Source organism: Salvia miltiorrhiza, chromosome 1, assembly GCF_028751815.1.
Source record: "Salvia miltiorrhiza cultivar Shanhuang (shh) chromosome 1, IMPLAD_Smil_shh, whole genome shotgun sequence".
NCBI classification, from domain to species: Eukaryota; Viridiplantae; Streptophyta; class Magnoliopsida; order Lamiales; family Lamiaceae; genus Salvia; species Salvia miltiorrhiza.
This window is the reverse complement of record NC_080387.1, coordinates 47,301,610-47,371,977: the sequence shown is the minus strand read 5'-3', so window position 1 is coordinate 47,371,977 and position 70,368 is coordinate 47,301,610. Positions and strand designations below refer to the sequence as shown.

Below are 70,368 nucleotides of genomic sequence, written 5' to 3'. Positions count from 1 at the left end.
GCCCGCCCGCCCGTTCGGCGGCGGCGGCGGCGTCGTCCGTCCGTCCGATCGATCGTCGGCGGCGGCGCGCGAGGCTAGTACTTAGATCAAGCCCACTAGCAAGCCCACAAGTCAATTTATCAACTCCATGTGCTTTGCTATTCTTATACATGAAAAATATCTCTATGTTTTCCAATGTGGGATAGCATTTATTTTCCCTCTTCAACATCCAAACTTTGACATACAATATCTCACTCATCGGAAATCGGTTTTGAGACTTCAAGTATATCACGTTGATCTACTCGAGATGTAGATTAACATCCAATAATTATTTTAATTAAATAATAAATATTTAATTAAATAATAATTTTCAGATATGGCATAAAACCATATTTTCAAAACCATATTTCCAACAGTTATTGATTTAATTTTCATACGTGTGGATTGTATTTGTTTTAATATTTGATTTAATTTGTAATAGATGATTGTTATTTGATTGATTTAAATGTAATATAGTATTGAGCGCAATCGGTTGTATCGTACAGCCAGGTTGCACCCTGACCCGTATCTTGATCTGCACCCTGATCCAAATCTGTATGATGATCAAAATCGTCTAAATGACATTATTCGATTATACAAATAACATTGTATGTAATTGATACTATTCGATTATACAAATGACATTGCGCCTTGAATCTAATAATGGCACTACGTATAAATGGCATCATGACATTGTAAATGACACTGTGTATAATTGACATTATTCGGTTATAGAAATGACACTAATCGTGTAAATGACACTATTTAATTATACAAATGATACTGCATATAATTGGCACTATTCGATTATACAGATGACATTATAATATTTTAAAATGTCATAGTGTCATTTACAATGTTATGATGTCATTTATACGCAGTGTCATTTGTATAATAGAATAGTATTAATTATAAATAATGTCATTTGTACAACTGAATATTATCAATTATAGGCAATATTATTTATATAACCGAATAATGTCATTTATATAATTTGGGTCAGAATGTGAGTCACTGAGTCCGAGTCATAATACGTGCAATTCGATTGTACATTACAATCAGTTGTATTCAAATTTTTGTGTGTATATATACATATAAAAAAAGTATAAACCAGCCAAGTTGACCAAATCTTAAATAAACCAGTAACCAAAGTTGGTTGAGAAATCAAAATGAAATAAATAAATGCAATTGAAAATGAAACTAAAAATGTTGGAACATGGGGCTGTGCGACCTAATCCAAACATCCAATTTTTTAAGTTAATGTTTTTACATGCTATTTAATTTCATATTATAAAAGTAAAAGTACAAGATGACATTAATAAAATTCAAATCGAACAGTCTCTTTGGGGTCATTAATTTAAACGTTAAAGATCATTTATATATATATATATATATATATATATATATATATATATATATATATATATAGGGTGTGGTTCTAAAGAGAACTACATTATTTGTGAGAACGGGAGAACCATCAAATCTAATGCACCCACTGTAAAAATTAATGCATTCGCTGTTAAAATTAATGCACTAAAAAAAAAAAAAAATGCTCCCTTCAGGATTCGAACCCAGGATCTGCATTCATCCAACAAGATGATGCATCCACCGTAGATCTTGATGATCGAATGGCTGAAAATGGTTCTCCGGTCTTCTTTTATTTATGGTTCTTTCTTGAACCTCTCCCTATATATATATATATATATATATATATATATATATATATATCATTAAAAGATCTAAAGTTCAACCTCACCAATCACCATATCCCTTCCCGCATTTTTTTTTCTCAATCTTTGAATAACATTACAAAATATCCCGAATCTAATTTTTTCTCAATTGAAAAACATGGTTAAATATGCATTTAGGTTTAAGAATACTAATAACAAACTTAAATTTTTATTCGGGGTGTGCTTGATTTGAGATATAAGGAAGTGATAAGCTTCATTTACCAACTTATACCTCGCTTGTTTTGACATAATATAAAAATCGTACAAATGGTATATATAAATTTTCGAACATTATATTTTTTATTGGAAAACAGATAATTTTATATAAAAGTGACGGTGATATAATTTTATACCACTTTATAAAAAATAAATAAATATATTATTATTCAAACAAATAAAATATAAAAATTATGATCTCACTGTAAGCGATAAATTTATACTTTATTATATCATTCCTTTATTTAAAAGGATAAAAAAACAAATACAGTACCCTCAACGTAATTATCAAAATTCAAGTATCATTTGAGTACCTTCTCTTTTCTTTCTCGTTAATCATTTAATAATTCTTTGTGAGGAGTGAGATATGGTGGATTTTTAAAATGTTTTTTTAACAATCAAGTGGTTTTGATCATTAGATTTGTCTGATTAGTTAATACTATATCAAATTGCCACATGTCTGGATGTAAGTTTTGATTTTGGATTTGTGAGAAATCCAAACAAAAGTTAAATTTTTGTGTATTTTAAATAATATTTAAAATCGAATTCAAAATCAAAATCGAATTAATGTTTGTGTATTTTAAACAAATTAAACTTTCTTTTAATATAAAGTTGTAAATGAAGGCGACCGACACCCAACTAGCTAAAAGACTAGATTTAACAAAGCATTGCACGTGAAGCTCAATCAAAAGGAGCCGGGTAGGGTTGTTTAGGTGATGCCCCTAATTTAATAGGAATACTAATATTTTACAAAAGCATTGAAGTATTTATTATAAGCAAAAGTTTGGATGTGAACAACGTGACAATAACAAATCCATGTTTAATTAATTCTGTAGTCTGTAGTCGTCGGGGGTGCCAGTGCGGATACCTAATTTTTCTATTTATTTTAGGAGTACTAATTTTCATTAACTTTTAATATTACATATAAATTTTAAGAGATATTGTGATAATTACTGAACTTTTATGAAATTTTCATTTTTGATACAAACATTAGGAGTAATTACTAAACTTTTATCACATTCTGATTTTGCAAACAAACTTGAAAATATAGCTTGATAATTATCGAACTATTGATTAATTTGATTTGCTACCAATCGAAATTTTGGCCAAAATTTAGTGCTGACTTGACTAACTGAATAATTAACGTGACATAATTGATAAGGGAATAAAACAACATATGTGATGACACATTCAGAATAATGCGAAATTCATCAAATTATTCGACTAGCCATCTCAATATAGTAAATTTGGTCAGAATCTCGATTGATAGCAACATCTGATTAAATTAATAATTCAATAATTACTGCGTTGTGTTTTAAAGTTTGCGTACAAAATCAGAATTTGATGAAAGTCCAGTAATTATCACGCTACCTTTTAAAGTTTTTACATTATTTTTTAAAGTTTATATTTAAAATCAGAATTTGATAAAAGTTCAGTAATTATCAATTTATCATGTTACCTTTTAAAATTTATGTACAAAATCAGAATTTGATTAAAGTTCAATATTATATTGCCAAATTTTAGTCACATAACTCTTTGTGTATGTATTATATAGTGACAAAAAAAAAAAGATTAATTTTATTCGATAGTTTTACGCTGAATAATCAAAGATTTTCATGCATTTGTTATCTTCATATTGAGTCCCATCACATGCAATTTCAGCAACATGTGCCTGCAAATAGTTTTCCAAAACTTTTTCGTTTAGTTTCCGACTTTCCGAGTCTCCTGCACAGTTACCAGACGATTTCATAAATATTTTTCTATTTTAATTATATTTTAATTACTCAAAATGGCTGATATAAGACTATCTAACAACTCAATTTTTAATAAAATATTTATTTATCTCTCTTCCACATACACAATTTATTTTTTTTTTTGATCAGTAAAATTAAATTTTTATTGAGATAAAAAGCAAGGCACAAGAGATGCCAATCAAAACAAGAATGAAAGATTGAAACCCTTTGAGCACCACATGGTGAAAGGGATTCTCAACTCCAAAACTTTATAAACCTCATTCCAACTCCAAAGTCTACCCTTGATCTGTAAAACAAGTCTCTCAATATCCCAAATTTTTCCTTGAAAACGACTCTCGTTTCTTTTTTCCCAAAGCGTCCAAACCGTTCCCACCCATAACGCATTTAGCAATCTTCTTCCTTTCTTCTTTTTGGCAGCAGAGATGAAGGAAGTGTAGTGATGAAGAGTACCTCTAGGATTTGCCGTTTTGATGTGTAACCATTGGAAGATTAGGTCTCACACCGCCGCAGTTTTCGGGCAATGAAGAAACAGATGTTCCGTCGACTCCTCTCCAGCGACGCAGGCGTTGCATCCTCTCTCTTCCAAGCTAATTTGAATTTGTCGTTTTTTCAAATTGTCACTGGTAGCCAAACGATTTCTAAGACATCTCCACGCCGTCACCTTGGCTTTGTGTGATGTTGGAGCCTCCCAAACCATAGCCATCTCAGCCGGTTGAGTTTGTTGCGCCTCTCTGGAAGCCGCCACCAAATCATAAGCCGACTTTGTTGAGAATTTACCGTCCGTAGTTGCCCTCCAAATCCATCCATCAGTTAAACCTGCAGAAGGGACAAAAGCAGCAACAAGTCTCAAAAGTTCCCCCACCTGACCAGTCTCCCTTTCCCTCAAATCCCTCCTCCAATTCACCGACCACACCCACTCTTCTCCTTCCCAAAACCCACTCTCTCCGACGAGGCCTTTCTTATTCGAACACAAGTTATACAATCTCGGGAAAGAGAACTTAAGAGGTTTGCTAATAGCCCACACGTCCTCCCAGAACATTGTATTCATCCCATCCCCGAGACGGTGTTGAAGGTGATCAATGAACCATCTATCATCTCTTCCTCCCCCTTTCTCCACAATTTTCGCCCACCACCCCAACTGCCCACTTCTTCCCACCACCGAGCAATCCCCCTCTTCGCCCCAGAGAAGTTCCCCATAAATAGATTTGATCACTCTCGCCCACAAAGCTCCCCCATCCACCAAAAATCTCCAAAGCCATTTAATTAACAGAGCATGATTAAACCATTCCACATCCCGAAATCCAAGACCTCCTGTTTTCTTATTGGAACACAAAGAGCTCCATTTAAACCAGGTGATTTTTCCCGACTGAGAGCCTCCACCCCACAGAAATCTGGAGAACAAGGAATTGAGATTCTTGAGCACAGTCTTGGGAATGAAAGCGTAGGCCAGTTGATATACCGGAATCGATTGAAGCACCGCTTTAACAAGAGTGATCCTCCCCGCCAAAGAGAGAGGTCTTTTTCTCCAGCTTGCAATTTTGTTTGAGACTTTATCCACCAAGAACTTCCACTCGCTAACACCATTGCTTCGGCCGCCAATTTTGGTTCCCAAGTAAAGACACGGGAAGGAAGCAATCTTGCAATGGAGAAACGAAGCCCAAATCCTCTCGACAGACACATTCACTCCCACCGTCATCAGGCTGCTCTTGGCGAAGTTGACAGCAAGACCAGAGATAAAATGAAAGAGAAGCAACAGACTTTTCAGAGATTCCACATTTCGGTCATCAGCCTCTAAAATAAAGATGGTGTCATCCGCGTACTGGAGGTGTGTAATCGGCACTTCATCCTTACCAATCTTAACCGGAAACAATAACTGTCGTTCCACTGCCCTCTCAACGAGCGCATTCAACCCTTCCGCGACAATGAGGAACAAGAAGGGAGACATCGGGTCACCCTGTCTCAAGCCTCTCTCCATTTTGAAATCTTCCGTTGATGACCCGTTAACTAGGACACTTGCCATGGCTGACTGTAGACACCCTTGAATCCATTTCCTCCAAATCCCATCGAAGTTCATTCTGTCAAGCAAAGTATCCAAAAAGTCCCATTGAACTGAATCGAAAGCTTTGGCAAAGTCAATCTTAAAGAAGATCCTGCTTCGTCGCTTCTTCTTTGACTCAACAACAACTTCATTCAAAATGACCGCCCCATCAAGAATGAACCGCCCTTTAACGAAAGCGCTTTGATTATCAGAGATGATCGACCCCATCACCTTCGTCAGTCTCCCCGCCAAGATCTTTGCAATGATTTTATACAAGCTGGTAATGAGCGATATTGGGCGAAATTCATTCAACGAATCAGCCCCTTCTTTCTTCGGAATTAAAACGATAAAAGAAGCATTACCTCCTTTAGGAATTTTTCCGTTCGCGTGGAAGTCCTTCAAGACCTGGAGGATATCCTCCTTAACAACATCCCAAGCCGATCTCCAGAATGAAAAGTTAAAGCCATCAGGTCCTGGACTCTTATCGCCAGAACAGCTCCAGACCGCTTCTTTAACTTCTTCAGGTTCAAAACCTCTAATCAGCCAATTTCTCTCCTCATCCGAGATTTTCCTTCTCACAAAGTCAATGGGAATAACAGGCATCTGTCTATTTTTCCGCTTGAAAAAGGTTTCAAAATGATTTCTCACCCTAGCTTTTACCTCTTCCGGTTTGGAGATCCATGAGTTATCAAAGATCAGTCCGCCTATGTCGTTCTTCAACCGCCTCCCTTTAATCGCTTTATGGAAGAAGCCAGAATTCACATCTCCCTCCTTAAGCCATTTCAGTTTAGCCTTCTGTTGTAAAGTCATCTGCTTATGCTTCAGCTGAAGGGAAAGGAGAGCTTGGAGCTCATTTCTTCTGATAACATCCACTTCGCCTAAACAACTCTGCTCGTCAAGCTCATCTTTCTGTTGTAACTCTTTCTTTAATTCGTGAATTTTAGAATCAATCTCACCAAAGGATGTGCGATTCCAAACTTTTAAAGCCTCTCGAAGTTTCTTCAATTTCTCCTTAACTACGAAAAAGCTCCATCCCTGACAGTCAGTCCCCGTCCACACTTTCTTTACAACTTCTTCAAAGTCCGGATGATTTGTCCAAGCATTTAGGAACCTAAAAGGTTTTGGTCCCCAATCCTCCGTTCTAGTAGTGAGAACAATCGGACAGTGATCCGAGATCGAACGCTTAAGACCGCGTGCAGAACTTCCTTCCCAAGTAAGCATCCAAGTTTCGTTAACAAGGAAACGATCGATCTTGCTCTTGCATTTGCCATTGGGCTTGTACCAAGTGTACTTTCGACCTTGTGTATGAATTTCCTTCAGATCATTCCCCCCAATAAATTCCTCGAAAAACCTCGCCTCCGACGCTCGAAACGTCTCCCCGCTGCCCACCCTCTCTTCTCTTCTCCTGACTGCGTTAAAATCTCCCAAAATACACACACTTCGATCCATATTCTGTTCAACAATAGAACCAATTGCATCCCAGAGAATCCTCTTATCCTTTGATTCAGTTGGCGCATAAACATTGATAATGCAGCATAAGAGACCGCCCTCCTTATACCTACCGTTAACAACCACGGCCCCCGGTAAATCCCAAGAACTAGATGCTTCGAATACCTCCCTATTCCATAAACACGCAATTCCCCCAGCTCTCCCCTCAGAGTTCCTGATTGCCTTATCTGTGTTATTAAACCCCCACCAAGAATTACAAAAAACATCACTAAAAGTCTCCATTTTTGTCTCTTGTAAACAACAAATGTCAATCTTATGCCCTCTTACAAGTTCAAAAACATCTCGTTGTTTCGCAATGCTCCCCAAGCCCCTAATGTTGTATGACAGTAAATTCATGGACAATTCATCTGACACCCAGCATTATCGAAGGAAAGGAAGTTACCTTGCATCTCGATTTGGCGGACAATCACCTCTTCTTCAGTCTGACTTGAAAGCCCTAACTTCTTCCCAAAGTCCCAGATTTTCTGACCTGAAATTCCCCCCTCCTTTGTCGAAAGCAACCCTTTTTGAATCTCCCCAGCGTATTCCTCCCCTGCGGCCTCCTCCCCTCTCCCATTTAGTGGTTCTATTTCAGAGATGAAACGCCCCCAATTCTCCTTCTCCCTCGCTTTATTCTTCTTTTTCCCTTTACCTTTTTTTCCATTTGTGCATCGGGGATCAACCCTTTTGTTGTTGGAAGGCATCCTCTCTTCCCCTGCTTGGGAGCCCAAAGAATCATCGTTTTCTGTCCTAGCCACTTCCTCAGCATGTTTGTTTTCTTCTACAATAACATTCACGTCGAGACTCTCACTGTTATCTTCCAGATCGTCAAATCCCCCTTGTACAAGAATGGATTCCTTTTCTTTCACGGCAGGAACCGTGAGCAAGGAAAAAGGTACCTCACAAAAGTTTTCGACCGGACGACAAGGGGACTCCAATAAGTTTCCACTTGGGCTTTTGTCTTGGTCCTTTGAGTTTTCGGCCCAAAGGAGGCTATCCTCCTGCTCGGGCCTGCAAGAAGATTGGCCTAAACCTTCGGCAACAACCACATTCAAAAGCATTTTCGAGCCTCCCAACGTTGTCTCCTCATGATTGGTAACCTCGACTGAGGTGTCTGCAACGATTTGTTGCGAAAGAATCGAAGAGTTCAATTCTTGGAAAACCGAAACTTCTTGCGAAGGAATCGAAGAGTTCAATTCTTGGAGAATCGAAACGTCTCCATCTCCCACACCGATGTCGTCCATCATTCCGATCGTAGCAATAGCCGGTTCCATGGACTCCGCTGCGTCCGACCATCCTGAATCCGATTCCAATTCAGATTCTGACTCATCTAAATCCGGTTCTTCGATCAAGGACGAGAGAGGGTTATCCTGAATTTCTTCAATGCGAAGTGTGAAACTAGCTCCATCAATGCAGCACTCAAATACTTGCTCAATGGATTTGAGACCTGTAGAGATTTGGATCAAAGCTTCGTCCAATTTCTCTCTTTCCTTCGTCAGTTCGTGAATTTTCAATATCCGGCCAAAGTTTGCCGTCACCGAATCAAAGAAACGAGAGTTCCATGCATGAAGCGGGATTCCAATCCATCTCGTCCAAATAGCTCGCTGCTGGTGCACATCAACGAAGTTCCATTTCCTCTTCCAAAGAAACCAGAAGTCGCTCCATTCATCCAACTCCTTGAGAACTTCTTGTGTTGACAGATCGCAAATACTTCTGATGAGCACCAAACTTCCCCCCATCGTCGAAACTTTCAATTTCCGGGCACATTCGCTGTTGATTTCTTCTTTTATTTCATCCCAGGAGAAATCATCTTTGATGAAACCTGTGAATGTTCCTTCAAGCCACTTAGAATCCTCCTCCGAAGTTTTGAATTGTAGCTTTTCTCTTGTGCAGGGTTCTCCTTCAGAGACTCCAGTGAGAACTTCTTTAAAAGAAACTCCCGGCTTCTTCTTTGCAGAATCCAAAAAATTGAAGCAGTCTGTTATCTTTCCAATATCTCTTTTTGTGTCGAACCTCCTTTTTTCTTCATCCTTCACCACCCTCTCAAACCTTGGTTTAAAAACCCTAATTTTGTAGCTTCCAATCCAAAGTTGATTCAATTGTTCAAGCAGACCTTCCGTGTCCTCGACACCTTCGAATCGGACAAAGCCGAAAAGCTTCCCTTTTTTATCTCTCTTTTTGGGACAGAAAATGTCAGTCGGAACGCGAATGGCACCAAACTTCCTTTTCAAGAAATGAAAGCTGCAATCTTCGGGGATGTTGTTAAAGAAGAAGGTGACTATCTGGGATCTCGAAAGAGGTTTAACCCCAGTTCCACTCCTCCAAGTCTTCGGCTCCCTATGAAAGTTATTGCTCCGTTGATACACCACATTGCCTTCTGCTCCGGTCCTCTCGTGCCCCCTTCTCCTCACCACCCTCCAAACCTCCTCACGACTCATGCTCTCCGGTCAAAGGACAAGGAAAAAGAACTCTTAACCAAACAACTTCAAGTTACTCCACAATTATTTCAACTCCAACAACCACTGGTCAGATCGAAAACATTCAAGGAATTCAACTATCTCAAATATCCATTCCAGTAAGCATTCATATCCAATCATGATCAGCTTCATAACAGAAAACCATTGCAACCACCAATTACAGTATGTATGAGAACTCTATTCGTGTTTTGCTAAGACAAATCAGTGCAAATCCAAACTCCAAACTCCAAACCATTCGCCATTTTCATAGTAGAGAAGAGACTACAACTTAGCTTTAAAGAGAAGTGACGACTGCCTGCTCTGAATCGGACCTGCTCTGAATCTGAAAACGGCACGGCGATAGACTTGGAGGAATTGACAGAGGGAGGTTTGGGAAGAAGCCAATCAGATCTTGGCCGAGAGAGACTACCAGCGTTGAGATCGGTGGCTGGCTGGGAGACGTTGAGATCGGTGGCTGGCTGGCCGAGGGTGCGACGGGGCGGCAGGTTTGAGTGAGACCGAGTCTTCGGTCAGATCTGGGCTTTGAAGCTGGCTACTGGCTGCTGGCGCTGAAGCGGTGCCGGCCTGCTGGCTGCTGGCTGCTACCTGCTGGTGCTGGGTGTGAGTCGTGTGCGCGGCGGTCCGATTGGCGGCCTGCTGGTGATGGGCGAGTGCGCGGCGGGCCGGCGGGTCAGATCTGTAGCTATTGATACGTTTATATACGCATATATAGATACCACTTCGAAAAGCTTTGTGGCGGATTGAACTGCGCGGTGATTTTTGATTTGCGAGTTATGCAGGCTGATCAGACGGTTTTGAGCTTGAGACCAGGTGGCGGCATTCGCGGCGGAAGCAGAGTATTCGGCCCACGCTTTGATTCATATGCGGCGGCGAATTCCGATCTCCCCCTGCTGCGTCCCCAATACTATGCTCTTAACAGAATCCCATAAAGAAATCTGGTCCACATACATAATTTATAATTTAACAACTTTTATGTTTTATCAATAACCTACTACAACCTAAATATTTTTTCTTTTTTTTATTATTTGTTATCATATTTTTTAATTATAAAATGCCAAATGACATTATCCCATTTGATTGAAAAGGTGGATGACTTGGGTTGTTCTGCAAATTTTTTGACAATCAGTTATTCACTTTGTTAATATTTTAATATTTTTTTGATTTAATTCTTTTGTCTTTTAGTGATGACCGATTGTCATTGGTCATGGATAAATGTAGTCTAAAATGCATCATACGATTAGTTCACCATAGGATAGGATGAATTGATAAAACTAATCTAACTCATTTACTGTGATGAATTGATTAATTTTACACGACTTATTTAATTATAATTTTATCCTTCAAATACTCAATTATATATTTTATTAATCTATCTTATCATTCAATTAAGTAAACATTCTCACTTCTCAGTGAGGCAAATAACAATATTCTATAAATGAGGTAGAATAAATATTGTACTATCTAGGCCGAATAATCAACATAAGAGCACCCACAGTGGGTGACTCGATGGGGCTACTCGAGTCACCCACAATATCGAGTCCCCCACTGCAGACAGCATCGACTTGAGTGTGCCCTGATTTATCGGGTGAGCCACGATTGCTTCAATAAATGGCGCATGTCACACACGCGCCTAAAAAAACAAAAAAAAAATCGAATTTTGAAAAATTCGGCCGTTGCCGACTTAAAAACATTTTTTTTGAAAAATCGGTCATTCGAACGATGCCTTCTTTTTCCTTTTTCCTTTTTTTTTTCTCTCTCTCTCTCTCTTCTTTATATACTCTCATCTTTCTTCTTCAAACACAACAATCATCTTCTTCCTCATTCTCTCTCAAATTCTATATATATAAAAAAATAGATCCATACAATCCAAACTGGTACGACCCAAATTGGGTTCCCAACCTCTCCAGCGGCGAGAGCGGCAAAAGCGAAGGGGAAAGGGAATGCGCCACAAAGCTCGGAGCCTCCACTGAAATTCAAGGAGAGGTTGGATAGATCAGACGACAAACTGGAAAAAATCATCGGCGAGTACGCTAAGAAGAACGAGTTCAAGAGGAAGATCCACGATGAAGACGGATGGCATAGATCCAGAAACCCTCCAATTAAATCCACAAGGCTCGAGTGGCGAAGATCATAGCTAGAATGAAAGAAACAGGAGATCTTTAGGTTTTAATTATGTAGTTTTAAATTATGTTTTTAGGTTTTAATTAAGTAATTTGAAATTATGTCTTTAGTTTTATTTAATGTAATTTTTAGGATTTTAAATTTAATGCAATTTAATTTTGAAGTAAATTGTGTTATTTAAATTTGTGTAATTAAATTTAAATGAAAAATACAAAAATCAAAACTAAAAAAATCAAGTCATCTATCAAGTCATCCCACTGTGGCCTCCTTACTCATTGTGATCCCCCCTTCTATCAAGTCATTCCACTATGAATGCTCTAATACATCACATTAACCGAAAATTATTAATCAAATCAGGGCACATACGCGGGGACTCTAATTTATGTCTCAAGTATAATTTTATAATATCTAACTTCTAATATATTTTTAAAATTTTGTAGTTTTTTTTGGAATTTTCAATTTTTTTTTCAAAATTTTCGGTTTTTTGGATTAATTCGATTTTTCGATTCGGTTTTAATTATAAAAATTTCAATTAATTTGATTAGATTTATTCGGTTAATTTGACTCAATTTGATATATTTTTTTAAAAATCGAACAAAAATATGATTTGATTTTAGCAAAAATAAATCATATAATGGAATGCACACACTTGAAACATAATAAAGAATGGTTCATCTAATGAGGCCAAAGGCGGGGTCCGGGGATGGTTAAGCGCGTGGGGCATACAAAACTCAATATTGTAACATAGAAAAAATATAAATTTGTACAAATATTATCTCTTTCCCATCTGATACCAAACAAGTTGTTGCTTGTAGTTGTAGATATGAAATAAAATAGGGAAATGAATTGATGGGACAATAGAAATTGCAAACATGTGAGATTGCGAAATTATGAAAATATAAAGTCAAGACTAACTAATTTGTAATTCACATTAGTTATTTGTTTTCGAAACTCAAAAGAAAGGCATCTTCCGCGTGCACCAAAATTCAAAACCGCGTAGTTTCTTATCACCTACTTAACTTAACTTAGATAATACAACGTGTCGTTTTCATCAAAAGCAGAAGATAAATGGAACTTCATATTGCACAGTAGTGGGAAAACAATTTAACAACAAATCTCTAATTTGGTGGACTTTATGCTTAGCTTTCAGCTTTACTAAAATTCCAATGCACGTTGAAATCACCATGGACCACTATCACAAATTAACAATTTCACACGCACTTGTATTTATCTCATATACAAAATTTAATTGATTTATTTTTGGATGGAACATAAATAGGATCTTTTTTATTTTTCTAAATATCTAAAAGATAAAACAAGTTGTATAAGAATATCGCATGTTACCAAAAAGGAAAGTGTCTGCATACTCGAACATAGCCCATTTGGAGCTAGCTACTGCAGATTGTATTTTCGTGTAAAAGTATCTTGATAGAATAAATTTAATTTTCTATAGACTTTTAGAATATTTTCCTTTTTTTCTTTTTTTTTCTTTTGCATTTTCAAGAAAATATATTGGATATATTTACATTTATCCACTTAATTCTTTTTTTTCAATAACTTTGCTCTGAGGCGTGAAATTAAAAGCTTAATAAGCTATGATCGGATGCCCTATCTGGGAAGAAGTAACAAAACGTGTCTGCCGCTTTCTTCACGCTTTATTCGCCTAGAAAATTAAATCCTACTAAATGAAATAAATCAGATAAGGGATCAAAAGTCCAAAAAATTATCGGATTATAGAAAGATTATTGTCATGATTACTTCATAAGAAAATAATATTATAAAATGAAATGAGCAATCTTAAAAAATGCTTTGGGTAATATCGTCAAAGAAAAAAAAAACTCATTATACTATCGACCAAATAAACAAATAGAAAATTTGACTGCACAGAGTTTACCAGTTCTAATTAACTCCAAAGGGCAGCAAATAAAATATTGGCACAATTGCATAAAATTAAATAATATATTAAAAAACATCCAGATGCATGTGAATGAAACGCACACACACGTAGAATGTTTCACAAATAATACCTTGAAAATTTTGATCGAAAAACTAACGTGCCTCAGAAAATAATATAGGACTATAGGAGTAATATTTAATGTGTTGAATCTGAACCAAAATGGCTTACAAAGTTAAGAGTCAAGCTACTATGCTACAAATTAACGAACGGATAAACAGTAAAATTATACTCTACTAACAATCTTTTCAATTTAATCACTAGTTGCGCTGAATCTGGAAGGGAAGCTACGGACCCAATCCGAGCCACGCCTCCGCCTTCGGAGGCGGCGGCGTTGCCTTTCTTACGGCTGGGTACGGCGCATTTGCGGTGATCCTGTCTCGCCTCTTCTCCAAGAACCGGGCCAACGAGTTTTTCCTGGCAATGGGTAAATCTGCAAGTGGAGGAAAAAGAAATTGTTATTTGACATGAACAAAAAAAAAATCCCCAAAATTGGGGGTTTTGATATTTTAGGGCAATAATCTATGGCTTACCAGAATCAAGAGCCGGCTGGGCTGACACAAAGTTAGGAACGCTGGAGGCGGACTCGGCGGGGCTCTGGACGGCATGGGGCGGAGCAAAGGCGGCGTTGGGGTGGGTCTGGGCGGCGCTCAACTTGCTAGCTAACGCTAAGATCTCCTGCGCTTTATCCGCCGGAAAGTCGTTGAAAACTATGACCTGCCCGGCGTAGAATATCGTCAACGGCGCAGTCTCCACCTTCGATATATCCTGTGTCTCGTTTTTACCGCCAGGAAAAGCCGCCGCCGCCGGCGAGTGGGGGTTTCTGGAGCCGGAACTCTCGATCACCGACAGCAAATTCATCGTCTCCGTAGGAACCCCTAAATCAGAAAAAATTCCAAAAAAATTAATATCTACTGCTCCAAATATAAAACGATAAATCCAGCAACTAAGCGGAAAAGGAAAGAAAGTAAAGGGAATTACTCCTATATACCTTTGATTTCGGAGCTAGGAGTCAAGCCAAGCGTGAGCTCGCCAAAGCTGCCCTTCTCCTTCAAATACTGGCTCAAAAGGTTGCAGGTCTGCGAGAAATTAGACCTGCCGCCGGCAAATCTGCCGGAATCGACAATCTCAAAGGAAGCCATTAGTCTCCGGCGATGAAAGGGGGAGGGTTAGAGTGTGTGTAGAAGTTGAAGGTAATTTTGCATCAATAGTTGCGGATGAGATGAGATGAGAGGGGGCAAAGGGTGGTGGTTTATATATAAATATGTGGGCACAATAAATTAAGAGAGAGAAAAGGAGGAGAGAGAGAGAGAGGAACAATAAAAGAGCACGAGGAATATGTGGTGTTTGTAAAAAAATAGGGGAAGACCCTACATACAGGTTAGCTGCAGAGGCCTAAACGACCGTCTGACTTTGAGAGGGGTTGAATTGATGGATTGAAACACGTGTTGTTTGCATTCTGAGAAGCGGTGTACGTGCCGTGTTGCTTTGCAACTTGTGCTCTACCTCCGTTATTACGCCGTTTGCCTTTTTTACCTTCCCCGTTTTCCCTCTTTTGCTTTTTGTCTACCTTGTATTGCTTGCGGCTAAAGTAGCCTTGGTTTAAATTAATTTTTGTGGGTTGCCTCAGGGGCAAATTAGGAATCTCCATCAGTTTTAGGGATGGAGTGAACGTGCCAATATTTGAGATTCTAACCTATTTGCCTTTTTTTTTTTTTTTTTCATATTATAGGTTAGATTTTATTTAAATTCAAAATTTAATGCTCATGAACTTGACACCTGTACTCGTGAACCAGTTCTTTTAATTACTATTAAGAGCACCCGCATCGCGGGTACTCGAGTGAGTACTCGAGGATGCAAGCGGCTTCGAGGAGGGCGTTGCGGGGGAGGTCCTCGAGGAGTACCCGAGTTATCGGGTATCCTTGAAAAGGCGTGTGCTCTGCACGCGCCAGAAATTAAAAAAATAATAATAATAATAATAATAATTTTAAACGCGAATTTCGACCGTTTTTCATTTTTTTTTCTTCTTCCCAACGGCTCTTTCAACGGCTTTTTTCCATTTTCCTTTTTTTTTATCTTCTTTTCTCTCTATAAATAATACTTCTCCCTACAACTCATTCACCTACAATTCATTCATCACAACTCACTTTCATTCATCGCAACTCATTCCTTCTTCCTCCTACAATTTTTCTTGCAAAATATCATATTCGTTCTTCCAAACATGTCGTCACCTGAACATGATTCTTCGCCCGATTCCGACGAAGTCGCTGAAAAGTTCATGGAGTTGGTTGAGTTGCAGAAACAAGTGCTTCAATCATACTGCCCCCAACCGGCGCCGGAGCCGGCGCGTGCGAAACGTCCCCGATCATACGTCCACCGTGATCGTGAAGAGGCCCATGTACGTCTTATGCAAGACTACTTCGTCGACAATCCAACGTATGGCCCTACTTTTTTCCGGCGTCGATTTCGCATGCAGAAGGAGCTCTTCTTGCGCATCGTCGAGGCTGTTCAAGGTGAAGATATTTACTTTCATATGAGCACTGATGCACTCGGTCGAGATTCTCTTTCTCCTTTGCAGAAATGCACGTCGGCTATCCGCCAATTAGCCACCGGGGTTAGTGCGGATGTGTTCGATGAGTATCTCAAAGTGGCGGACTCAACCGGTCGTCTATGCTTAAAGAAGCTCTGCAAGGCGGTCATACGGGCTTTTGGAGCCCATTACCTGCGCCGTCCAACGGCAACAGACGTGCAACGCCTACTCCGAATGCACGAGGCGAGACATGGTTTTCCCGGGATGCTCGGGAGCTTAGACTGCATGCATTGGGCGTGGAAGAAGTGCCCAAAGGCGTGGCACGGCGCATACACACGCGGGGATCAGGGAGAGCCCACCTTGATATTGGAGGCCGTTGCCTCTTTCGATTTGTGGATTTGGCACGCCTTCTTCGGCGTCGCTGGTTCAAACAACGACATCAATATGCTGAATCAGTCTCCTCTCTTCTCCGACGTCTTAGGAGGAACTGCGATGCCGGTGGTCTTTCATGCCAACCAGCGCGAATACCGGATGGGCTACTATTTGTGTAACGGCATATATCCGGAGTGGCGTTGCTTCGTGAAGAGTCCATCAATGGCAACCAATCCGAAGGAGGCAAGGTTCAAGAAGATGAAAGAATCGGCACGGAAGGATGTGGAACGCGCCTTCGGAGTCCTTCAAGCTCGGTGGGGAATCATTCGAAGTTCGGCGCGCAATTGGTACGTAGAGCACCTGAAGGACATCATGTTGTGTTGCATCATTCTCCACAACATGATTGTGGAGCACGAAGGTGAAGCGGCTGCCAACTGGAGAGATGATGACGGGGCGTCTAGCAGTGGTTCGACGGAGAGTGCTGGACAAACACCGGTGTCCTTCGAGGAATATGTGCGAAGGGATAGCCTTCTCCGAGATAGACAACTACATGCTCAGCTCCGATATGATTTGACTGAGCACCTTTGGGCACGTTTCGGACCTCTAGGGCCAGAGTAGTTAATTTTTAGGAATTGTTTTTATTTTATTAAAGTTTTATGTAATATTTAGTATTTTATAATTAATGCAATTTAAATTTGTAATAAATTGTGTTATTTAAATTTGAGCAATTAAATTTAAATGAAAAACATAAAATCAAAACTAATATTATCAAGTAGGCTATCAAGGAACCCCAATGCAGCACTACCTACTCAATAACACAAACACTATCAAGTAGGCTATCAAGGAACCCCCAATGCGGATGCTCTAAACCAACACGTTTATTTAGATTTCAATCTACTGTTAGTTTTATTTTATTATGCGGAAATAGATAAGGGGACCGTACACTATTTATGAGCTTAAAAATTGAATATTTGTTATTTTGGTTCTATTAAAATATTACAATTATCCTAGATTTAAGGTGATGTGTAATTCCAGAAACAATAATGCTATGTGGATAAAATTTATCCGGACAAAATATGATGAAATACTTTAGAAAATAAATTTATTTAAAAATTTTGATTCAAAATAAAATAGAATTTAGCTAGTTTTATTGTTTTCTTTATATTGTAATTTTTTAATAACCTTTTCAATTATTATTATTTTTAAAGTACACAAACTACAAATAAATTAACAAAAGGTAAAAGAAATTGTTAAAAAATTACCAAAAAACTACAATACGAAGAAAACAATAAAACTAACTATACCCTTTTAAATTTGAACCAAAATTTATAAATAAATTGATTTTTAAAAAAATTTAACCTTATTTTTGTCCGGACAAATTTTGTCCAAATAGCACTACTCTACCAGAAAATGGGGAAAAATAATGTATTTAGAAGAAATTACCCCTTAATTTTTATTAATACTCGTGTCGCCCTCCCTTATAAAGATATTTGAAGGACCGATGGTGTATAAAATAATATAAAATTTAACATAGAAAAAAATTGAAAAAGTATGTAAACATTTTTTTTTGGCATGTAAATAATCAAACATTCACTCTGTAAATTTTACGTACATTGAATGCGTTAAGAAACAAAACTAGAAAGATGAAGAAGATCTTTTAAATTTTTACATATGCACAAAAATACTACTCCCTCCGTCCCCAAAATAAGTTCCTCTTTGGGGACGGCACGGGTTTTAAGGAAAAATGGTAAAGTGTATTGATAGTGGAGAAAAATATGTTATAATTAGTATTGGGAGTGGTGAAAAGGTGAAAAAGTGTTATAATTAGTATTGGGAGTGGTGAAAAAGTGAAAAGTAAGAATAAATAAAGTATTATAGTGGTGGGGTAGTTGTCCAAAAATGGAAAGAAAGAAAGAGGAACTTATTTGGGGGACGTCCCAAAAAGGAAAAAGATGAACTTATTTCAGGGACGGAGGGAGTATATCAATTACGAACTCCCTTTAAAATCCGCCTCATAATACATAACTTTTCTTTTTCTTCTGGAATTGCACATGGTCAACCAACCACCAACCGAAAAAATGACGTGGATGCCGGAAACGCCACATATACACGCCGAAAAAAAAATTAATTGATGTGACAGCCATGTAGGAAATAATAATTTTTTTTTGCTATTAAATTCGAATTTCCAGAATATAAAATTAAGGTATTAATTTCCCAAATCTCCAATTTTCCCCTAAATTCCATAATTTTACAATTGCCCTAGCGTTCAAACTTGAATTTCGATCTGCTCCACAATTGCCTTAGTGTCCAGCGATCTGCTCCACATTGCCCTAGCTCCAGCGATTACACCAACACCAAGAGAGGCTCCAGCTCCGGCAATTACACTTGCTCTAGCGATTACACCAACACGAACCGGCGGCGAAGGCTCCGGCGCACGCGACGAACCGGCGACCAAGGCTCTGGCTCACGGGACGAACCAGGCAGGGAGACGAACGTGTCGCCGTTGATTTAATCTAGATTGCGATCTTTCCCCTAACATTAGCTGCTAATTTGGATAGATTCCACGAACTCAATTAAAGTGAACAAGCCGACAATTTGAATTATTCATTGTGCATTTGGCATGGGTTGCTTTCTTTATCCAAGGCCTACTGTGCTAAAAACTTAGTTGATATAATAATTTTTTGGCTGGTTTACATGCATTTATCGTTGTCGTGTTGTTGATTATGGTAGAATTGCAGGGCTGATGGGAATTTATTGTTTTCGTGAGATCCAGTAATGGAAGGTTGCGATCAGCGATGTCAGGAGGCCAACCATCGAGTTTGGCGCAAGCCGATAAAGATCTATCCATTCGACAATTTGTTGCGAATGGGGAAATTGTAAAACTAGGGGATTTAGGGGAAAATTGAGGATTTGAGAAATTAATGCCTTAATTCTACATTCTGGAAGTTCGAATTTGATAGCAAAAAAATATATATAATTTCCTACATGGCTGCCACATCAATTAATTTTTTTTCCGGCGTGTATATGTGGCGTTTTCGGCATCCACGTCATTTTTTCGGTTAGTGGTTGGCTAACCATGTGCAATTCTAGAAGAAAAATAAAGGTTATGTATGAGGAGGCGGGTTTTAAAGGTGATGTGCAATTCGAGAAAATGGGCAAAGATAATGTATTTAGGGGCAATTATTTCAAAAATTAATTGTGTATTTGATTAGTAGAAAATGAGTACAATAAAAAGTGCAGACAATAAGGGTAATAGTTAGTGACATTGTTTCCAAAAATAGAAGTGCGGTTAATTATTTTTTAAAGATAGAAGTACAATGTACAAAAAAATGATGATTCGGAGCAAATTAAAATATATAAAAATACGTGTACGAAAAGATAAAATCTAGCTAGTTTAATTTGTTTTAAAGATAAAAGGACATGTATAAAAAAGATAATTCGGTGCGGAAGACGCTTCGATGCAAATCAAAATTTGTATAAATGATTGTATAGAAGATAAAATACAATTAATTTTTTTGGATTAAATGAAAACTAAACAAATAACAAAATATTTTGGTATATTAGCACTAGAATGAACTTAGATTTTGTAAATTTAGAAAATATTTTTAGCATTCGTGAATCTCGGTAACAAATAACAAAATATTTTGGATTAATGTAGTTTTCATGCTTGATGTTTTTTCCTTTGAATTTTCATTAAGCAAGTTTTAATGAGGTCTAGCCCTTTGCTCGGTTTTCTTGGCATGGATTTTTAGGTGGTTCGCTTTCTCTGTCTTCGCTATTTTTTTTTTGCCTTTTTTTTTTGTTGCAATAAAATTCATTTTAATAATGTAATTTTCCACTTTAGTGCATCAATAATCTTTTGTTTGATATATAATGAAATGACGTTTATTATATTATATGTGCTTTAAAGGATTTAAAAAATATATTTACAATAAATTACATTGATTATAGCTAGTATTAACATCCATAATTTCTCTAAAAAACAAAAACATCCATAATTACTTTTCGACACATATGCTTCTTGCCACCATAAACTCCAACCACTAGAATTTTTACTCATTCAAACATGACGATAATAGTGGAAGCACTTTTAATTATGCACGAAAAATATGTTTACCATATATAATTGTCAAATTTCTGCTTCCGAATTTTGACATGAGTTTCTATTGTGGCAAACTGTGGGCCAAATTGATTAAATTTTGTTGAATTGACCCTTTAAAGTTCAAAATAAAATATATCCTAGCTACTGCTCGTCGAAATATACTTTACTAATTGCTCCATTGATATCACAATAAATTAAATAAATATAAAGACGTCCACGATGAGATAATTTTGATCGGTTGAGACACTTCAAGCAATTTACGTACGATAAACTACTTCACGTATTAATACTTTTCAAGTTAAATTAATCACATGGCTAAGAATCTTGTTTAGAATTGGTTGTACATATTTCCAAATTCCAATACATGATAATAGTCGATTATTAATGTAACAAATAACAAATTCACCTAAAATGATTCATTATTTAAAGGGTGCGCCGTGGATAAAAAGTACTACAGTAAATTCTTATATCTCTAGAATTGCATTAAAGTTTGCCATTGCTTTTATTTAGACCACCAAGTTAATTACTTGTTAATTATATTAATATTAATATTTGTTCGAACAAAAATTTACTATGTTTGAAATTAATCATCAACTTAACGGGTTAAACTTGTGATTAGTTTTAAGCTTCAAAAACCTATCAATTTTTTTTAGAGGTAAAAAACTACTTTCTCTGTCCCACGAAGCATGACACAGTTTCCTTTTTAGTTTGTCCCACGAAACTTGACTTGTTTCTAAATATGGCAAAAAATTACCCTTTATTCAACTTTTCACTTTTCACCTACCACACTTAACACACAAAATACTACTCCCTCTGTCCCACTAGACTTGGCACTAAGTTGGTAGGGTCCACTTATTTTATGTGAGTAGAGAAAGTAGGGACCACATGCTATTTTAGGAAAGTGTCAATTCTAGTGGGACAAACAAAAAAGGCAAGTGTGCCAAGTCTAGTGGGACGGAGGGAGTAATTTTTTTATTTTCGTACCGAAACGAACCGTGTCATGCTTTATGGGACGAAGGGAGTATCATATTGATTTTAAATCTGGTTACTAATTAGCTTGTGCTTGCAGGGTGAATATGGGCGTCTTCGAGAGTTTAACTCCATCTCATATTGTTTATTAATTTTCATTAATTTTTTATTTTAATAAACTATTACATCTAGTATACATGTTTAATAATCTCAAGTCTCAGACGACGAAACACAGTTTATTGGTAAGACTTTTCTCTTTTAATTAATATGTTGAGGATTTGAGTCATCTAAACAAATGTGAGTGTACTTTTTCTTTTTTTGGGTAATAACTATTAAAAAAAATCTCAAGCTTGAACTTGGTCGTATGTTTAAGTAGTCAAATCTTAAATTAAATTTATTTTAACTTTTAAGGAGGCGTTTATTTTGTATGATTGAGTATTTTTATTTTAAATAAAATTTATCAAATTCCATCGTTTAAATGAGATATGAATCAAACAAAACTACCTTTAACTATAGAATAATCAAAGGTCTTGAGATATTCCAAAGTTTTAATTCATCTAAATAAAATTTCACTAATTTCATTTATTAAAATTAATTCTTCAAAGTAAACACCCTAATTGAATTATTCATGAATCAAGCTCTAGTAGCTCGTGAGCTAATAGATGAGTTTTAATTCTAGATATAGTTGAGTTGAAATCAAATAAAAGTAAAAAAGAGAGTCAAACGTACTTAAGTAATTATAACCTTTGAAAAAAAAAACACTAGTTATAATTGAATTTGAACGAATTTAGTCAGATTGAATACGAATGTATATAACTCAAGTACTGTAAGTTCATTTATTTTGTTAATTAGTCGTCATTCGCCCAGCTTGAATATAACCAAAAGTTGCTACTGTAAATATAAGGGGTAATTACGCCAAAAACCATGAACTTTGACCCGTTTTTAAACTTTTTCATAAACTTCAATTTTTACCTTCAATTCATTGAATTTAAACGCTTGTTCAAATTTTCCACGATTTTGAGCTCCGGTGAGTATCGAGCTGACTTGGCGCCTACATGGTAGTACTGAACTGACTTTCCAAGCCTACTTGGACTAGAAAATTGACATTTGAAAAATAAAAAAAAATAAAAATAAAAAAACAAAAAAATATTCATCCATCTCCCCAAAATTGTTGTTCCCTTCACCCCTCCCCCAACTCCGATGGACGTCCACCAAAGGACCGCCGGCCTCCTCACCTACGCCACCGACAACAGCTCGCCATCCTCGACATTTATTCGATGCAACTCGTCTCTATTCTTTTCTCCAAACTTCGTTCCCTTCACCCCTCCTCCGCCGCCTATGCCTTCATCACCACCGTCAGGTGGTCCCCCGCTCCCCTGCCCCACCACTTCCTCGAGACTGACGCCTCCTCCCCGCACCTCCAGCTCGCCATCGGCGACCGCCACGGTCGCAATAGATATTTGTGCAAGAAAGTGTTCGGAAGCAGCCCGCCTCTGGATATTCCCAGATGCGATTTTAAGGAGTGAATCAGTGATTAAAACCTTCTTTGGAATTTTGAATGCTGCCAAATTTTTCTTGCAGAACTTGATAACTTTTTCCTCATCGAGATTTTTCAGCTCAATTTCTGCTCCAAATCCCCTGCCTTCTTCTACGATACCGCTAACCCTAATTTCTCCAAATTGGCCGTCCGAGATCTCTGCTGGATCCAGACCCGATTGGACTTGCGGCGATCGCCACCATCTTCGGGCACTCGCTGCTGTTTATATACGCCACCACCAATTGGGATTGAGGGGAGAAGCTAGTGTGTCAAACGGCGGGCGCCTGAAATTGAGGGTCTGGAAGCGACCTCGATGCGGCCGTTGCTTTCCAGTCTGAGCGAGCGAGAGAGAGGAAGAAACAGAGAGAGACGACGGTGGCTGAAGAGATGGCGACCTTCGCCGGGAAAGAAGGGGACGACGACCTTCGCCAGCCTGTGTTAGAGGAAGAGATGACGGAGGAAGTCTGGGTTGAGAGAGAGAGGTCAGAGGACTAAACGACGTCGTTTTACTCATCGTCCGGTAGTTCCATGTCATATTTCCAGTAACTTAAAAAGAGCCATGTTAGCTTCTAATTTGGGGAATTATGAAAATTGTGGAAAAATTGAGCAACCCTTTAAATTGAAGGTATTCCAGACAAAATTTAAAGTTTATGGAAAAATTTAAAATTGGGGTAAAGTTCATGAGTTTTAACGTAATTAACCCTAAATATAATAGTATAAGTATACATTATTTATATACTCATCAAATAAAACTTAAATAAATTCTACTACAATTCAAATGGGTTAACAAACGATTCAACATATAAATGGAGCATATTATACTTCATCCGTCTCGCGAAGCTTGAGCAAATATTCCTATTCATATTATCCCGCAAAGTTTGAATACTTTTCTTATATAGCAATTTTTTTTTCATTTATTCACCTTTTCATTTTTTCACATACCATACTTAACATACAAAATATTAACTCCTTAAAATATGTGCTGAAAATGAATCACTCAAGTTTCACGGGACGGAGGGGGTACATAATTTCATACTATATAAATAAAAACCTAAACTATATAACCTAAAAAAACTCAAAGTACATATATTTCATCTGTTCCACTAAACACAACTCACTTCTTTTCGTCACAGAGATTAAGAAGAATGTTTAAATTAGATAAAAATAGTAAAACTTACGACTTTTCAAAATTAAATATTACTCTCTTCGTCCACGATAACTGTGGTGTGGATATGGGGACACATATTTAAGAAAATATTGAGAGATGTGTATAAAGTGAAAAAAAAAGTCTAATTAAATTGATTGGTAGGTAATAAATAAATGATTCGTGAAATAGATTTTTTATAAATATTATGTCTAAATGGATAAAGCATAATGATATATGCATTAAAATGAAATACCATACTTATTATAAATGAATGAAAATGATAAAAAGACCACACTTATTGTGAACAGAGAAAATAACTTATACACTTATACTCCCTCCGTCTCACAAAAATATAAACAATTGAGAGTGACACGGGTCTTAAGAAATGTTAATTGAGAGTTATTATGAGTGAAAAATAAATCCCACTTTATAAAGTGTTATGAGAGTAATGAGTTAACTGGCAGTGACGGAGGGAGAGGGGGGGCAGTGGGGGCACTGGGCCCCACTGGAAATTTCAAAAAAAACTAGGGGTATTTTAGTAATTTCACATTAATATTAAATAAATAATTAAATAATATTATTTTAGTTTCAATCCTAGTTTCTCCCTCATTGATTGCGGTTCTCCCAGAAATTCGCTCTCTCTCTCCCCGCAATCAGCAACTCCAACGCCGCCCCTACTCCAACGACGACGCTGCGACGACCCTCACCACCACGGCACCACCGCTGCTCCATCAACACTGCAGGTTGCACATCATACTAATTTAGAGTAAGAATATCCCCAAATCACAAGCCCTAATTCAATTTTATGAGTTTTCCCTTTAATAAGCAGGGTATGCGTATGAATAATAACATCAATTATCAACGAAAATCATCATAAAAATAATAAACATGAATAGCAAAAAAGGATTACCTTCCGCGGCGCTGTTGCGATCTGAACTGGAGGTTCCATGATTTCCAAAGACTAAAGTGGAAGAAAAGAAAAAGAAATACATATGGCCATGGGATTTGGCTTTGAACAACACGTGTAAAGCAAAAAAAACACTCTTAAAGCCATTGAAATTTGTATATTTGTTTATTCAAAGTGGTCTTCCCTAGTTTCCTTAATTCCTTTCATTTGAAACGTGTATAATCAAAAACTGAGTTAATTGTTTAGTTATTCCTTTGTTTCATCTTTATTTATTTGTTTATTTATTATTTATTTATTGTTTAATTTTGTTTATTATATTTTAGATAAATGGAACGCTATTATTCGAAAGCATCTCCCAAGGTAGATGTTCCATCTTCATCAGTGAATGAACATCCTCAAATATTACCAAAGGAAGTGAGCATTGGAGTTGATTCTCCACCTCAAGCATCAACAAAGGGAATGAATATTGAAATCGATTTAGAAAATCTTCCAAGTGATCCGGGACTACGACTTGATATAATGAGCTATCCACCAAATTTAATTGAGCAGGTTCGTAGAGCCTATTTATTGAAAGGTCCATGTCAGCCACGGAATCATGACTTTCCTCAAAAGATGGAAGGAAATCGAAAACGCAAATTTGTTCCATTTTGGTTTGATGAATTCAAGACTTGGCTAGAATATAGCATTACAAAAGACGCAGTTTTTTGTTTAAACTGTTATCTCTTTTCATCGGGGCGTAGTGAAAAGGGACATGATGCTTTCGTATCTGGAGGATTTAATTGTTGGCGCAAAAAAGAAAGATTGAGATATCATGTTGGAGACCATACTAGTGAGCATAATAGATGTAGATTGGCATGTGAAGATTTGATGAATCAAGCCCAACACATTGAAGTGAATCTTTCTAGAGTATCAAAACAATCTAAGATTGATTATCGTTGTAGATTGAATGCTTCGGTTGTTTGTCTTCGCTATCTTATTATGCAAGGTTTAGCTTTTCGGGGAAATGATGAGTCGGAAAGATCCTTAAATCAAGGGAATTTTATTGAGCTTTTGAAAGTTGTTGCTTCTTGCAATGAAGATATATCTAATGTTGTATTGAAAAATGCTCCTGACAACCTCAAGCTTACATCTCCTGACATCCAAAGTGATATCATAAATGCAGCTGCAGTTGAGACAACAAAAGCTATCATTATGGATATTGGAAATGGCTTTTTCTCTATTTTAGTTGATGAGTGTCGGGATGTATCTGTCAAGGAGCAAATGGGTGTTGTTATACGCTATGTGGATAAGAATGGATGTGTTATTGAACGTTTTCTTGGTCTTGTGCATGTTAGTGATACAGCTTCAACCTCACTTGAGATGGGTATTGATTCTTTGTTCTCTACTCATGGTTTAAGTGTTTCCAGTTTGAGAGGTCAGGGATATGATGGTGCAAGCAACATGAGAGGTGAGTTCAATGGGTTGAAAAGTTTGATACTTAAGAGAACTCCTAGTGCTTATTATGTTCATTGTTTTGCTCATCAACTTCAACTCACAATTGTTGCTGTTGCTAAAAAACATACAAGTATTGGGTCATTTTTTAATACTGTCACACGATTATGCAATGTTGTTGGTGGTTCTTGTAAGCGCAGAGATATGCTTCGAGAGAATCAAAGAGAAAAAATCATTGAAGGTATTGCAAATGGTGAAATTAATACGGGAAGAGGATTAAATCAAGAGATGGAATTGAAGCGGCCCGGGGATACTCGTTGGAGTTCTCATTATGGTACTCTTATCAACCTAATGCATTTATTTTCTTCTATTATTGATGTTCTTGAGTATGTTGGGAAGAATGGAAATGATGATGCACAGAGGGCTGAAGCCATTGATTTGTTAGACGTTATGAATCGCTTTGAGTTTGTGTTTGTGTTACATATTATGAGGAAAATCTTGGGAATCACACATGAACTATCTCAAGTGCTACAAAGAAAGGATCAAGATATTGTTAATGCTATGAATCTTGTTAAAGTGGCAAAAACACGTTTGCAAGCGATGAGAGATGATGGTTGGGAGATTTTGTTGACTGAAGTTTCCAAGTTTTGTAGCACACATGAGATAATTATGCTTGATATGGAGGATGAATATGTAGCTCGAGGAAGAGGAAGACGTAGAGTTGAGAAAATGACCAATCTCCATCATTATCGAGTTGAGTTATTTTATTCTGTGATTGATATGCAAGTTCTAGAGTTAAATCATCGTTTTGATGAAATCAACACAGAGTTACTTTTATGCATGGCATGCTTGGATCCTAGAGATTCATTTTCTGCATTTGATGTCAAGAAGCTGGTTCGCCTTGCAAAGCTTTACCCATCTGAATTTTCTGAAGTAACTTTGTATGAACTTGAAAGTCAGCTTGAGAACTTTATTTTTGATGTGCGCTTAGATGAAAAGTTCTCAAAATTATTAGGGATCGGAGGTCTGGCTCAAAAGATGGTTTCTACAAGAAAACATGAAGTTTTTCCGTTAGTTTATCAGTTAATCAAGTTGTCATTGGTTCTACCAGTTGCTACAGCTACAGTGGAAAGAGCTTTTTCAGCTATGAAGTTCATAAAGAGTGCTCTACGCAATCGTATGGGAGATAAGCTGTTAAATGATTGTCTGGTATCTTACATCGAAAAAGATGTATTTGTAAATGTTACTAATGAAGCGATTATGCAGCGGTTTCAAAACATGAAAAATAGAAGGGAAATGTTATAATGGTAGGAAATTTATTTTTATTTTTGTAATACTGTAGTGCAACTAAAGCAATATTGTGATTTTATTGAGATTGTTATTTATTCGGAGTCTTCTATATTCTTTTTTATGAACTTATTATATTATGATTATTATTTGGCCCCCCCTGATTAAAATGTCTGGCTACGTCACTGGATACATGCGAGAATTGCATTTTTTTTCTTTTTGGAGTTTGGACAGTATTTGAGTGTGTGTTACGTGGGTGTATATACACGATATTGTTGATGAATCGGGGAACAAATTTATTGAAATTGACGAAGTCAACACGTGATTATATACACGTTTGATATATTTCAACTATTTGTGGTCCATTTATCGGCTGCTTTATTATTATTATTTTTTTTAAATTGACTCTTGACGTCCGACGAAGCCGTTTTGGAGTCTTCAGTCGTTATCAACTAACTAGACATCTAGTAATGAGAATTCTCCTAATGCCTACAAATTTACAGCATCATATAGTAACACTATCTTAAAATTTTGTTGGTTATGTATTACCCTTTTAAATATTCTATATATCATTATCTATTTTCGACTTGTGCAACTTGTGCAAGTGTCTAGATATATTTTTATAAAAAAAAATTAAAAATCTATATTGTATATGTGTATAGAGAGAGAAATGACATAATCATAATATTATCTTAATTTTGTGAGAATGTGAATTGATATAAATAAATTAATATCCAAGATTGATTTAGGTTTTAGGTTTTTTCTCCTCTTCCGCTCCTTTTCTTCTTCCTTTTCTTTTTTGGTTCGATCAATAAAATTTCATTTCATTCAATATATAAGATTGAATAAGGTGTTTGTAATACATGAGTAATCATTTAAATATGGATTCGAATCCTAGAAAGAGCTAAATTTCACCAATTAACGGAATTATGACTATTAATGCATTACAAGCAACTTATTCAATCTTACATACTCATTCAGTCATTCTCACTATAAAAGCATTTCTTAAGATATAAAGTAAGAATCACTTTCAGCCCTTAGATCATCAAAATCTACGGTTGATTCGTAATCATGTTGGATGGATTTATGGTCCTGAGTTCGAATCACAAAGGTAGCAAAAATTTATTTTTCACAATTCATACCTTTATACAGCGAATTCATACGTGTTCTACATAAAATTCATACATTAAAAATTGCTCTTATTTCTTATTTTAAGATGTGCTCTCACGGTAGCCCATCCCTATATATATATAGGATAAAGTTCAATGAAGAAGCCTTATATGTTATGAAGAAAAAAGAAGAAATCTTGGCCATCCAATACAATTAATCGTGTGGTCTAGTTTCAATATGGAAAGTCAGCCGTATATAACTAAGTAAAGGTCAAACTAGTAAATTCCATTGGAGTGTTAGACGTTTTTTCCATAATCAGGGGTAATCATTTATATCTAATATTAGTTTATAGGAATAAATATTCAGTTAGATATTTTATCTCTCCTCACAAATTGGCGTTTCCGAATTTTTTTCCAGAATATCTGTGGTTATGCGAAGAAAAATTCAACGAACAATAGCTTGCGTCGAAGAGGAAAATAGAGCGCTCAGGTTGAGGAATCACAAACTTATAAAACAGCAACGACTTTTCATTTTTTCCGTTGTATTGGCATGCTTCGCTTGGATATTACTCCCTCCGTCCCAATAATGTTGTCCCCTTTCTTTTGGGCATGTAGGTTAAGGAGTGTGAAATTAGTGTTGTAAACTAGAAGGCCCCACATTTTAAGAAAAAATTAAGTATAGCTTAATTATCCTTGTTTCTTCCTCATCTAGGCGGGGCCACACCTGCGCCGCCTCCTTCCTCGGCGTCGACACGACCACCAGCCGCATCGCCACATCTCTCCATCCGTCCACCATTCATCCTCTGTCTCCCTCACTCTCTGACTCGACCCCGGATGCATGATCCCACCGAACCAGACATCGCCTCCCGTCTCCCTTTTTTCTCCCTTCGAGAAGCCACTGCCACCTCTATCTCTCATCCCCTATCTCTCTAGCCGAATTTGAAAACCCCTCCCTCTCTTGCTTCGATTCTGAATGGCAAAAGAGTCGCCTTAAATCGGAGCACTAACACCCCAAATCTCCCATGCCCAAAATTCGGCGACCGCATAACCAGAAGGCCGCCGCCGTCACCGCCGTCGAGCCTCAAATCTCCAGTTTACTCTTCCCTTTCGTTCGAGCCCACCAAAGATAAAACACACCACAGAGCAACACCACCACAGAAACAAAGAGATCCACAAATAACAACAACAAAAATAAAAAAATAGAATCTTTTAATTGTTGAGAGAAACAAAGGAGAGGGATGAAGAAAAAAAGCCCTAATTTCTGAATTAAAAAAAAAATAGAGGAGGAGAGGGCAGAAGCGGGAGGGCGGCGGTAGCACAAAGGGCGAAGGCAGGAGGGCGGCGGCTATGGCGCAAGAGGAGTGACAGGCGTGGGAAGCAGCGTCAGGTGAGAGGCGCTGGGGTCGTCGGAAAGAGAAGCCGCGTCGGTGGCTGAATTCTTGGGGGAGAGCTAGGGCTCGAAATTTGCAGAAGAGGGTAGGTAAATTGAGAATTTGAGAAGGGTGACAGGAGAGAAAGAACCAGACAAGGAGAAAAGGGGGCATGGCTCACCAGATTCAGGCGCGGCTGACGCCGCCGAAGAGGGACGGTGATGAAATTTTGTGGAAGAAAGAGGCGACTGGACTTCTCTTCCCGTCGTGCTGGTGTGTGTGAGAAATAGAGAGGGTGAGAGAGACGAGAGAGTAGGATGAGTGGATTAATTAGGATGATGTTTAATTAACCAATCAAGCCTTAAATTTTGCCAAAAAAGAAAATGGGACAAGATTATTGGGACAAACCAAAAAGGAAAGTGAGACAAGATTATTGGGACGGAGGGAGTATTATTTAGGTAGATATAAAATTCCATGGTTTACTTCAAGAACTTTTGGATGTTTTTCTTAGTATTGTGGTCCAGTAACTCCAAAACGTATGCATATGTTCAATACGTTATCATGTGTGAGTTCAACGAACTTGTGGCATGTTCAATGGATTCATTTCAACATGAGTCATATGTTCAACTTATTGATCAATGTTGAACATCATTCGTGTAATGCTCAACGTATTTTGTTCGACCAGTTGCGATTGGTAGTATATACGACAAATTCCCAAAGAAGTTCAAAAAATTCCCAAAGAAGTTCAAGCGAACGCGTTGAAATGTTCAATAAAATAGGTCCAAATTAAGGGCTTCTTTTCATTTAACGTAATGTTGCATATGTTCGTTAAATTTACATAAAAGTTCAAGAAAATGAGTTTATATGTTCAACAGCTTATAATTATTTACAGAAGTATGAGTTCATAATGAGTTCATACATTCAACAGTATATGTTCAAGAGAATGAATTCATATGTTCGTTAAATTTATAGAAGCACACCAGCAATCAATTAAAGCAATTTCGTCGAACCTGTAGTTTGCAGTTTTGGGTTATTCATCATGATAACCATGGACAGCAATCGGAGGGTGATAAAAATTTGGTAAGCCAATAGCCGATGAACTGGTAGTGTGAATAATCTGCAGGGATCGACGTGCTTATTGATCTTCAAGGGAATCGAGTAAAATCAGGGATTCGATGAACTTTCCTAAATTACGATAGAATGAAGTTTACAATCCTATCATTTGCCATTATAAATCTTACATTTCCGCCTTCATTGCATAAATCAAATTGAATATAATGGTGAAATGATACCCGTCAGATTTGATTCAAGAAATGGCCAAGATCTCTTCTTATTTCTTTGTCTATGGGGCTTTTCTTTATTGAGTGCAACCCACCCTATATATATGTATATATATGAGGTTGAGTTCCATAGAGAATTATCTTTTTCGAGAGAATGAACAAATCTATACATTTGACGAGCAGATCAACATAACTAATAAACAGACGTATTTAGTAAAAATAGAGAAAAACTCGCTACCATCAGGATTCGAACCCGGGCCAAAATGTTGTTCATGCGGTACATTGATTTGTTCATCAAAATTATAGATCTGTTCGTTTTTGTTTCACGAATTCTTTATTCTCTAAATATTTAGCATTCTCTATTGAACCTTTCTCTCTCTCTCTCTCTCTCTATATATATATATATATATATATATATGGGCTTAGCGTATAAACACTTCTTAACATATAAAATACAAACTAGCTAAAATGCATGAATTCTATGTAGAATACGTATGAATTCGTTGTGTAACTGTATGAATTGCGAAAAATAAATTTTTTGTTGTCTCTGGAATTCGAACTTGGGACCATGAATTCATACTCAATCGTAGATTTTGATGATCTAAGGGGTGAAAATGGTTCATATTTTATATTTTAAGAGGTGTTTTTATTTTAGTTCACCCATATATATATATATATATATATGGTAGGTTATAATAAGATTGCTACTTTTCGTAAGAAGTGAGAATAATGAATAAGCAGTATATAGTATTGGATAAGACAGTGCATAGTGTAGAATAATGATACTAAAAAAAATAGTAAAATTTTAGCACTGTTCAGAATTGGAATTCAGGTAAAAAAAAAAATCTCTAAATAAATATCAATTAATTTATTAGTTATAAATCAAATTTCACTGGAACGATTCTCTCTATAGATAAGACACGTATGTTTAAGACATATGAAATAAAGTGTCAACGAAGAAGTCCACGTGTTTATGCATACCACCATGATGATATGTGCGACGCACATAAAATTATTGAATTTTAATAAAGAATGAATATGTGAAATACAAAATATATCTCTCTCTATATATATATTATTTTTATAAAATTATCGTTAAAAATTAAAATAATAAATGTATTATAGGTAGAAGATAATTTTATAAAGGTACACATGTTTTAGTTATAAATAAAAAGATGTAATATATCGTTTTATATTTTACATTATTTCTTTCAAATTAAATGCATAATAGAGATACTATAGACAAATCAAATTTTATAAAAAGTCTATTTTCATAGGCAAAATCTCATGTGCAGATAAATCTGCACTGTGCGGACACTCACACACTCTATAATCACTACAAAAAAACGCGTATTTACCGGCGAAATCTACCGGCGGCGATTTTGCCGTCGGTAGATAACGGCGGCACGACGGCGGCATTCCAGGCGACCCGTACTCTCGAATATACCGGCCAGTTACCGACGGCAAACTTGCCGCTGGTAGATAACGACGGCGATGCCGCCGTTAATGTTAAAATACGCATTAAATAATTAAATTAATACAATTAACGGCGGCAAACTTACCGCCGCTAGCTAGCGACGGCATTTGCCGTCGGTAATCTTTAAAATATAGGGCAGCGGGTTTGCAACTTTTTTCAGTTTCTGCGCCGCAACCCCCCCCCCACGCGAACAGAAAATAAACCCCCCCCCCCCTGCTGCTCTTCCGCCGCCGCCGCCGCCGCCGCCGACCGCTGACCGCCGCCGACCCAGCAGGTAACTCTCTCTCTCTCTCTCTAGATCTATATATATATATATTTAATTAATTTTAATTATATATATATATATATATAATTATATAATTTCACTTATATTATTTATTGTAGTTCGACGACCTCGTTTCACCGCCTTCTTCACGACATCCACCGGAAACCACCACCGTACGCTCTCTAATTTATTTATTTAATTATTTAATTATGAATTTATTTATGTATTTAATTATATATTAATTAAATAGATTTATTTGTTATATATAGTTAATTAATTTATAATAGATTTTGTTTATAACTAAATTATATGAAGCATGATTAATTTTAAATTATATTAATCCATTTAATATATGATGTTGTTAGTTTAATTTTAAATTATGAAGCATGATTAATTTTAAATTATATTGTAAGTTGTTAATTTGTTAGAATAATTTATATATGTTGGATAATTTTGTTAAATTAAATGTTATGTGCTATGTGTTTATGAAATGTTATATTATTATATATATATATATATATATATATATATATATATATATATTGTGGGATAGATTTAATCAATTTCTTAAGGATCTTCTCCCTTTGGGATAGAAATTGATTATTTCTTAAGGATCTTCTCCCTACAAATGATTGTTTTTAATTTAATTACCATGATTTTTATTGCTTTTATTTGTATTGTATTATTGCTTCGACATTGGGGGGTCGGGTAGACCTAGTATAGGCTTAGTAAATTAGGACCACTATGGTCACTATAGTTGCTGGTAGAGTCGAGCACTTGGTAGTTAGGATAGTGGGGTTATGCTGTCGAAATTTTGTTAGATTTCAAGTAATTTATTATGTTTTATTTGTTTTTTTCAATTAGAATTTGCAAGAATGAGTGATAATCGTACGTGGATGTACGCGAGATACAATGATCGTACCGCATTTGAAACGGGGCTTGAGTTTTTCCTTGAGTGGGCGTTCAATCAAACGGCGTACACAGATGGACAAGGTAACATTAGGTGCCCGTGTAAGAAGTGCAAGAATCAAGCATATTTAGATGTACCTACGGTCAGAGAACATGTTAGTAGGCGTGGATTTGTCCTGAATTACAAAGTTTGGGTTTGTCACGGGGAAGCACCGCTGTCTATGCCGAGAGAACATGCTATAATGAATGAGGATGATGGATTATACAATAACTACGAAAGGATGGTGCATGACCATGCTGGACCTAGTAATTATCAAGATCCTCCAAATCTGGAGCAGCCGCCCAATAATGACGCTCAACAGATTTATAATATGTTGGATGCAGCGGATACTCCATTGTACGCAGGATGTGACACGTACTCACAATTAAGTTGGATGACTCAATTCATGAGCATAAAGACTGAAAGCCACATGTCAGAGAGGACTTACAATCAGATGTCTTCGATGATGAAAGCTGCTTTACCAGAGGGTAACAACTGTCCAGAAGACTTCTATAGTACGAAAAGAAATCTACGTGGTTTGGGTTTGCCAGTAGAGAAGATCGATTGCTGTGTTAATAACTGCATGTTGTATTGGGGGGAAACTAGTGAGCTACATAGTTGTGTGTTCTGTGACCAATCACGATATAAGGACAGCTTGCGTGCATCTGGGAGTCGCAGAAAGAAACAAGTGCCCGCTAAACAGATGCACTATTTTCCCTTGACGCCCCGATTGCAGAGATTGTTTGCATCTCCTGCAACTGCTGAACATATGCGGTGGCATGCGACCTCCACAGACGATGGGATAATGCGCCACCCGGCCGACTCTCCGGCATGGAAACATTTGAATTCAGTCTTTCCTGGATTCGCCGATGAGATTAGAAATGTGAGGTTGGGCCTCTCTACAGATGGTTTTGCCCCATTTGCACAATCAGGGCGTCAATATTCTTCTTGGCCAGTTATTGTCACGCCGTATAACCTGCCTCCGTGGTTGTGCATGAAAGAACAATTCATGTTCCTCACAGTCCTCGTGCCTGGCCCATCAAACCCAAAGATGAAGTTGGACGTATTCTTACAGCCATTGATACACGAGTTAAAATCTCTGTGGGAGGTTGGTGTGAACACTTACGACATATCGTTGAAGCAAAATTTCCAGATGCGAGCAGCTCTGATATGGACTATCAGTGATTTTCCAGCGTACGCTATGTTGTCTGGGTGGGGTACAGCTGGGAAATTGGCATGTCCACATTGCATGGAGAATACAGAAGCATTCACTTTGCCGATGAGTGGAAAACAATCGTGGTTTGATAATCATCGGAAGTTCTTACCTCCTAACCATGTGTTTAGGAGAAACAAAACTTCATTCTTGAGGAATAAGACATGCAATGTTGGTCCACCAGAACAAAGATCAGGAATACAAATCTTGAATCAAATCGAGGGGTTAGGCTTCGTGAAGGTTACCGAAGACTTCGATGGCAGGAACGCTCAACTCGCCAAATATCAAGATGTAGGGTGGAAAAAGAAAAGCATATTTTGGGATCTACCGTATTGGAGATATCTTTTGATTCGACATAATCTAGATGTCATGCACATTGAGAAAAATGTGTTTGATAACGTGTTTAATACTGTCCTGAATGTGAAGGGGAAGACAAAAGATACAGAAAAATCTAGAGAAGAATTGAACACCTTCTGCAAGCGGAAAGAGTTGAAGAAAGTGGATGGAACTCGAGGGTATCCGAAAGCATGTTATACGCTTGACAGGGAAGAGAAGAAGATCTTACTCCAATGGATCAAGAGTCTTAAGTTTCCCGATGGGTACGTGTCAAATATTAGTAGATGCGTTGACATGAACGCCCTGAAGATGCACAACATGAAAAGTCACGACTGTCACGTGTTCATGCAAATCCTTCTGCCTGTTGCATTTAAAGAACTTCTTCCTAAGAATGTTTGGGAGGCAATTACAGAGTTAAGTTTCTTCTTCAGAGAATTAACATCCCGCAACGTGGCCATATATGACATGAGAATACTGAGTGAGAAGATAGCTGTTACTCTTTGCAAACTTGAGCTGCACACATGTATATTTTGAGCAATTGTGCAGAGGTTGCAGAGACATATAGCAAGTGAGTATTCTCGTTCAATTTACGTATAAGAAGTGTTCATCATAATATAGGTGTTAACATATTTATTTGATTCTTTGTATCCAAGGATCTTCAAGGAGGAAAAACGATATGCAAATCCTTACATGACTGATGCAGAGTTTGAAGTCGCGTTTCACAACGAGTTTATTCTGTGGTTTAACCATTACGTAAGAGACGATAAATTTATGTTAAATATACATTTACTTACTCTAAAATTGGCTAGCAAACTTAAATGATATTTGCGTCTGCAACAGGTTTGTCGTCCTTGTAACGACGAGTTGAACCCTTATATTAGGTCGCTTGCAGCTGGACCATTAAGGGAGATTGAAACATACTCCGGCTATTTCGTGAATGGCTACAGGTTTCACACAACTGATCATGATAGAGAGAGTGCGACTGTGAACAGTGGCGTTTGCATAAAAGGTTCGGTCTATGGTAGTGATAGAGATGTGCTAGACTTTTATGGGCGTCTGCAAGAGGTTTGCGTGCTGGAGTATCCGGGGTATCCAATTAAGCAGACAGTCTTGTTCAACTGTGAATGGTTTGACTTGTCGGCTCAGGGAACTTCTATTGATACAGACTTCAAGTTAGTTTCACTGAACCACACACGAAGATATAGGAAGTATGATCCCTTTGTTTTGGCGAGTCAAGTAGTTCAAGTGTTTTACTGTCCCTATCCCAGTACGAACCAATCAAAGAAAAATTGGTGGTCAGCATGCAAAGTCAACGCAAGATCTAAGGTTGAAGTGTCTACTGCAGCATCTACATCAACATTAGATCAACCATTTCAAGAAGAAGTGGTTACTATTATGCCTACTCACACAAGTGTAGGCATTGAACAACCACTTCTCCTTCATCCCCTCGGTGGAGTCGTTGAGATTGAAGATGACGATGAAGCAGAAGACGATGATTCCCCGTTGACATCTAACGATAGTGATGATGATAGTAGTGATGCTTATGAATAAATGTAAATGCACATTTTGGTTGAATTTGATTGCAAATTTGTTATGTTTATGTTTATGTTTGTTAGTTACTGTTAATGTTACGTTTCGTGATAGCGTTTGTTAATTTAATTGTATGCAACAGGCATCATGTCTACCTCTCGAGGTTTGTTGGGATTTGGGAGGCAATCTGGCGTTAATGCGCCAGAAGCTACAGCAGATACATCTGATGGGTCTGGGACGCATATTTCTGGGACTCCCGAGACTCCCAATGCTTCTAGTAGTTCACGGGCTAGAAGGCCTAGGGGCCCTACAGCTGCCGCTATCAGAGAGAGAGAGGTTAAGGCACCTGATGGGAGGACGGTATTTCAGAAGCATCCTGAGACTGGGTAAGTACATTAGTTAAAATTACTGTTTCTCGTACACCATGATTAAGTGACAAAATTACTTGTACACAGTGTTTTGTTGGAGCCCACTGGCCTGTCCAAAGCTTGCACGTGCACATTTAAGATGTTTGAAAACACAGGCGGGTACACATGGAAGTTGACGCCCCCGGCGATGAAGGATAAATTTTTTGATGAATTACAGGTACAATTAAATTTATAATACATATAAATATATCATATTAAATTGTTAAAATGTTTGATATTAAATTAATTCTCTTTCTTTCAACAGAAAGAGTTTACGTGGAAGCCCGAGGATGAGCATGACGTGAGGATCATGTGGGAGACAAAAGCCCGCAAAAGGTACTCCGACATGATGAGCGACTACAAGACAACTCTCAAGCAGTGTATCAGCCAAGGGAGAGAGATGTCTAGGCCCGTCTGGATGACTCCCGATTTCTGGACTGGACTCCGGGATTACTGGCATCAGCCCGAGGTTGAGGCTGTTTCAACTCGAGCTCGTGCCAACCGGATGTCCGAGCCCGATGGGGAGGGTACAGGGATCAGTAGGCACGTGGGCGGGTCCCAGTCGACTCGTATCCTGCAGCAGTATATGGTATGTAATTAATAAATAATTAAGTATATAAATTAAATTAATATATTGACTAATATAACTTATTTATCTTATATAAATGCATATACAGAGCTTGGATCCTGGTACTCCCCAGGATGCACCGAACTATGCCACCTTCCTCCGCCTCCACACGTACGCCGACGGAAGTTATACGTCGGAGAGAGATGCTAGAATTGACGTAAGTGTTTAAGTTTATTCAAATATTTAGTGAATGTATTTATTTTCTAACAATTATGCATTGTTATGTATGTATTAGGCCGAGGTTCATCGACTGGCCGCTGCCACAGGACGACAGGAGCGGCTAGACGAGGTGTATTTGGAGGTGGTGCAAATTGATAGGTCACGGATCTACGGCGTCGGGAGTGCCGGGCAGAGTCAGGCTAGTAGGGGGTCTATCCGCAGCACGGGCACTTCTGCGGTGTCTCAGCAGCTTTATGAGACACGGATCTCCACGCTGGAGGAGCGATTGGCGGCAGAGCAAGCACAACGCCAACAGATAGAGGAGCGCATGGCGGCAGAGCAAGCAGAACGCCAACAGATGCAGGACCGCGTGGCTCAATTGGAGGCGTTTATGAGGATGTATAATGCTCCGCCACCTCCACACCCTGATGCCGATGATGATGATGCTTAGACTTATGTTTATGTTTTCAAACAAAATTACATTTGCACTTTCTTTTCAAATTTATGTTTTATTGAACTATATATTTCAAGTGCTTTAATTATTAAAACTATAAATGTTTTATATATTTATGGCAATGATGATGATGATTGCATTTAACATAAACAAATAAATTCAAATCACATTATAATAACCAAATTAAAACACTTTTGGTGTATTAATGTTAAAAAAATTAATTAATTAATTAATTAATTAATTATTAAATATTAATTAAATATTTTACCGACGATAAAAATAAGGACCGAAACGAACTCGCTCACTAATTAACAACATATTTAAGGTATTATCTCCACATATTCAAAGATTATAATTATATGAGTGAGTATATAGCATTTAAATGAATTAATAGATGTAGATATATCAATAATACGAGTGTTCTGTACTGGTGATCACTCGAAAAGAATTTCAAAGTTAAGCGTGCTTGACACATAGCACAAGCAAGATGGGTGACCCACTGGGAAGTCGGGTCGCCGACTGGGAAGTTCGTCTAAAGTATGCAATACCGTATAAATATGGAAATAAATTGTGGATATACAATATACAATAAAATAAATAAATAAATAAATAAATAAATAAATAAATAAATAAATAAATAAATAAAATAAAATAAAAAAATAAAATAAAAAACATTACCGTGGGCAAAACGCCGTCGGTAGTTACCGACGGCAATTTCCCCTCGGTAAATACCCGGCCATCCTCCGGCGTGACCCACCGGCCGGCGGCAGTTTTTTACCGACGGCGATTCGCCGCCGCTAGTTAGCGGCGGTAATCGCCGTCGGTAGTTTTCCGGCAGGGTCAGCCGGACTCCGGTGGCTCTCTACCGACGGCAAAATAGCCCTCGGTAACTAGCGGCGGTGTCTGCCGCCGCTATTTCTCCGGCTATTCTCCGCCGTTTAACGGCGACAATTCCGGCGGCATCGCCGCCGTTAACTGCCGACGGCGGATGTTCGCCGCCGTTATTGTCGTTGCCGACGAACCATTTAGCGGCGGGAGATTGCCGCCGTTATCGCCGCCGGTAACACTATTTACCGGCGGCCGTCTTTTTTTACCGACGGCATTTAGCCGTCGGTAATCAGCGCTTTTTTTGTAGTGAATAAAACACTTTAATGTGTTCTATTATTGTTTTATCCACTCGAATTCAGACCAATTTGATCCAGTGATATTACATAAATGATACTTTTATTAATAATAAATGATAATTTTATTAATAAAAATTGATACTTTAATAAGAAATACTATAATTTTGCTTTTATAATTGAAAGTATCACTTGCGAAGTTTTTTTTTTTTTGCATTTTAAAAAAACTATAATTGTTGGTAATTATATCATGCGTTGTACGCATTATTTCCTTTTTTTATTAATAAAAATATTATTCGTTGTTGATAAAAAAAATTATTTATTATCGATAAAAATATTATTATGTACATAATATAATTGAATGAAGCCAAGCGAGACAGAATCACACGTTAAAAACTCTCGTAGGAGACAAGAGACCAACACATTTTGATATAAAGGTAGATAGATAAATTACCGACTTCAATTAATCATGAAATAAAATGTCAGATAACTCATATCAAAGAAACAAGTTCACGTGTTTATGCATATATACGTACCGACTTCAATAAACATGCCCCACTCACAAATATTAGCATAGAATATGTACAATATATGCGACGAAGTTTCCTAGGAAGCTACTTTGATTGAGAGGGACATGTAATTAAATTTAAATTAATCCATAAAAATTCCAATGAGTCAAGCTTCGGAGTAGTTATGACAATATTTATAACATCACGATTCACGACAGACTCGTGAGAACGCACACTAATCCTAATTTATAACTAATTTTGAATAATCTATCTTATGTACTTCCATTAAATTCTACTCCATATATTTTTTCTAGAATAATAGACAAAAACCCAAAAAACGTGGTGAATAGAATTATGTGCGTAGTTGAATGCCTACTTTTGGTCGACGTGGAGCAACGTGACTTGCAAACATCCTACCATAAAACTGATTTTAAAATTCCACTACAAATAGAATTATTGTTTTTCATTATTGAATCCATCCAAACGAATTCACTGATTATTCATTAACAAAAATAGCCTCGATCGTGGCTAAGAAAGTGCATATAAATATATCAAGATCAACACTTCCCAGAAATTTCATTGCAACTTCCGAATAAACCCTTGGATTTATTCTTCGGAAAATATACTAAATTAAGCATGGGAAATAAACCCTTGAATTTCACTCACATGATCACATCCATAGTGAGGGAAGTCGTCCTGCGAATTTTATGGCTAGGCAAGGGCATCAAGCCCAAGCACTAATTATTTTTCATTCAGAGTTTGCTCTTCGTTATTTTCTTGCTCTGGTTAGGATAGATCAGCTCGGTTATCCTAACTTTAAAGTTAGATATCATGTTGATAGTTAGTTTTGTTATATTTTGCTTCCGTTTGATTTTGTCTCCTTTATTTTCGGGATGTAGTCATTTTTGGACCACATCTCTGTATAGTTCTGTTTTATCTGGTTCTTGTTTTTTTCTTTGGTTTCTGTTGGCGTTGTCACTTTTGGACAACGAGATGTATGAAATATTGGTTGATGGTTATCTACAGGTTGAGGGTCTGCCTAACCCATCACCCTTGTGATGTTTTGTTTGGTTTTTGTTTTTTTGTTTTTTGTTTTTTTGTTTTTTTAAGCATGGGAAATATATACAATAAATTAAACGGCCGGTATGGACGTACAATTTGAATTGTCACGGGATAGGATGGTCTCAATTAGTATCAAATGTTGTAAAGATTAATGTATATACAAAAACTCGTTAAAGTACTAGTATTCTTTAATTTTGAATCATGAGATGCATTTTGCAATAATTCGTGATTTTGTATATGTACGGATTTTTTTCCCAAAAAGATTTTTGGCCGCCTAGTGTCTAAAACACCTTCATAAAAACCAATTTTTACTTAAAATTTCATTTGATCAATTTTTTGTTATTTAGTGATTTGTCTAAAATCTCCTTTCCAATAATAGCCAACCAATTTTGAGTATTTTTCGGTTTTTACAACTCCGAAATTTCAGCTATTTTTTTTGTTTCCAAATTATTTTATTGATTTGTTTCCACTAATTTAGGAATTCTCCTAAAAATAATCCTAGATTTGTTTCCACAAATATTATTATTTTTTAAAATTATTTTATTGATTTGTTTCCACTAATTTAGGGATATACCTAAAAATAATTCTAGATTTGTTTCCACATATATTATTTTTTTTCGAAAATTATATTATTGATTTGGTTCGTTCAAGCTTAATATAATAAGCACTTAGCGTGCATTAAGATAAAACTCTCTTGGTTTTAGATTAAGAAGAAGTATTCTTTTAGTTAATAATCTTACTTAATTATTTTAATTTTAATACACAATTAAGTTTATGTCGCCATTACAAGTACTAATCTTACTTAATTATTTTGGAAGCAAATAAAAATAACATAATTTTTGAAAAAATAAAATAATTGTCGAAAAAAAATATGTGTAAACAAATCTAGAATTATTTTTAGGAGAATCTCTAAATTAGTAGAAACAAATCAATAATATAATTTTAAAAACAAAACAATAACATAATTTTTGAAAAAAATAATATATGTGGAAACAAATCTAGAATTATTTTTAGAAGAATCTCTAAATTAGTGGAAACAAATCAATAATATAATTTTCGAAAAAATAATATATATGGAAACAAATCGAAGATTATTTTTAGGAGAATCTCTATATTAGTGGAAACAAATAAATAATTATAATTATGAAAATAAATCAATAAAATAATTATCGAAAAAAATAATATATGTGAAACAAATCTAGTATTATTTTTAGGAGAATCTCTAAATTAGTGGAAACAAATAAAAATAACATAATTTTTTTAAAAAATAAAATAATTTTAAAAAAAATATTTGTAAACAAATAAATCTAGGATTATTTTTAGGAGAATCTCTAAATTAATGGAAACAATTCAATAATATAATTTTGGAAAAAAAAAAGTTAGCTTAAATTTCGATAATCTAAAAACCGAAAAATCACTACAAAATAAGTTGGCATAATTTTGGAAAGGATATTTTAGACAAATAACTAAATAGCAAAAAATCGGTCAAATTAAATATTAAGCAAGAACCGATTTTTTGTGAAGGTGTCTAAGACACCTAGTGTCCAAAAATCATGAACTTTTTTTTTTTTTCCTTCTTTTTGAAATATGTCTATTTCTTTTTCGTTTTTTTTGATCAGGCAAAGTCATGGTAGATGTTAGTAGTTAGTTCCCCATCCACTCCAAGAACCACCTTATATCTTCATTCACCAAATCCACCTTATATCTCCAATCTCCAATTCGCTCCCAAGAGGGATCGAACCCGGGTCACTTCACTTAAGTGAGGACCTGGTGACCAGTGGGCTAAGCCCCTGGTTAAATATGTCTATTTCGATGCAACAAAAACAAATACTCGTACTATTAGTACAGGGAATTTCCTGTTAGCTTCTTATTGAGGGACATATATATATTTATTTTCTACTTTTACGTCGGCACGTTGATTTAATGTTTGTAATTTACGATCCTTATTAAAATTTATATACAGAAGAAAAAAGCAAGAAAACATCCAAACGATATAATATACTATGAATTTAATTACGTTTTGCACTCACTTAGAATTTTAAAATAGTCACACAAAAACTGCAAAAGATTGAGTATAGTACAGCCATTTGCAGATGTGTGAAGCCTTAAACTTTACCGGACGGTTATATTTTTCCTTTTTTCTTTTTTATTTTATTTTATATCTATATTAATATGAGGAAACACACACAACTTGCGTCGAGCACCCAAACTCTCATAAGTCCAAATAAATCAAATTTTGATTTATAAGCCACACATTTTGATTTTCCCTATCCGAACTGTGATTATTTCTAATGACGATTTTTTCAACCTTCTAAATAAGTGACCTTTTAAAGATTCAATTGTTTAAGAAAGTGACGTTTTTGCATCTCTAGGTAACTTTTCTTTTTCATTTAGGGTAATTGGTGTATAAATATACGAATTTTACTCAATTTTTGATTTTTAACATGAACTTTAAACCCTACTTATAAATACATGAACTTTACTAACTTTTGGTATTTAATATGAACTTTAAACTTATTCAATTTTTAACTCATTTTTCATTTTTTTCCAAATTAAAGTTGATTTAGAGTGCGTGAATCTTGGACAATTTCTTACTATAAAAATTAACACTGTTCAATTTTGACCCGTTTTTTATATTATGAATTTTTAAATTTGGCTTTCTGAATGACGAAGTTGACTTTCTGAAATCCCCAAATGTTAAAGATGACTAATGATTAAAGAATCTTTAAACTTTGATCCGGTTAGGCGTATTCCTTTATATTTACGGTGGATTTGTTGCTTCATGCATCATTCAATTGCTCTTCATCTACCTCCACGTGCTTTGACTAATTGACTTTGTCCTCTCAGACCAAATGCTCTTCTAATTTTCCTATTGCAAATTTGCAGGATTCAAGAAATTATTTTTGAAGTAAAAATAAAATAAAAATTACTACTTCACATAACCAAAAAAAACGCAAAATTGTGACCAACTTCACTCGTTTAATAAAAAATTTCCTTCAACTTATAAAATTTTTGGAAAAGAAACGTCACTCAATTTGTGTCTATAGTGAAATAACTCAGTATACGAATTAATGCCATAAACCTAATATTTTTTCTGGGTAAGGATTAATATTCTGATTAAATACCTAATTTGTTATACGCTTAATAAGTATAAGAAAGCCAATCAGTATTATCAACGTGCAATCGTATATTAACACAAGATATGAAGATTATAGAATCATTTAAAGCAAAATATATATTGCAGAAGAGGCAATGTAAAGCCCCTCAAAATAAAAATAAAAAAGGCAATGTAAACTATGAGAAAAGATAACTTCGTGTATTATATGCTGTGAATGTATATGCCGAAAACTATGGTATATACAAGATTTGGATACATAAAAACATCAGTATGATCAACGCCTCAAAAACAACAGCCTAAAGGGGAAGAAGCTACTAACCGATCATACTTAGCACACTGTCCCTTCACCCTTGTCTTCCAACTGCTCTCGACATTCTAGGAAACGACACCGGTCGGGGAAATGGGGCCCCACGACAAAGAAAATGGCTGGAACCGGTTCAAATATCATAATCTATATCGGAGCTATTCTGGGAGGTCGATCGCCTGACCAAATTGCCCGCCTCATCGTACAAATCGAGGTTATCGCAGGGAGCTGGAAAAATGGTCCCTATGACGCGGCCTTGAATGTAAGCGCACTGGAATATGTGTTTCTTCTTGTTGGCAAGTCCAACTGACATGTCCCGGAAGGTGACGTTCTTCACAGGGATCTCCGCACTCCCTTGGATACGGACCGGGACGCGGACAGCTTCACCGTGTATCGAGGTGTAACTTATGTCCTCTAGTACTGGGAAAGCCGTGGGGTCGTATCCCATGTCCGGATGCTCGTTGTAGTCCGTCTTTATCACGATCCCTACTCGGACAGTATCAAATGTCAGGTTCCGATAAGTTATGCCCCGAACGTACCCTCCTCTTCCAGCGGCTGTCTTGATGCGGACAGCTCGCCTTGATTTCCATATGTGGATGTTCTCTATGGTGATATTTGATACGCCACCCGACATCTCACTGCCTATAGATATTCCCGCACTGTCATTCAAGAAAATCGGGTTCATTAACGCCAAACAAAAAGTTTAACATGCTAGGAAATTACGAACACGTTTCAAGATTCAGTGATAATCCAAATACAATGCAACGACTAGTCTTTATGTTTATAAGCAAATGACATTGCTCTTTCAACCCTCACCTGACATTAGAGCGAACAACAAGGTTCTTGATGAGTATATTCTTTGATGGTCGTCCGTAATCAACTCCATACTGATCCCATCCACTCTTTATGGCGATAGCATCATCTCCAACGCTTATGTAACAGTCCTCAATCACCATATCTTCACATGAATCTGTTTGTCTCAATTTAATTAGCTTCATTCAGACAAACAGATACGAAGAACATAAAAGCAATTCGGTTCTCAACATTTAGAACAGCACGAGGATATAAAGTTGTTAGGTTCTTCTAGTGACATATACTAAGTACTGGCTTCAATTTTTTACATCAGTTAAGAATGCTTTAACTATCACTAAATCTTATCAACATAATCTTTTTAATGAAACAGACATTTTCATATTATATCTGATATTTTCATCCAGCACAAACTGGAATTATCTCCCATAATCTTCTCATAATCTCTCATACGATCTTCTTCATGGCCTCTATAGAAACATTCTCCAGTTCAATATGCCCAAGAAGATAATATTCTATAGAAACATTCTCCAGTTCAATATGCCCAAGAAGATAATATTCTATATATGACTACTCGATTACTTGTGCACCACCACTTATGTCCATCCAACACACCTCCCCAGGAAATGCATAGTCACTGCTCATCATCTGCTTTAATATATCCCACTCAACAAACCCGTACTCCATTTCTCTTGATGATCCCAAAGGAATGACACTGCTCCCGTCGGTCCTGTTGAGTAAAGAAGCTTCCATATGTCTTCAGTTTATGCCAGCCCCCGGGGACTAGTCAGGTCACTAAACCCTTGAGGAGCAGGCAAAACCTCCCACATGTTATGTCAAAAAAAATCATGTAGAGTGATTTTCTAGGCTCCTGAACTGACCATAGCAGCAAGAAGACAGTTGAATGCTCTAGTTCAGAAAATGAGATGTACAATAATTAGTGTTTTCACTCGCAAGTAGAAAACGCCAATTTTCCAGAAAGTAGATAATCAGTTCAGAGAATTCTAACAGTTCTCAGCACTCCATGAATCTTATCAACTGTATGTCCTAGAAGATAAAAAGTGGTGCTTTTACCCCCAAGTAATTCACTGACTCCTAAGTCGTAATAAACCCAATTGTTCAGACTACAAGAAACCTTCTCCTCAACCCATGACTGGCCCTTCAACAAAGAAAAACATAAGTATGGGTGTTCACTTCCTGAATTTAACAGTAAAGGGGTCTAATATTATGGCCCTAGGCATTACATTGCAAGTTCTGGCAATAAAGTAGAGGTAATCCATGCTTAATGGATGAGAAAATCCAGGGAGCTCTTTAAAGTATTTACAGTAGCCAGCCACCATTTTTAACAGATGTTCAATTACGTCACCTCCATGCATGCGACTAAGACATAATAGAAGAGGAGGCCCCTATATCCAAACTAACTAATACATTTATCGAACATATAACAAAGGATGACGAATATGTGCAACAATAATATTGACAATTTAATCACCTGATGTACCCATGCCAGACAAAATAAAAGAGAAAACTTACCAGGATCTATGCCATCAGTATTTGGAGCTTGAAAAACTGGTGCAAGGATGGTTAAATTCTTTATCGTCACATTCTTGCAGTCATATGGATGAAGGGTCCAGAAAGGAGAGTCACGTAATGTTATGTTAGATATCAAAATGTTGCTCGACCACATAATCTGCACAAGTGGTCCCCTCGTGTGATTTAGAAGCTTCTGTCGATACTTTTTCCACCATGCTTGACCCTGGCCATTGATGGTGCCATTATGCCCTGTAATGAAGAAGACTCAATGGTATTCACTAATAAGATCAAAGTGTATATTTGCAAATGCAATGACTATTAGGCACAGCTTAGGAACTAGCGGACTTTTAAATTTTTTCTTTTTGCAACATTCTGGGCAAAAATTGCCGACTTGGAGCCTGAAACTTGTATATAAAGTTTTATCAGTCTACTCATCCATTTACCTGATGTATTAAACACATATTGACACACATCCCATGGATGTACTAATTTTTATTGTTTTTGTTTAGTGATTGCTTAAGTATAGACGTCTAGGTTTTGACAGGAATTCGCAAACCAATTTTTTAAAGCTGAAACAAGTAAAGGATAATAATCTTGTAACTACCTATTATGCACAGCCACAGTGACACACGCAGCATAAAAACAAGCAAGGGGGCAATTTCTGAGACAGTTGTGGCATGCATGATTGGTATATACATAAATCCATCCATGCAATATATATATTTCAAATAAAAAATTAATAAGTTAAACATTTGACAGCATACAGACTGAAATATGATATTCCATATTCAAGCATAATAAGATTGCATAACAATTATATAAACTGAGGGTGGTTGAGAACCATATTTATGTTGAATTCAACTATTCAAGTACGAGATCTTGGAAAACAAGTATAAGTGATAAGTACGATTGTTGGAGGACAGCAGAAACGGTGTAACCTCAAGAGAGAAGCAAAAGTAGTCCTGGATTTAAACTTAGCTTCCAAGAGTTTATTGACCCAAAACCTTTCAACAAAAAAAATTAAAACGAAGTGAAAATGTGTGAAATATTTCAGCCACTTCCCGCCCACTGTTGCCCACTTCATAATTCTGGAAATCATTCAACAGATGCTGCACCCATTTATAAACTCCGGGCGTGTTTGGCAATTGGCACCATGAGACACATTTGATAAAGTTTATTTGGTGTCCATGCATTGTAGGTACTACTCTCCTCTCTACAAGCAATATCACCACTCACAAGCAAAGATATTCAATGGAGATGTTAAAACATTACTACAATTATTACCATAAACTATATTAGGAACACCCACACACCTCCAATGCTAACCTGTGATTGTAACATCTTTAAGGTGCTGGCCATGGATTAGACTTCCATATCTTGGTCCAGGATGCTCTCTGCCATATCCATAAGAAGGCAATGGAGGCATAAGAGGCCAATACTTTTCGTCCTTCAGAGGGGGGGAAAAAGCAATAAGATCAATTATGAGAATAAGAATTACTGAGATATATTTGCCTCTTCAACTTGTTAAGCTACATGAGAAAAAAATAACAGAAATGCACAAACAAGGCCAGACAAAAGATGGTAATAGGAGGAATGGAGGATTATGGAAAAAATAGATAGTACTAAATTTGGCATATATCCAGAAAAAATAAAAAGCATGCTACTTAGCACACTGATCATGACTTGTCCATTTATAGAGAGTGATGAGTGTGCACAAAGATTCAAGGATTCATTTCGGAAGTCTGAAATTATTTTGATTGAAATTTAATTCTGTGTGCTCTTGGATCACTAAGCAGCAAGTCTGACAAAGGTTTACTTGAAAACTGAAAGACCCCTACCAATTAAGCAACATAGATATGTAGAGTATGTGGATCTTATTTCAAACCATAATACATCTCTATACCCTGTTTGTTACAAGGATTTTGGTTCTTAAACAGAAAGTAGATGGCAAGGAGGGTAATTTTGGTTCTTTCCGGAATCCCGAGTAAAAAGAAAGTCTCAGGAAACATTCACATTACTGGAAAAGTCTAAAGAAAATATCAGCCCATTCGCTTCCTCCCTCCCCATTGATTCTACACATTGTTGTCAGTAAACCATCAAACAGGTTCACAAATTGTACTATTTCTTTATTCCAACTATTCCTTTTACTCATAAAATCCCTTGAATCAGATAGAACTTCAGATTCTTATACGAACCACTTTATATAAAGTTTTTTTGCATGTTTTGGCTTCCATTATTTGGAAGCTTCTTATGCTAACCCAGTGAAGATCAGTAATGGATTTAAATTAGTGAATAGATATACTTCCTGCTAAGAAAAGAAAAAATTGCTAAATACCTACCTTCATGTTAAATCCACACAAATCTCCTAATAATATAAATATAATGTACAAAAATATATATATATATATATATAGAGAGAGAGAGAGAGAGAGAGATGCACAAGTTCAAATAATTTTATTTAGCTTTTATATTTTTTGAGAAATAATGGATTCTTTAGATCTTTATAATCAACGAAGTGATAAGTTCAGCTTACTACCGAAATCAGCCTATTATGTATGCAGTTATTGTCCCCCTAAGAATAGAACTTCAATCCTATGAACAAAATCAAATCTTTGTCACTCATACACACAGACCTAGAAAAATCAAAGCCTAGAAAAGGAAGAAAATATATCAAACTATAAAGGAACTTCAAAATTCTAAACCAGAAACGGAAAGCAGCAAATTTCCAAAAATTAAAACAAGCACTCACATCAATGCCGAGTATAACAGCACCCTCAGCAAGGAACAGAGTCATATGACTAGTCAGATTAAACGGAGCCGTCAGCCAATTTCCCGGCGGCACATTCAGCTGACCGCCGCCCTTTTTCCCGAGCTTGGAAATCGCCATCACCGCCTTCTCAAAAGCCACCGTGTTCAGAGTCACCCCATCGCCCACCCCTCCAAAGTCGGTCAAGTTAAACGCCACCGGTCGTAGCTTGGGAAGCTGCCGCAGCGGAAAAGCCCGCCGGAAGATCGAGAACCCACCGGCGGCGGCGTCTCGCTGCCAGTACCCGACGGTGATGAAGAAGGCGAGACAGAGGGCAGTGAGGAAGGTCTTGTGGGTGGACAGGAAGAAGACGAAGGCGGCTGGGATCCAACGGCGGTGGTGGTGGTGATGGTTGGCCGCCGACCTCCGCCAGAAGCACGGCGGGCTGGATGTGGGGGTTAGCGTCTCCACCATCTAATTATCGGATTGAATGAATTGCGTGGGACGTTGAGGTTTTGAGAGAATTAGGGCGAGCATGAATTGGTTATTGGTATACGGATCGCGGAGAGGGGTTTTGAATTTTATGAGTTGAAAAAGGGGAATGATTTGGGGGGGAAATGGGAATTGGAGGGTGGAAGGTGACGATCAAGGAGCAGTAATGGGTGTGGGATTTTGAATTGTGTTGGTGAAAGGATTGAGACAGTGAAGTGTATTAGAAGCCAAGTGAGATTCAGACGCAGTTTTCCGATGGGATTTGGAGGAGCGGTGACGACGCTAATATGCTGTTACTCCGTTTCCGATTTTATCTTCTTCTTTTTTTCTTGGCACCATTTTTTTCTCTTCGCAATTTCTGTTTATATCATGTCACGTGCATAACTAAATTAGTATACGATTATATATATAAAGTACGAATCATTTATTAATATTATTAATAATTATTATAAAATAACAAGATCATCTAAATTCCTTGAGGTTGTTCTTTTACTTGCCTCGTGAGATTTTTTTTTTATTTTTTATTTACTGAGAAATGTTTGTTTTTGGTTATACTCCCTCCATCTTATTACAAATGTCTCATTACAAATTTACAAGTGTAATATTCTTGACAACATAGAGGACTCGAACAAAGATTTTTGATTTTAGACATTAATCTCTTATCGCTTGACCAACACACATATAAGTTCTAAATACTTATAAATTTATAAAATAAACTTAGTCAAACACCCTCGTAATCTAATAAAACTTGGTCGTTGTATCACTGGAAAGTATGTATAAAGGAAAAGTTCTTCGTTAATAATGTCGTAAACCCATAATCATTCACGCCTATTTCACCATTAAACCACTCGAACTGTCGAACACTAGATGGGGTCGATTGTTGATATTAATTTGAATTCAAATATGTATATTTTAAAGTCAACCCTCAATTATCCTCAATTATCCTTTTTGAAAGTGAAAATAGTTGTTGAGGAGTTGCAGTATTGGCATGTGGCACAGCCCCACATACAGTGATGAGAATAATCAAAAAATGGACAACACATTGTCAAAAATAGCAGCAAGGAAGATGTCTATTTGAGGGTACAAAATCAAGATCAGAATGGTTAGTCAAATAGGTATAGAGTAACAGTCGGTTGATCTGTAATTAGTTTGAGCTGCTGCTGCTCAAATGTCTGATTCGGATGATTTAGTAATTAATCATTTAAACTTCAATTAATCAGTAATTTAGTCCAATAGATATTATTTCTTGTATTACATATTTAAACATCTTGTATTAATGCCCAAAACCTGAGGTGTTGGGTTCGAGTCATCAATCACACATTCTTTAATTTTTTTATTTACGTATGCAATTTATCAAAATAAAAAATACCCATTTGGATAATAGATATGGAGCTCTTGCTTTATCAAGAGTTTTATTTTTTTTGAAAGAAACAATAAATTAATCTATCATACTTGTATAGCGTAGGCAAACAAGTCATTAATACAAGTAGATGCCATTCATTAGGTGAATATATATATGCTCAATTCCCATGACAAATCCAAGTGAGCTGGTCTGCCTGGTCATAACTTACTTAGGTGAAGTCAATATACATTATATGATGACTGTATTTACTCTTCATCATATTAATGCAGTGCAACATGAATGCAGAGAAGTCGAGATATTGTAGCTTGCTACGAAGTGGGCTTCAACCAAATAGAGTAGAAGAATAGGCGCAGGCCACACTTACTTGAAACTCATAGGCCCAATTCATCCAACCGTACAAATATACTCCCTCCATCTTCGAACAACATGCCACGGTGTGGACGACACGAGTTTTATTAAATATTATATGAATGTAGAAGGATTTCACTTTATATAATAAATAATGATAAACATGATTTTTTTGTGTGTGAATAAGTATAAAAAATAGAGGTAGAAAGTAAAAGGATGTGTAGTATTTAAAAATGGAAAATGCATAATAGGAGTATTATATTAGAGATGGACGAAAATGAGAAAATGTGTATATTTATTAAAGATGAGAGTATAATATTTTGTTAGGAATATTATGTCCACAGGCTTGTGTGGATAAGCCATCTTCAAACCAACATTTCATCCATGGCTCTAGCCACCGCCGCTGCTGCATTCTCCGGCTTCCCCACCACCACCAGGTCACCTTTTTCTTATTATTAGTATTACTATTATTGACTCTAACATCAATAATCATTCAAAAATATATAATAAACAGAGAAATTCCAGCATCATCTCTCCCCGGAAAGACAGCCACATTGCGGCGGCGCGGCCTGAATGCGACAAAAGGACCGTCGAGCGTTTGCCAGCCGCTCCCGCCCGACAGGCCGCTCTGGTTCCCCGGCAGTTCTCCCCCGGAATGGCTCGACGGCAGGTATTTATATATGATCATCATCTATATGCACCTGCTTTTGCTTAAATCACTAAATCAATCTCATCCATTACAGTCTTCCTGGAGATTTCGGATTCGACCCGCTCGGATTAGGTACCCAATTCACAACACCACTTTTTCGATTTGTAGCAAAATAGATAAATTTTTGAGCAATTATAGTAATCAGATAATTGTGTTTGAATTGTATTTGGGCACAGGATCGGATCCGGAGCTGCTGAAGTGGTTCGCGCAGGCGGAGCTGATGCACGCGCGGTGGGCGATGCTGGGCGTGGCCGGAATCCTGATCCCGGAGTGGCTGCAAGGGCTGGGATTCATCGAGAACTTCTCGTGGTATTCGGCCGGCGAGAGGGAATACTTCGCGGATCCGGCGACGTTGCTGGTGATGCAGCTGGCGCTGATGGGGTGGGCGGAGGGGCGGCGGTGGGCCGACATGCTGAACCCGGGCTGCGTGGACATGGAGCCCAACCTTCCGCATAAGACGAAGCCCAAGGCGGACGTGGGGTACCCGGGGGGGCTGTGGTTCGACCCGATGATGTGGGGCCGCGGGTCGCCCGAGCCCGTGATGGTGCTCCGGACTAAGGAGATCAAGAATGGGAGGCTGGCTATGCTTGCTTTCCTTGGCTTTTGCTTCCAAGCGGTTTATACCCATCAAACCCCCATTCAGAATTTGATGGCCCACATAGCCGATCCCGGCCACTGCAACATTTTCTCGGTTCTCTCTCTTTCTATCCTACTTCAATTTCACTCATTTAATTTGATTCGCTCATCATTCATCAATCTTTTCTTTCACAGGCTTTCACCACACACTGAGATGCTACCCTCACTTTGGAGGGAAATGGATATAGATCCCAATGTATACGTCTTGTTTCGCTTTTAATGTTCTGCTTACCCCACTCATATCAAATACTATATCGCCTTTTAACTCCATTTTCTCATTTGTTTTCAAATTTTATTATCTAATTATTTATTAATTTATTAAAAAATATATCTCATCTACTTCCTTCCTCTCTTAAAGTATGCATCTTTTTATTCTTTTATCATTTTAGATTGTCTCACAAAATTTGTATTTTTCATTTTTGAATATTTCACCATAATTTTTTTATTTTTCATCTCTTCTTTTCATATTTATTCACAAAAAAATCATCGTGACTAATATACTCTCATCTAACATAACACTTAATAAAATGAGACTAATTTTTCACTCATAATACACTCTTATCTAATATTCTTGAAACCCGTACAACTTACTCTGTCGCATATTTTTAAAAGACGGGAAGAGTATTTTGCATGTATGCTGCACAAGGGCATTGTTTATCTAATGCACGCTTTTTAGGTAGGAACGAGTTTTGCTTATTACCACTAAATGCGAGGATCAATTTTAATTTGGGGATCAAATAACCTTGTTTCACCACCGTAAGTTAATTCTAATTTTGTAACACACAAAACGAAAGATGAAATATTATTCGGGAATAATGCAAGTATAGTCGTGGAAAGAAAGACCAACTACATTGCGCGGTGGCTCAATCTACACATATAAAATTAATAGCTTTCAAAAATAGAATAATAATCAAGTAAAATTAGCTTTTATCAGACCTTAAGATATTCAGAATTTTTAATTCATTAAAATAAATAAAAAATTAATCTTATTATTTTTATCTATCAAAATTAATCTTCCGAAATAAGTGTGCTTTATATATTTACCCTTGTGTCACTGTTTCCAAATAAAGCGCAATAAGATGAGGGATTCAAATCATAATACCATACAAGCAGCGATACTAAAATCAAGATTATTTTTCCGCCAAAAATCACCTTAATTTAGAAATAATTTTTTGTTTTTAATTCTTTTTAATTCATGTCGTCTGCTCTAGATAATAATAATAATAATAATAATAATAATAATAATAATAATAATAATAATAATAATAATAATAATAATAATAATAATAATAATAATAATAAACATATTTATGCATATTATTGAATATAAATATGTATATACATAAACAAATTTATGCATAGCACTATATGTGACCCGTCAGGTGACCAGCGGTGGGAGGCACTTGACGGGTGGCATAGTCCTATCCATATAATTGAACACATATACATAAATACACATATGGTTTTAGTCCATTTGATGTCTGTTATTTTTCCTTGTTGATTCTCCTGGGCGTTGCCACTTTTGGGCAGCGTTGTGTATGAGATACTAGTTGATGTGTTATTTACAGGTTGAGGGTCTGCCCCGTCCCCCCACTCTCTAATTGTATAACGTTACACACAAATATGTATAACACTATGCGACCCGTCAGGTGACCAGCGATAAGAGGCACATGACGGGTCGCATAGTCCTATGCATGGTTGTATGCAAAGCTATGCATATATGAGTTTATGTTTATGCATATTTGTGTTCAATTATATGCATAATTACGGAGGCGGCCGGAAAAAAAATCCACAAAAGAAAAAAAAAACTTTAATATTTTTTTAAAAAATTTAAATTTTTATTCCTATTTTTCTCTTGCGTGTATTTTGTCTTAGAAGGCCTCTGCCACATGTTGTGTGCTTAGTGAGTCACATAGATAAAATTCGTGTGAATGTCTGAATTTTATGTAAAATACGTATGAATTTGTTGTGTAAATGTATGAATTTTGAAAAATAAATTTTTGCTATCTAGCTTCGAACTTAATTAGGACCATTAATTTATCTAACAAAGTAATGAATCAACCGTAGATCTTGATGATCTAAGAGCTGAAAATGGTTCCTATTTTTTATTTTAAGATGTGCTTTTATTTTAGTCTACCCCTATATAATCATCAAATAATAAGTCATTATACGGACCTCTACATTACATAAATTAATGTGGAAAATATATTATATTGTACGCAACCGAGAAGTTTATACTATATACATAATAAATGTAGAAAATATATTACACCGTATGCAATCGAAACCTCTACATTCTATAACTATGAAAATTAAATATACTACATCGCATACAGAAGAAATTGAGTGGATGCCTCGACGTTACCACTTTACATATCTAAATCATGCACAACTTGTTAATACACACAACTATAATAAATGGCCTTCATGATACACGTCTCGACTTAAAATATCGATATTCTTTTCGAAAACAATTTTTTATTTCGTGTTTCACTACATATATACACGTAGGCGTCGTTTATCTAAATCTAACATTATGCATTTGGCTAGTCATCAATGCGGCATGGTACATAGTTGTACTTGATCTATATCACCAGATCATATGTCTCGTTTAGAAAAGCTAATGATCTTTACTTTCAATATACTAAATTAATCAGAATCGTATATGACTCTTCTCATCATTAAAGAGGGTTTGATTTACACGCTTTTTTCAAACTTGAAAATCATCTATAATTATAATTATAATAAGAGTTGAATTAATTATGAGTCGCGTACGTCTCCATAAATCAAACTTGAAGAAGCTACCAAAGTTATATTTCAATCAAAATTAAGAAATTTAATTTGATTCTAGCAATTGAAGACCAAAACTTGTTCAAACGATTCCCCTAAAAGCTGGCCGTTAGGCAGCCAGTTTTCAAAGAAAGCAGACGTGAAACTTTAGAAAATCAATTAATGCACTAAAAAGGCAATATTATAATACACTTCACGTCGATTCCAAATATCAAAATCTTGACAAAACTAGCAAAATTAAATAGTTCTTATATGTTGCTGCAATATTGCTTTTAAAACCAGACGTTCGTAATCGTGCCGTATCGTTATCATTACCATTATCATTAATATTTCAAAAGAATTTAGTTATTGTTTCTGCAGTGTCCGAAGTGAAATTTGAGACCATATTTCCAATTATGCAACGCTTTTCTATTTCCACGTATTTAGCAACGTATACTCAAAATTAGTTTTCATACTGTATTTCAACACTGAAACGAGATTCGTTTGTGGCACAAATAGTCAAAAAGGATTATTGCCAAACTCCATCGAATATATATAAACATTCTTGCACCTTGCTTTTGCAACAATTCACCCTCTCTATAAATTCAAAATATTTGAGCTGAACTTTTCTGGAATAAATCGAAAGCGTTGAAAAATGGCTACAAAGAAAACTGTGTTACCAATTGTGAGCAAAGTCTACTGTGCACCTACCGAGGTGGTCCTCGCCGTGAGGCGGCGGCCCAACGTGGCCAACGGTGGCGGCTTCGTGGTGGCCGACCCGACCCAACGGATCGTGTTTCGCGTCGACGGCTGCGGAGTCCTCGGCAAGAAAGATGAACTCATTCTCAGAGATGGAGATGGAAATGCTCTGCTGCTCATCAGGCGTAAGGTGCATTATGTTAATTTTTTTCCATATATATGTATAGTAATAATAATTTTTGGTGAGTTAATGTTAATATATTTATGTTGAAGGGAGGAACAATTGAGGCACTAAGCCTAACAAGGAAATGGAAAGGGTTCGCGTACGACTTCGTAGGATCCGACAAGCTCGTTTTCACCTTAAAAGAGCCGAACTCGTGTTTTTCGGGGCAAAATAGGATCCGAATCTCCATCGAATCCAAGGAGCTGTGCAGCCACGGAAGCTTCGAGGTGCACGGCGACTTTCCCGGCCGCTCTTGCACCGTCGTCAGCCCCATGGGGGACGTCGTCGCACTCGTAAGCATTATTACTCACTCTTATTTAGATAAGATTCATTGCAAGTATAATTTAATTGCTTTTTTAATGTTGACAGATTGGTGTAAATAAGGAGTTGCAGCGATTGATGAGGAGCAGAGATATGTATCATGTGGAAATAAAGGCAGGATTCGATCAAGCGTTTGTTTTCGGAGTGATTGCTGTTCTTGACTACATATACGATGGATCTACTAGGTGTTGACTGTTGACCACTTTTATTCAAATAATTCAACGTTTGCTAAACACTAAGAATATGTTCATATTCGTTGCGTTGATGCTATTTATAGTCAGTCGATCTGTGTTTTTTTTTCTTTTTCTTCTCCTTTTTGGAATATTAGTCGATGGATGCATTTGATGTTTCGAGGGGAAAAAAAGTTTGTTTATCCGTTTGTACTTTATTTCTTGTTATTCAGAGGTGGGATTCACTTGCCCATAATTTTTTATGTGTTGTAATAATATATTTTTATAAAAAGAATTAGAAAAACATTATATGTTACTAGTTAATGATTGGATATGCATTAGGGTGTTTAGTAGTTAAGTATGTCAGCCACGCAACGGAATTGGGATGTTCTAGTGTTTGCTTTTTCTTGATGTGCACGGATCATATTCATCTTCACCAGGAAGGATTGAAAATTCACCAACTATTGAATAAAGGGAGATTCCTTCAATAAAAATGATTGGTGCATTATGTATATACATTACATATACATATCTTGAATATCCAATTTTATCCTAACACATCACGCACCCATGTTATCCATATTTTCCACATGCTGAAAAAAAGAGTGTCAAGATTGTGTGTGTGTTGACCAAATGATAAAGGATTAATGTCCAAGACCAAAGGTCTTGGGTTCGAGTCCCCTATGAGGCGACCATTAAATATTTTTATTTAATACTATTAGTTTATCAAAAAAAAAAGTGTTCTGATTTGAGATAACAAGTATAGTTTTTGAATGTTGATGTCTTGATTTGTCAAAAGAATGGGTCCATTGACCTTTAGTGATGAATGAGGCTAATAGTTGAGCGAAAATGGAAAGTAATGCAGAAGTTGGGAACTTTGAATTTGCAAGCAGGTGCAAAAAAAGTAGTATTGGATTTACTATAAAAGATTGGGAAAAAGGAATAATAGCCATCCTATTCATGACATCCAAAATGAAAAAAAAAAAAATTGACGATAATCATAGGTAATACTACGTAGAAAATCATTGCGGTCAAAGTAGGTGATAAGAGAAACACAAAATTGTCACATAAATATGATTTTTATTGTACCTAGGTTTACCTATAATCTAAGTCACCTAAAGTCCAACTTGGATGTGACTTAATGAAAGACCTGTTTTCCAAGATGGTGGGAGAGTTACGCTAGTTTTATCCATTTTATCACAATCATTTTGACTCATTTGTATTGAGAGAAACATACGGCTAATTAATCTCATGATCTGCAGTTACCCCTTTGAAAAAAAAAAAATGATCTGCAGTTACTCTATGATATGTCTCAACAAACCTAAGAGACTTTGCAGAATCAGTTTTAGCTGCTACTCTTTCCCTGTCTACTTTCAGTTTCTGTAGAAACTTCTGTGGTATAGATAGACATAAATCAATGCAAAAGCAGTCTAGCTCACAGAGACGAATATTGTTCGCAAGATCAAAAAGGCGCAAATTACCGTCCCTCCGTAAAGGCAGCATCGTACTATTGATTGCTTCATCCTGGAGCTCAGAAAACCAAAGTAGTGCAGCAAAGTAGCCTCTAGAATGGATTCACCATCGAGGAAAAACACCTGATACAATGGAAAGATTTTAACTTCACTTATACGATTTAAAATCAAGTAGGTTGCCAGTGCATCAGCAAGCAAAGAAGCGCAAAGTTTACAGAACCAGATGCAAGAATCAGTTCCTAATGGTTGTGTGATTTACCGGTAGGCTGTTGAGTAGAGCAAGCACCATAGAGACGTGGAAGGAACACGTGAAAAATCTCTCCAACAGATCTGGAAGATAAGCGATGAAATACATTGACAGACGAGGCTGATATGACGTCAAATGAATTGACTGTGCCATCGAGATGAGATCACCAACAAAGACAAAAGTCTGAAGGCAGCCTCTTTCTCCACCAATAGCATGCTGGTTTTCCGAAAATAAACTTCTTCCATGGTTGAGGCATTCCAATCTAGAATATGTAATCTCAACCCATCCTAAACCTGGCATTTGCACCGGCATCAAGCATGATTCATCCTGTTTCCAGAAGTGTATAGACCATTTCAAGTCAAAAGTAGATTATTGCCAATAGATTTGACGGCTTTTAAGAAGGAGGCACACTACCTCTGAGCAAAGGCATCCGCTATTATTATTTGAAGCTTGCACGGGATCATGGGCACATTTCCTAAGCTTGATAACATCCTTCGCATTCAAACAATGAATAGTTTCTCCACTTTCCTGATGATTGGTTTTGTTGCCACCATCACCATACTTGCTCATATCGGGACAGGTTATCGGTGCAAAGGCAAAAAGTTCATTTGGACAATATGTTTCATACCCTGTGAATGGAACATGTATGCTCTTTTCAATTAAATAATGTGGAACACAATAACTTTTTCGCATGTTTGCTATTCCACTAGATTGACCAAAGGAAAGTGGGGGAGTCTGCTTAGTCAAAACAGTAAGTTTCTGCTTCCATTCTTCAGCAGTATAAACACGAAACTCATCCAAAGAATGTATAACATCATATGGTGAAAGATAACCCGACAACGGTGACATAGAATGAACATCTAAGACCTGTGACAATGCGGTTCTCAGATGAGCTATGAGGCATCCAAAACAATTGACAAACTCATTTCATAAAAAGATGCTTGTTTTTAGTACCATGGGGCTTTCACCGTGTATATACAATGGACTTAAGATGAGTGGAAGAAGGAATAAAGCCAACGTGCAAACTCCACAAAACTGCAGAAGATGACAGTAATTAGGTCCAGCATCAGGGAGTGCAACTATACACAGACTATCAACTATTAACAGAGAAAAAGGACTTGTGGACTTACTGCAGCATTGTGCCAAATACCAGCACAATATATACGAAGGGAAGCCAGTCCAGGCAATAACTGCAATGATGCATCATTAAAAGCCACCAAAGCTCCTGGAAATACCAGAGCGAAAAAGAAAGCAATATACTCCATCTGCACACCTTCACTGCACCAGCAAGGAATTGAATGAACAATAACCCTCATTAGATACATTCTTTAGCCAAAAACTTTTTAGTTCTATCGGTATTCACAAGTGAATTGTTTATTATGACAACTGCATAAGTCATTAAGTTGCTTTGTCTTAGTAAAGCAAGACATGAATTACTCATAACAGCAAGAGTGCTCGACCACTGGATCATATATATTTGGCATTTCCGGAACAAGAATCGCCACCACCAAAGAGCTATATAAGGAACTAAAGCACACTTCATTTGATGAATAATCCATTGCAACTCACAAATAAAACTCTTCAAGACTTTTTACTAGAAACCCATAATTTAGTTCCCTATGATACAAACAATGACATTCTGCTAGTGTACGATAGCCCATCGGCGTGACAAATACAGAAGTATTATGCCTTTTACAATATTATTAGGCATCAAGAAGTGCCAAGCGGCAGAGGGAAAATCTTAACCTTGCTGCTGCAAGAGCATGGCCAAACTCATGCACCATTACGCACACGAAAGAAGATAAGCACAAGAAGCCCATACTGGACGGTGACATGTTCATGCCAGCAGTCTGCACAAGAGTAAGTAAAAACTGCAGTATCTATCAAGAAGGTCAAGTATTACATAGAATGTCAAAATAGCCGCCTCTACAGAATGTTAAGGCAGGATTTATGAGCTAGCCACTGGTGTCTTCAACATCACTGAAATGTCAAAATAGCCACCCTTCCCAAAAGACTAGATGTCAATAAATTGCCCCAAATGACAATCTCATAAGTTGGGAATTGGGATGCACAATATCCATCTAAGAGGAAGCAAATTTGCAACGACTGAAATAGATAAATAAATAAAAGACACTCATAGTCCATAGACACCATAGACCACAGATGACGGATTGATCATGCATGCTCAGAGATAGTTGGATTTGGATAGGTCAAGTAAGAACCTAAAATTCCATTTCAGCTAAATAGAAATGATAAAAGCAAAGGCACTCCTTTTTCAGATAAATTTGCCACGTTGCTTGTAGAAGCAGCATCACAATCCAGATACAACAGAAGTAACCTTAACAACATATTCTGAAGGAAGATGTAGCACTAACCAAAAAAGAAAGCCCGAATGAGGAGTCACCAGACCGTCCAATTCCAGCATACAGAAGAGTTGCTTTTGCCATTTCACAAAGAATAATCTTGCAGAAAGAGAAAAGAAGACAAACAACAAAACAATAACAATTGTAAGGACAAGCTTATTTGTTTCGAAGAAGGAAGAGGGAAAATGCTAAAAAGTCACTGACTACTGTAGCTCCAATGAGGGCAGCCAGGCTAAACCCAATCCCAATGGAAAACCAGACTCTCAAGATCCTGCAGAAGCCAGAAGATGAACTATTGCTCCATCAAACCAAAAATATCCCCCCAAAATGAAAGGAGAAGCAGAGATAAAAGGCACAAACCTAGAGTGTCTGCGACCCAAACGAAACAATAGCTCATTGAACGCCATACACTTGAAATCACAATACCTACACAATTCGATAATTAAATTATATGGTATCACGCAGAAACCAACAGCTCAATTTCCAAATTCCAAGTAATATACGAAGTATGCTCTACCAGCAAGATACGGTATGAGAGAAATGCCTAGCAGGGCGGCGTAAAGGCAGAAGCGTTTGATCGCCCCGCCGTCTTCCCCCCCGCCTACCATCCATCATGCCCGGCGGACCCTATTGCTGCCTTTCTTCTGCTAGCGTTACAAACAGTGAGCTTCAATATTGCATCCGAATTCAGTAACACAAAATCTAGTAAATAAAAGGCAACAAAAACTTACTACAGGATTCTGAATTCAGTAGCTTATTCCCAACAGTAAGCTTCAATTCGACGGCAGCCAAATTCTATTTTCCCGGTCTGTGTAACAACGCAAGGGAGAAACTAGAAAGTGGCGGGGGGAAGTGACGTCGTTTTGAGCGTGTTTCAGTAACGGCACATAATTAAGGGGATTTTATTACGTTTTACTATTATGGAGTAATATATAAAAGAGGAGTTTTCTCACTCCATTTTTTTCTTCCATTTTTTCTCTCTTTTCTCCCATCAATTTTTTTTTTAATTATTTTTTTCTCTTTTCTTTTTATAATTTTAATTCTTTTCTAAACATTGTCAAATTTAATTTATAAAAAAAATTTATAATTTTAATTCTTCTCTAAACATTGTCAAATTTAATTTATAAAAAAATATTCAATGTGTATCTTAAGTTTAAGTTCGTCAGAAGATCTTTAATATGGTATAAAAATTATCAAAAAATAATTTAAAACGAATAAGTTATTAAAATTTTAAAATATTTTCATTATCAAATAATTTAAAATAATTTAATAACTATAATTATCATTATACTTTATACATAATTGAAAATTACGTTTTTAAATTCGAAATTTTATTGAGTAATTAGTATTTTATTTTTAAACCATATTTTGCATTTATTACATTTTGTTTCTGTTTATTATTTATATTTATTTATTTAAACATATCATTTAATTTCGATTTCGCCGTGCATCGCACGGATGGTCGTACTAGTACTTTTCTAAATAATAGTATCAAATTTAATTTATGAAGAAATATTTAATAAGCATCTTATGTTTAAGTTTGTAACAAATATCAGTCAATAAAAGTCAACGATTTGACAACTATCAGTCATAAAAGTCAACGATTTGATAACTATCAGTCAATAATTCATCTAACCGCTGAATGCCTATATCATCTGACTGCTCGGACGGTTAAATGATTTTATTGGGCGGTCATATGATCTGGATGGTCAGATCATATGACCGCCTGATAAAATGATCTGACTGTCCGGTGAAATGATCTGTCCGTCCGAGCAGTTAGATGATCTAACCACTCATCAATCAGATGAGTTCTTGACTGATAGTTGTCAAATCGTTGACTTTTATGACTGATAGTTGTTAAATCGGTCAAATATGTAAAATTTTCACAAAAAAACCAAACAAATCCATTCTTCACATAATTTGAACATAAAATACTTAAGTTTATAAAGTATAATATTTTTCATATACTATAATTTAAAAAATAGAGCATTTTTGCCCATTAACACAAATGGAAATATGTCAACGTTCAAATTAGATATATTACTGGGGAAAGAAATCCGATCTAAAATAAAGACTCGTATTTTGTTAATTATAGTGTATCTAGAAAAAATAAATATAATTTTAATAGGGAAAAAGTGTCGAGTACAATAATACATTGATCTTTACTTTGGTTCAACAAGTTCTTTAGGGCTCATTTGTTTGACAGCAAAGTAATTATTAAAAGAGAATGTTATTCCTGAAAAAAATGAATTATTATATGAAAAATGAATTTTAATAGATAGATTCTTTATTTTGTGTTTGTAATAAATTCCTTATTTTGTTTTTTTGGTTACTATAATATACATTATTAAGGTTAATTATATGATTTATAATTCTAAAATTAAATTCAAATTTCCTTATACAACAACAACATGATTCATAATTCTAAGAATTGAATTAAGAGATACTTAAAATAAATAAATCAATATTAATAATTAATAATAATAATTCTACCTCGAGATTATAGTTAAATAGACTAAATTATTAAATTTAGCATGCGTGTGTTGGCCAAGCGATAGAGTGCTTAATGTCTAAAACCAAAGGCCCTAAGTTCGAGTTCACCGTAGTGCGATTTTTAATTTTTTTTATTTAATATTATTAAGTTATAAAAAAATATTGAATTTATAAATTCAAGAGTATGGTGGATTTGGATTATCGAAAAGCAATTTATCTAAGTTAAATGAAATTTAACATGTTATTCATTGTTTGTTACTTTCGGTGCAACATTATACTTAGGGATGGCAACGAGCTGGATCTGGACCGGGTCTGGCCAATATCATATTCAGATCCATTTTCATATACCAGATCCGTGAATCTGAAAATTTTGGATTCAGATCCAGATCCGTCAAATCCGCGGATCCACGGATCCAGATCCATGGATCTACTATTTTTAAATTAAATTAAAAAAATTTCACAAAATCAACAACATCTAATTTCCATCATGAAAAATATAACACAAAATACTTTTATCTATTACTTTTAGTTTTTATTCTTTTGAATATAATTTATTTATTATTTTTAATTTTGTTAATATTATTAGTAAACTAAATATAAATATAAAAAAATATGTAAAATAAAACAGATTCACGGGTCGGATCTGGGCCGGATCCGGATCTAAAATTTCAAGATCCAGATCCATATCCGTTTTCAAAACTGAGATCCAGATCCAGATCCGTCGGGTCCAAAAAATTGAGATCCATATCCGTTTTTTACGGATATGGATCCACGGACCTGGACCGGGTCCAAGATCCACTGTCATCCCTAATTATACTAGGGACTGTCAATGAATCTCCCGATCGATGTGGCTTCTTCTAATTACAAACTAATTATGGAAACCCTACCGTTTGACTTCCGTCAACACTGTTAGGGGTGAGCATTCGGTTATATAGTTCAGTTTTTGCTAAAACCAAATCAAATCATATTTTAGTTCGATTTTTAAAAAAAATCGAACCGAACCGAATTAACCGAACAAACCGAACAGAATTAACCGAAATTTTTATAATTAAAACCGAACCGAACCGAACCGAACCGAAAAACCGAAATTTTTGAAAAAAAAAACCGAAATTTTCGAAAAAAAAAAACAAAAATTCCAAAAAAAATATAAAATTAAAAAAATATTAGAAGTTAGATATTATAAAATTATAATTAAAATATTGTATATATATATATATATATTATAAATATAATTCGGTTTTTCGGTTTTGTTCGGTTTTAAAAAATTCGAACCGAACCAAATCGAAAAACCGAAAAAACCGAACCATATTTTAAAATTTCGGTTTGGATCGGTTCGGTTATTCGGTTTCGGATTTTTTGCTCACCCCTAAACACTGTTACTATTTGTTCGAAGACCAAAAAATAAATTTAGATACTTTTTTAGTAATTTCTCCAAAAAAAAAAATAGAAACAAAATTAATTATCAAAACGATCGATTTGTTATTGAGAGTGCATAATTAATTAATTGGTACATATATATTTCGCTAATTTTAGGGATACAAGATACAAATCGTATAAGACAAAAATTACTATATGTTCAACCATACTACACAAATGGATCGGATTAGGGATGTAAATGGGTTGGGGTTAGATCAAATACATTACTTTCTCATCTCTTTGACCCATTCTAAAAATTCACCTTCAAATCCGACTCCGTATGGGAATTATCTGGTGGAGGAAGGATACCTATTAATAATTTTTTTTATATTTTATTGTAAAACAATTAAAAACAAGTATTTGAATAACAAATATATTGATCTACCACACTAGCATAAAATTCACAAAAAAATATTAAAATAAATAAAAATAGCTCAGATATGTTCTTTAACATCACAAAATTAATTTAATTTAATATATTTTATCAAGTCGGGAATCTATATCCCATAACCGCTATGAGTCAAACCTAGGCATGAAAGTATAAACTCAATTCCAATGTCCTCGAATCCACCATATTAGGGGCAAGTACCCACAGATACCAAAATTCACGAGCACAATTGTCATCCTTAACTCAAACTCAACGTGAATCTAACACAATCACACAAACAATGAAACATGATCCGAATTCAACCCAAATCCAATTCAAACTCAAATCCTAACTCATGATTCACGCGAGTCCAAACCAAACGGCAACTCACATTCAAATTGGGTCAAACCCAAGTCCGACCTATGTGTATTGTCGGCTCACGCACACTCGTATAAATTAACTAAAGTGGTCTAAAATAAATCAAGTCTCATATTTAGCTAATTATACCAAATTTCTATATCTAGAAACAAGGCAAATTTTAACATTAATTACATTTCGGTTGATTATATATCAATTTTAAGCATATCATTAACGTATATAATTTAAGTTCTTTTATGAGTACTCATCATCACAAACACAATCAATGGAGAATTTTTTTTTCGCAAAAAAAAAAATGTGGTGGAATGCATTTCAAGCATAACTATAACAGAGTTACCAACAGTCAACAACAGCGAAAAGTTGGAATATATATCCACAGAATTTAAAACGTAATCTACAAAATATGTTGGCATCAAACGCAAAGTAATATTATTCGAAATTGATTGAAAAACAAACATATATAAGATGATACTAGTAGATTGTGGCATGCCTAAAAACACATAACTTGATACCAAAAATTGAAAGAAACAGTGTTGTTAATTATTTATGTTTCTCCATATACTCTCTGGCAGATATTAACCAAGGGTCTGTCTTCATGCGCTTCCACATTCTGTTTTGCTCTCTTATCTTCTTTTTCATTTCTTTTGAGTTATTTACAGCAGGCGGCAACACTGTGATCTTTTCTGGGAATTTTACACCATAAATATGCTCACAAGCCTTTCGCTTACCCTCTTCTGACGCCGAATTCAAAATCAAATATTTCAATGTCAGCTTCTCCATATCAATCAACAAAGGACCCATTTGATCAGGCTTTCCATCAACCACTTCCATAATTTTATGAAACTCTCGGAAAATCTGAATTCCAACTTCATCAACATTACAACAACTCTTACCATCTCCTGCAGTATTTGGAAAATAAGACTTAATGAAGATTATTTCCATTTTATAATTATAAAATCATGATGCTTATATATGTATGCCTTATTCTTATATATGTACGCTTTAAACAATATAATATACAATAATGCATCAATATTCAATTAAACCTAAGAAAACTGCTGCTACTAAAAAATAAAAAACTGCGTCATGAAAAAAGTCGATAACGACTGCTCAGAGATCTTCTGGAGTCGAAATTTAAAAGCAGCCAAAAAGATTGATTAAAAATTGAAAAAAAAAAAAAAAAACTTTGGCCAACATGTAATGTAATAAAATGGTTCATAAATTTTACCTGTTGAATCCATTGAGATATGAGCAACTGAACACGGAAAAAAGAAGGCAGACGATAACAAGAAAAGGCGACAAAGGAATGCCAGACGATAAGAAGAAAAATGTAAGATTTTGACGTATGGGATTTGTTTATAAAGCCAATTAGATTAGATATATATGGTAAATTAATTCTTCTTCTTCTTTTTTAAAGTTATGGTAAATTAATTCAAAAAAAAAGAAAAAGATATATATGGTAAATAACCGCTCCATAAATTCCGTGATTAAAGGAATATATACATCAGTTACAGAAAACTGCAACTATATAATTCTAATCCTAAATAAACGTTTATCTCAAAAAAAAATCCTAAATAAACGTGATCGATTGCATATTATATAAGTAAAAAAATATGAAAAAAAGATTTACTACCAGTAGATTTGTGCGAGATTAATTCCTATTCCTCAAAATTATCAAATAATGCGTTTTGACTTTCATAGGCACTATTAATTAGTTCGAAGACCAAACACAATTTTTGATTTATTTTAGAGTAATTTCCCTATATATAAAAAAACAGATTTTTTTGAGAATATATAAAAAACAGATTTGATTTGAAACTATCGATATTGTATTAGGGTTCAGTCCATCCAATTAGAATTTATAAATATTTTTTAAAATGTAACTTACATAAATTATTAGGGTGTATAATTGTTTAAATTTCAAATAATAATAATAATAATAGTAATTTCTTGAGAAAATACAATAATTTTATTTTCAGAATAAATGTTATTAATATAATAAATTGGATAATCTAACACGAGTAATGAGATGTTCTCAAGGAATATCAAGCCGTGCGAATTTTTATTTATAAATAGTGAGGTCTGGAGTTCAATTCCAACGCCCCCTCCTATCCCAAGTTGAAAAAAAAAAAGACACCACGAGTAATGAGACATCAAAAGCTATGGAACAAATGATCCGAAACTCTACCGAAGTGGCTAACACTGCACCCATAGTGGATGGGTCATGGGTGCATGACTGTCACGTGGCTACGACAAGAAAGATAAGCTTATCTAATGTTGTTGTCATATGTCTGTGTTCTTATGCTCTCAGAGATTTGCTTTTTTTTGTTTTAGTCGTTGATGCATAAATACACTAATTTTAGATTAATTTTAGTTTTTAACATTAATTTGAAAACGAGACAAAAATTACATTAATTTATTGATTATAATAATGTTAACACGAATTATATTTACTTTAATACGATTCGAGACAAACCAAAATAAATATCTTATAATTTAATATAATCTGACAATTCAAATTCGTGTTAAAATTACTATAATTTGATTTGTCCACATCAACATTACGACATGCTAAGTAAGCATTAATTTGGTCGAAAATAGAATTCGTGTTAAAATTACTACTACAATCAATAAATTAATGTACTTTTTGATATTATTTTTAAGTTCATGTTAAAAATCAAAATTGATCCAATGTTTTATATTTATGAGCCAATAACCTTAATTTTGTTAATAAGACATAATTTAATTAAAATAAATGTTGTTCGTCAACATCTATCTATATACTATTTATTATATAGAATCTATATAATAGTATATCACAATCTTTATAATTTCTAATAACTAGAATCTAATAACAACCCCGGATTTTATAAATAGTAACTTCCTTTCAGCCCAATTAATAATTTCTAGATCTGGAAACTATGTTTTTGTAACTTCCATTTATTATATAGAATCTATATAATAGTATATCACAATCTTTATAATTTCCAGCCCAATTATTTTTATAACTTCCGTTTCGAATAATTATCTTTAAGCCTATTGATAACTACCATATATAGCTCTGTGGAAAAAAAAAAAGAATTACCAATCTTACGCAAGGATGTTGGTGTTTAACGAAACCAACACCTAAACTACGGAATGAAAGGCGTAAACTATACCTAGTAAAGTTGATCGGAAAGGATGAAGTAACAATCGGAGAATCGAGCACGAGAGCAAAATATAACTGTAGTATTCAAGAGCAAATGATAGCGTAAAAAATGTAATACACGAGCACGAGGCCTATTTATAGATTACAATTGAGGGTAAAAAGGTAAAATCGATGCTAGTGCATGCGTTTGACGTGATTGAAGGGTATATCAGGAATTTCATCTTCACGCGGGAAAATCCTCCGCGTCTTTGGCGATCCTTTTGAAAGAGGCGATCTCTCTGGCACGGATGACTTCC

General features: G+C 36.0%; 8 protein-coding genes and 1 long non-coding RNA gene across 11 annotated transcripts; 4 read left to right on the top strand and 5 right to left on the bottom strand.

Moving 5' to 3' along the window:
* Nucleotides 1–13,897: 13,897 nt before the first annotated feature.
* On the bottom strand, nucleotides 13,898–15,191 carry LOC130987847 (protein TIFY 10A-like). Its single transcript, XM_057911550.1, has 3 exons — nucleotides 14,788–15,191; nucleotides 14,330–14,674; nucleotides 13,898–14,229 (listed from the first exon to the last, which is right to left on the bottom strand). The coding sequence occupies exons 1-3, from the start codon at nucleotides 14,936–14,938 to the stop codon at nucleotides 14,084–14,086; spliced, it is 642 nt and encodes a 213-aa protein (XP_057767533.1). The 5' UTR covers nucleotides 14,939–15,191; the 3' UTR covers nucleotides 13,898–14,083.
* Nucleotides 15,192–24,972: 9,781 nt separating this feature from the next.
* LOC130987841 (uncharacterized) lies at nucleotides 24,973–25,674 on the bottom strand. Its single transcript, XR_009089860.1, has 2 exons — nucleotides 25,364–25,674; nucleotides 24,973–25,190 (listed from the first exon to the last, which is right to left on the bottom strand). It is a non-coding gene; the product is annotated as an uncharacterized LOC130987841 (long non-coding RNA).
* A 664-nt stretch (nucleotides 25,675–26,338) lies between these two features.
* Nucleotides 26,339–28,192, top strand: LOC131009012 (uncharacterized). Its single transcript, XM_057936199.1, has one exon. The coding sequence runs from the start codon at nucleotides 26,339–26,341 to the stop codon at nucleotides 28,094–28,096; it is 1,758 nt and encodes a 585-aa protein (XP_057792182.1). The 3' UTR covers nucleotides 28,097–28,192.
* An 8,403-nt stretch (nucleotides 28,193–36,595) lies between these two features.
* Nucleotides 36,596–37,971, top strand: LOC130987830 (uncharacterized). The gene is made up of 4 exons (XM_057911533.1): nucleotides 36,596–36,645; nucleotides 36,731–36,830; nucleotides 36,918–37,630; nucleotides 37,750–37,971. The coding sequence occupies exons 1-3, from the start codon at nucleotides 36,599–36,601 to the stop codon at nucleotides 37,626–37,628; spliced, it is 858 nt and encodes a 285-aa protein (XP_057767516.1). The 5' UTR covers nucleotides 36,596–36,598; the 3' UTR covers nucleotides 37,629–37,630; nucleotides 37,750–37,971.
* Nucleotides 37,972–45,242: 7,271 nt separating this feature from the next.
* LOC130987824 (probable polygalacturonase) lies at nucleotides 45,243–51,336 on the bottom strand. Its single transcript, XM_057911523.1, has 5 exons — nucleotides 50,462–51,336; nucleotides 49,039–49,159; nucleotides 47,713–47,961; nucleotides 46,186–46,339; nucleotides 45,243–46,028 (listed from the first exon to the last, which is right to left on the bottom strand). The coding sequence occupies exons 1-5, from the start codon at nucleotides 50,930–50,932 to the stop codon at nucleotides 45,503–45,505; spliced, it is 1,521 nt and encodes a 506-aa protein (XP_057767506.1). The 5' UTR covers nucleotides 50,933–51,336; the 3' UTR covers nucleotides 45,243–45,502.
* A 1,503-nt stretch (nucleotides 51,337–52,839) lies between these two features.
* Nucleotides 52,840–54,276, top strand: LOC130987813 (photosystem I chlorophyll a/b-binding protein 6, chloroplastic). 2 transcript variants are annotated; one of them, XM_057911509.1, is made up of 5 exons: nucleotides 52,840–53,098; nucleotides 53,176–53,331; nucleotides 53,405–53,442; nucleotides 53,547–54,061; nucleotides 54,142–54,276. In XM_057911509.1, exons 1-5 carry the CDS (start codon nucleotides 53,046–53,048, stop codon nucleotides 54,157–54,159), a joined length of 780 nt encoding a protein of 259 aa, XP_057767492.1. In that variant the 5' UTR covers nucleotides 52,840–53,045; the 3' UTR covers nucleotides 54,160–54,276. The 2 variants fall into 2 exon arrangements, with proteins under 2 accessions (XP_057767492.1, XP_057767482.1); XM_057911499.1 differs by having other exon boundaries at nucleotides 52,939–53,098; nucleotides 53,547–54,276.
* A 2,792-nt stretch (nucleotides 54,277–57,068) lies between these two features.
* LOC130987803 (protein LURP-one-related 6-like) lies at nucleotides 57,069–58,504 on the top strand. The gene is made up of 3 exons (XM_057911489.1): nucleotides 57,069–57,664; nucleotides 57,748–57,990; nucleotides 58,067–58,504. The coding sequence occupies exons 1-3, from the start codon at nucleotides 57,431–57,433 to the stop codon at nucleotides 58,208–58,210; spliced, it is 621 nt and encodes a 206-aa protein (XP_057767472.1). The 5' UTR covers nucleotides 57,069–57,430; the 3' UTR covers nucleotides 58,211–58,504.
* Nucleotides 58,505–59,410: 906 nt separating this feature from the next.
* Nucleotides 59,411–63,163, bottom strand: LOC130987789 (membrane-bound transcription factor site-2 protease homolog). 2 transcript variants are annotated; one of them, XM_057911477.1, is made up of 11 exons: nucleotides 63,002–63,163; nucleotides 62,788–62,914; nucleotides 62,631–62,696; nucleotides 62,475–62,541; nucleotides 62,283–62,369; nucleotides 61,654–61,757; nucleotides 61,038–61,185; nucleotides 60,862–60,942; nucleotides 60,322–60,774; nucleotides 59,920–60,234; nucleotides 59,411–59,783 (listed from the first exon to the last, which is right to left on the bottom strand). In XM_057911477.1, the coding sequence occupies exons 2-11, from the start codon at nucleotides 62,883–62,885 to the stop codon at nucleotides 59,619–59,621; spliced, it is 1,584 nt and encodes a 527-aa protein (XP_057767460.1). In that variant the 5' UTR covers nucleotides 62,886–62,914; nucleotides 63,002–63,163; the 3' UTR covers nucleotides 59,411–59,618. The 2 variants fall into 2 exon arrangements, with proteins under 2 accessions (XP_057767460.1, XP_057767451.1); XM_057911468.1 differs by having other exon boundaries at nucleotides 62,788–62,917; nucleotides 63,002–63,153.
* A 4,112-nt stretch (nucleotides 63,164–67,275) lies between these two features.
* LOC130987782 (uncharacterized) lies at nucleotides 67,276–68,299 on the bottom strand. The gene is made up of 2 exons (XM_057911458.1): nucleotides 68,153–68,299; nucleotides 67,276–67,823 (listed from the first exon to the last, which is right to left on the bottom strand). The coding sequence occupies exons 1-2, from the start codon at nucleotides 68,163–68,165 to the stop codon at nucleotides 67,465–67,467; spliced, it is 372 nt and encodes a 123-aa protein (XP_057767441.1). The 5' UTR covers nucleotides 68,166–68,299; the 3' UTR covers nucleotides 67,276–67,464.
* Nucleotides 68,300–70,368: the final 2,069 nt, after the last annotated feature.

What these genes read in the sequence shown, in the direction of transcription:
- LOC130987813 (XM_057911499.1), top strand. Translation starts at nt 53,046, where the DNA reads ATGGCTCTAGCCACCGCCGCTGCTGCATTCTCCGGCTTCCCCACCACC. An exon ending in GGCTTCCCCACCACCACCAG is followed by an intron (nt 53,099 to 53,175) that starts GTCACCTTTTTC and finishes TATAATAAACAG; the next exon opens with AGAAATTCCAGCATCATCTC. An exon ending in CCGGAATGGCTCGACGGCAG is followed by an intron (nt 53,332 to 53,404) that starts GTATTTATATAT and finishes CATCCATTACAG; the next exon opens with TCTTCCTGGAGATTTCGGAT.
- LOC130987789 (XM_057911477.1), bottom strand. Translation starts at nt 62,885, where the DNA reads ATGATGGATGGTAGGCGGGGGGGAAGACGGCGGGGCGATCAAACGCTT. An exon ending in TCTCATACCGTATCTTGCTG is followed by an intron (nt 62,697 to 62,787) that starts GTAGAGCATACT and finishes CGAATTGTGTAG; the next exon opens with GTATTGTGATTTCAAGTGTA. An exon ending in TTGGGTCGCAGACACTCTAG is followed by an intron (nt 62,542 to 62,630) that starts GTTTGTGCCTTT and finishes TGGCTTCTGCAG; the next exon opens with GATCTTGAGAGTCTGGTTTT.
- LOC130987830 (XM_057911533.1), top strand. Translation starts at nt 36,599, where the DNA reads ATGTATATTTTGAGCAATTGTGCAGAGGTTGCAGAGACATATAGCAA. An exon ending in GTTGCAGAGACATATAGCAA is followed by an intron (nt 36,646 to 36,730) that starts GTGAGTATTCTC and finishes TTTGTATCCAAG; the next exon opens with GATCTTCAAGGAGGAAAAAC. An exon ending in TTCTGTGGTTTAACCATTAC is followed by an intron (nt 36,831 to 36,917) that starts GTAAGAGACGAT and finishes CGTCTGCAACAG; the next exon opens with GTTTGTCGTCCTTGTAACGA.
- LOC130987824 (XM_057911523.1), bottom strand. Translation starts at nt 50,932, where the DNA reads ATGGTGGAGACGCTAACCCCCACATCCAGCCCGCCGTGCTTCTGGCGG. An exon ending in CTGTTATACTCGGCATTGAT is followed by an intron (nt 49,160 to 50,461) that starts GTGAGTGCTTGT and finishes CCCCCTCTGAAG; the next exon opens with GACGAAAAGTATTGGCCTCT. An exon ending in GTTGTTCGCTCTAATGTCAG is followed by an intron (nt 46,029 to 46,185) that starts GTGAGGGTTGAA and finishes CTTGAATGACAG; the next exon opens with TGCGGGAATATCTATAGGCA.
- LOC130987847 (XM_057911550.1), bottom strand. Translation starts at nt 14,938, where the DNA reads ATGGCTTCCTTTGAGATTGTCGATTCCGGCAGATTTGCCGGCGGCAGG. An exon ending in TCCTAGCTCCGAAATCAAAG is followed by an intron (nt 14,675 to 14,787) that starts GTATATAGGAGT and finishes TTTCTGATTTAG; the next exon opens with GGGTTCCTACGGAGACGATG. An exon ending in CCAGCCGGCTCTTGATTCTG is followed by an intron (nt 14,230 to 14,329) that starts GTAAGCCATAGA and finishes CTCCACTTGCAG; the next exon opens with ATTTACCCATTGCCAGGAAA.
- LOC131009012 (XM_057936199.1), top strand. Translation starts at nt 26,339, where the DNA reads ATGCAAGGTTTAGCTTTTCGGGGAAATGATGAGTCGGAAAGATCCTTA.
- LOC130987803 (XM_057911489.1), top strand. Translation starts at nt 57,431, where the DNA reads ATGGCTACAAAGAAAACTGTGTTACCAATTGTGAGCAAAGTCTACTGT. An exon ending in TGCTGCTCATCAGGCGTAAG is followed by an intron (nt 57,665 to 57,747) that starts GTGCATTATGTT and finishes TTTATGTTGAAG; the next exon opens with GGAGGAACAATTGAGGCACT. An exon ending in TGGGGGACGTCGTCGCACTC is followed by an intron (nt 57,991 to 58,066) that starts GTAAGCATTATT and finishes TAATGTTGACAG; the next exon opens with ATTGGTGTAAATAAGGAGTT.